Genomic DNA, 71,821 nt, shown 5'->3' with positions numbered 1-71,821 from the left:
GTTGCTCCAAACTTGAAAAAATAACAACATTAATATTTATCTTATGTGCTCAAGGCCAAAAGATGCCAGTGTTAACTCCTGGAACACCGTGGAGGTGGAATTCAGCTCAATAAATGTCCTAGGCTGGCAAATAGTCCCAATGCCCAGAGAGCATTTAAAAAATATAGGATTCAGGGGCATCTGGGTGGCTCAGTCGGTTAGGTGTCCGACTTCAGCTCAGGTCACGATTTTGCAGTTCATGAGTTCAAGCCGGCACGTTGGGCTCTGTGCTGATGGCTCAGAGCCTGGAGCCTGCTTCAGACTCTGTGTCTCCTTCTCTCTCTGCCCCTCCTGGGCTCATGCTGTGTCTGTCTCTCTCTCTCTCTCTCAAAAAGAAATAAAGTATTAAAAATAATTTTTTAAATATATAAGATTCAAGCCAAATATTGAGGCTTCAGATGAGGAAAACACACGCTGCTAATGATTTATTCATTTGATGAATGTTAACTATGTACTATGCACTAAGCACCATTTAGGAAGCATACAGCTTTCTAGATCACTAAAATCATGGTGCAGTATTTTAATTAAAAACAGAGCTTCTACTAGAAATCTCTATATAACAGTCACAGATTTTACTGTAAAGGTGTGAAGCCTCAGGAAACAGCCAGAGGACACGCTCTTCTGTGGCAAGCTTCTTGCCTTTCTGTAAACGTGTCATCCTTAACATGGATGCTGGAGGTGATTCAATGTGGTTTCTGGGCAGTTCCTGAAGGGTTGACCACTTGACATTCCCAAGTCTGCTGAGCACACCAGCCTGTGAGCCTGACACTGTAAAGGAAGCACATTTCACATCTCGAAAGCCACAGAACTCTAGAATCCTGACATGGGTGCTTCATTTTAATTTTCCTTGGTTTATGTGAGGGCTTTTCGGCTTTTATTTTAATTTGGTGGCTTTAAAAAGTGCAGCTCTTGGAGATCGGTGTGCCAGCTGCTAAGGAACTGGTAATCTCCTCTCCAAACGGCATTTGGTCTTTCTCAAGTGGGCTTTCTAACAATACGAGAACCCCCAACGTTCAAGGAAAATGTGATTATGAGCAAAATTGCATCTGCTTACATTTTCATGGTGGAAAGGAAATTGAAACTTACGATCATACTTTCTGAGAACCTGGTTTGAGGTTTGTTCTGTTTGAACTTCAAAATCCCTTAATACTGTGGCTGACTGATGAAAGGGTTTTTTTCCCCCCTCTAAGTCAAACAAAGATAGTCAGGCTCACCTTTAACAAGCCCATTCCAAACCAAGGCTCTCAGCCTGCTCTCCCCGGGAATTAGTGACTAACAAACCTCCATAGGGAAGGGATTCTGGAAGCCACCACGGCCACCCCCATCGTGGTGCCTGTCTGGAGACTTTTTTTTTTTCTTTTTTGCTGGAGAGGCTGCTACTGGCATCTAGTGGGTAGAGGCCCCACTACATGCTGCTCAAAATCCCGTGATTGCCAAGACAGCTTTGCCACTATCCCCAACCACTAATTGGCCTGGCCAGCCCAGCCCAAAAGGTCGACAGAGCTACAACAAAGAAACCCAGCTCTAGTGCATACTTCGAGAGCAAGCAATCACAACCAGAGGACGGAAAAGCGTTCCCAGGGAGTGGTTCCTAAAAGGTCACCCTAGTGTGGAAGAGATGTGCAGCGACCTGAGCCAGACTGCCTGGGTTTGAACCCAGGCTCCATCGCTTACTGGCTGTGCGTCCTTGGGCAAGTAACTCAACTTCTTTGGGCCTCATTTCTCTTCTCTGCCACATGGGGATTATAATAATCATGCTTATCACATGCAACGCTTATGGGCTTTAAACGGGTCCACAGTCAAGTGTTCAGAACAGGGCCAGGCGACAGTAAGCACTACCTACGTTTGTATTTACCAAGTGGCTTTGCTGATCTCTGGACATGGAAGTTTTTCAGGGCTTTGAAAAGTTTATTGACAGTAGGGAAACGGCTTCAGGGTCTAAGCTGCCACAGCAAGAAAAAGGAGTCGATTTCATGTGACAACCACATCCTTTCTTTTCCAGTTCATTAACCTTCCTCAGAAAGGCACCGAGGAGAGGAGCCCCCTGCCCCAACGCGTACTCCATCGTCCTCAGCTTCTCCCCCGCCTTCCCCAGCAAAACAAGCCACAGACGATCAGTTGGTGCCCTTCAGATAGAACGGAAGATACGAAAGTACAGGGACACAGGACCCACCCACCCACCGCCGCCCGCACCCCTGCCCCACTCGTAGACGTGTGCAGACCACCCAGCCAGAACGCGCACCCGCCGGGCTGCGCGCAGAGCCTCCCCTGCACCCATAACCCACCCCTAACCCGCCCAAGGCCACCAAGTGGGGCGCAGCTGGGGCGGGGCGGGGGGGGGGCCTGGGAGCAAGCCTCACCGAAGGGGCGCAGGGAGGAAAGCCCTTGGGCGCCCCGGGTCCCGCACCCCGTGAAATCCCGTCTCGGCGCGCGCGCGTGCACACACACAGGCACACCGCCCCACCTCCCCACCCCACAGGGGTGCCTGCAGGGACCGAGAAGAGAGAAAAGCCGCCGCGTGGGGGAGCTCAGGCCGGGCGATACCCACTCACCTGACCGCGTTCCCCAATCCACCTGCCACCCAGGGGAAGAGCAGCGGGAGCACCAGGGCCCAGGGCCGCGGCATCTTCGCGCGGGGCCTCCCTCCGCTCCCTCCGGCCGCTCCTGCTGCGCCCCTCGGGAGGGCGCGGGGCCCCGGCGCGCTGCGGACCGGCCGCCTCTGCTCTCCTCGGCCGCTCGGGGCCTCGGCTGCTCCCGGACGCGCTCCCGGCGGGCGGTGGCGGCGCCCCGGCCAGGCGCGCGGTCCTCTGGGCGCAGCGGGGCCGGGCGCGCGGGGGAGGGCGGGGCGGGCCGTGCACATCTGGCCGGGACCCGCCTCCGGCGCGACCCGCGCATCCTCCGCGCCCTCTGCTCGCCGGAGCACCTTCCCCCAGACTCCCAGTCACCGCGCGGCGCCGTCTGCCTGGGGCAGATTTCAGGGATACCTGCGCTCGGGTTTCAGAATTTGGTCAAAGCAAGGATGCCGGTTCAGAGGGCTTGTGTACCACTTCTGTTGAGGTTTTCATACTCCGCTAGGTTTTCTCCCACACGCTGTAAATCGTGGGCCGCTAGAGCTGGAAGGTCACCACGTCCGGGGCCAGCCCTTCGTTTGACAAGTGGTCTCCCAGGCTCATTTGCAACGGCTCACTAACATGGGAACCAGCGCAGAATCTAGTGGCAGAAACGCGTCCGGTCCTGCCTCCACCCCTTCCCCGCATATCCATACCCCGTGGCTTTACGGCGGGCACAGCCGATGGCCCCACGTTTTTTCTCTGGACTTGGCTGTGACTTGCTTTACACCGATGGCACAAGGGCAGAAGTTAGCCAAGGTGCCGGGTCCCAGCCTACGCCTCTCCTGGACAAGGGAAGGCCATGCCCCAGCTGGCATCGGAGCCCGAGGCGAATGAGGAACAGGTGGGACAGAGCCACACAGTCGAGCCTAGCGTGTAACCTCCAACCCACCGATGCACGAATGAGCCCAGCCAAGGTCAGCAGTGCCAGACAAGCTGAGGCTGTGACCATCTGTGATGGTGATACCGCCTATGACCTGCTATTGGAAACCAAGACAAGTATATAGAGAAGGAGGTTTGTCTTGTAGCCAATACGATGTCAGAGGCAGAGATGGGGAAGATTCAAGCTGCACGTTCCTCATTTAAACCCTAATGGATCTCCTTATTGGTGGAAGCCGTGTTTAGCTGCGTCTTTGGTTTCACGGTTGAACGTATCCTAATGGATTCAGTATCCTTGGTTAGTAACCGGGTAGGCCGCTGAGCCAGCCGTTCATGGAAAATGGGGACAGGCCCTGTCCTAACACTCTACATGCTTCATCTTACTCAACACCCACAACTCTGTAGGGCGTCGTCACTAGTCCCCTCATTTCTGAGGTGTCCATAAAAGCAGTCAGAGGGGTTAAGCGACTTCCCCAAAGTCCTACAAGTAACAAGTGTAAGAGCTGGGATGGGAAAGGAGGGCTTCTCCCCTGAGCTCCGCTGCTTTAGAAATCCTTTTCTCCTCTTCTTCTGCCTTGGTGGCTTCAGGTGTCAAAGGAGTCTCGTGAATAAGTTAGTAAGATGACTGCTCTAAGGCCATTACTGTAATCCTTCAAACTCTTCACACCCAAACTGGTTTGACTTACTGAAAATACTAAAATTGAAATAGAAGGTAAAGAACTGTGTACCTGCAAATACCCCAAAGCAAATGGAGTATAAAAGCTTAGTGTGGGTTTCCCCACAGCGGACCAGGAGGCAAGGAGTGGGGTGCAAGTTTTCTCTGGAGGTGCCGACCACACTGGGAGGAGAGTGAGGAGTAAAAGCTGGAAGGGAAGGAAAATGGCAAGTATGTATCATCGGGTCATGGGGGGGGGGGTAACCAGAGCTTCCGGACGCTGCACATCTCCTGGAGCCAGCCTGCAACATGCATCTCCACGTGATCTCATCCATAAGGCACCCGCCTTCAGTCACTGCCGGAAGGCATCTGCTGGAGTGCTGAACCCAGCACTTCCGCCTAACTTGCAGAGAGCGGCCTGGGGTCTGACAGCCAAACGAAGCCTCCAGCCCTGTAGATGCTTACTGCTGAATCCTACTGCGGCGACAAGGCCTGAGGGGTGAGGGTGGGGGACTGGGCAGGGGCGCTACCTGATGTCCAGAAACTGAAATTGGCAATTCTGGAATTTGGGCCATGCCACGTCTCCCTAAACACTCAGATCTGAATATCTCATTCCAAAAAGTCCTAATGAAACATGAATAGCCTAACACGTGGGGGCCGTCCTGCCTTCTCAGCCCTGAGGTCTTTTTTTATTTTAACGTTTTATTTATTTTTCAGAGAGAGAGAAAGAGAGAGAGAGAGAGGGAGAGAGGGTGGATCAGAGAGAGAGGGAGACAGAGCATCTGAAGCGGGCTCTCTTCTGAGAGCCCAAGGTGAGGCTCGAACTCACGAGCCGTGACATCATGACCTGAGCAGAAGTCGGACACTCAGCCGACTGAGCCATCCAGGTATCCCCATCGCCCTGAGTTCTAAACTTGAGGCTGTTTATGAGGTTTGCTTTGTTCAGAACAGACTTCTCTTCTGTATGCTTAAAGGAGGTGATGAACGTTCTAACAGAAACCTTCCAGAGTGGTCAAACCCTCCTCCGCCAACCCACCTATTATTTCCTGGGAGAGCCGTGAACAAGCGCGCCTTTGGGTAGCATGGGGAACAGGGGAGGAACCTGGGGACTGTGTGTTGCCAGGTGAGAAGCCATTGGACGCAGACTGCCATGCAGAGGCAGGTGTTTCTAATAACCGCACTGGCCGTTGCTGACTTTGAAGAGCGCTGGGCTTTAGGGGGCCCCACTGCATTCTACAAAGGAAAAACAATCTTTGATCAGCAGCTCATAAAATCATCCGCATCTTTTATGGGGCTTCTTTTCCTTCCCAGTCTATTTTCACCGAGCCCCCTGCGTGGTACAGGTGTGACGGGATATTCTTGCGCCTTCTGAAATATATACATGTAATGCACGTTTAAAACTTTTAATACTGACATTGTGCCTGGCGCGGAGATCCAAAAATTGTATTGAAATAGCAGCACCGGAAGCAAAGCATTGTGAGATGAAACGGCTGGGCGGAAGAGGGTCTAGACCAGAGCTTTCACACTCGAAGGTCAGCACGCATTAGCTGGGGGTCTCGTTAAAATGCAGATTCTGATGGGTAGTTAGCTCTGGAATAAGGCCCGAGTCTTGGTTACTAAAAAGATCCCAAATGATGCCTATACTGCCTGTCCGGGAAGTGAGAGTCTAGAGATCATCTGGATGGGGTGCCTGGGTGGCTCAGTAGGTCGGGCATCAGACTCTTGACTTTGGCTCAGGTCACAGTCTCGAGGTTCGTGAGTGCAAGCCCTGCATTGGGCTCCGCGTTAATAGCGCAGAGCTTGCTTGAGATTCTGTCTCCCTCCCTTTCTGCCCCTGCCCTGCTTGCTCACTCTCTGTCTCTCAAAATACATAAAAATCAAAAGCTTAAAAAAAAAAATTAGAGGGGTGCCTGGATGGCTCAGTCAGTTAAGCATCTGACTTCGGCTCAGGTCATGATCTCACGGTTTGTGGGTTTGAGCCCCGCGTCGGGCTCTGTGCTGACAGCCAGCTCAGAGCCTGGAGCCTGTTTCAGATTCTGTGTCTCCCTCTCTCTCTGACCCTCCCCTGCTCACGCTGTCTCTCTCTCTCTCTCAGAAATAAATAAAAAACATTAAAAATTAAAAAAAATTTAGAGATCACCTGGTTCCCAAGTTCAGCCGCACACTGAGATCACCTGGGAAGCTTTGAAACTACGGAGGTCCCGGCCCCACCTTCTTCCCTGGTGGTTCTAATGGCAAAACAAGATGGAGAACCACTGATTTGAGGCCCTGCCTGTTTCCGTCACATGGCCCTCCCCTCAAACTTCAAGAGATTTTCTAGATCACCACTCCTACTCAAGAGGAAAATGGCACCCCTTAATTCTTAGTCTTCTATGTTCCGTGTAGTGACACGTTCTAGAAACTGATGTTTGCTCAGTCTGTTTTTCTTTCCATTTCTTTGTTTTGTTGTGTTTTATAATTTTTTATTTAAATGTTAGTTTTACTTAAACGTTAGTTTAACTTAAATTTTAGTTCAGGGCAGTGTTGGTTTCAGGAGAGGAATTCGGTGATTCATCACTTACATACAGCACCCAGTGCTCATCCCAACACGCGCCTTCTTTCATATCCATCACCCATGTCGTTTGTTCCATGAAATTCTGTACGGCAAGCTGAATCTTCAGGTACACACATTGCTTTTCTTCACCCTGGGCCTGTCGGGGACCCTGTTCTTGGAGCTCTGTGCTAGAAGAAAAATCCCTACCACTTTTAGTCTCTCTTCCCTTCCTGTTCCTCTGCCTCTCCTTCCTTCCCTTCCTGTCCTCTCCCTCCATTCTTGCTCATTTATCTGGAACCGACCAAGTGCCAGGCCCTGTGGGAACCGCTGTCCGCCGGACAGTCTCTGCTTTTTTTCTCCCTGGGGACCTGGGCTGGACAGCTAGCCCCTGGCCTCCTTCAGCACACTGAACCACACCTCTTGGGGAGCAGAAGAAAACAGTCAAATTAAAAGAGAAAAAAACAACGGCCTGATTCACTATCCCTCAAATTTTACCAGCTTCCGGGACCTCCCACTTGGTAACTGAAGAGAAATGGACAATTGTGGAGCGATTAGCATATGCTGGACATTTCAGAGTAATTCTGAACTCTTGGCAATAGGTAGATATTATCACACCAGTTTACGGATGAGCCACGTGAAGTTTATAGCAGTTACATTTTATTCACGGTCATCCATTGGGGCGGAATGGAGACAAGATGGATTTGGGAGTCAGAACCCTCTGGTGGTTAATTTTGCTGCCAGATTTCATTCTTCGTCGCAGGAATTCATGACCTGGGGTGGTGAAAGAAAGCCAGCTCACCACCAGAAATGGGGAGTACTTTAGATGTCGGGGAGTTATGTGCTGGAGGATGGGCATGGCTTTCATCTGATTTTTAAGGGAGTCCGTGATCTAGGACGCTTTATGTGTGCCTACTGTCTAGAAAAATCTCCCTGCCCATGAATGAAATTTCGTGGTCTGAATGTTAGCTCCCTTGACTTTGATTAAATTCATGTTTCCAGTTTCCGTTACTCAGTCATCAAGGGCTTATCTTTTTGTCTTTACAGGATGGGCGGGGCGGGGGGGGTGGAGTACAGCTAGAGTCCACCCTATATACTTCCTTCCCATTCCATGTGTAAATATCCTTTGCTGTCTTCCTGTTCACAACTGAACATAATAACCTGGCATAGCCCTGCAAGGTCTGTCTATTTATTTTGTCCTACAGAAATCCTATACGCTGATGTCTAAGAATTAAACCCGGGCAACTCTGTTTGGATGGGCCTTCAACGTACAGAGGTTTGCTCCTAGTTGCTCTGACTTGACTTGGGAAAGCCAGGCTGAGAGATGTTCTGGGCGCTGTAAAATTGCAACTGTATCTGTCTTTCCTTTTGTAAGGCTAAAAGTAGCAACATTTGCTAAAACGAAATATTGTCTTCCGTTCTCTTTTTTTTACATATATGTCTCCCGATTTGCAAACAGTTCTCCTATGGTTTACAGACTTATTCCTTTAACCCATTTATTGTCCTCTTGACAATCACGTGCAGGACGCTGCGTCCGGTTGGGATGGAAAGATGAATAAGAGATAATCCCTTGCCTTGGGTGACAGAAATGTCAATACATTAGGATTAATGGTGTCAGTGCTAACAGAAGTACTTTGGGTGCGGTGGAAATGAGGAAGGAAGAAGAAAAACGCTTTGGGTTCTATACATAGCAATGTTGTTCCTGTATTATCCCCTACTTTCATAAGTTGTCTTATACGAGTTTTTATATGGCGGGAGTTTACAAAACAGATAATCTTGGAAATGGTCTCTGCTCAGATAATAACTGGTCCCAAACCACGTTGTCCTGACCCACAGGAGTGCTGGTCCTTTTGAGAGAGGAAGCAGGGTTTGGTAGACAGAGCCCAGCAATGGAAATCAGGAGAATCCGGGTTTGGTTCAGGGCTCTACCAACTAATTTCCTCAACTTGGGCAAAGCCAGTTTATGTCTTCGGGCCTCTCTTTCTACATCTATATCATGCTTGTGAAGGCTTCTGGATCCTGAAGAGTCTCTCTCCAAAGTTCCATGATCCTAACATTTCCTAACATTTTCTTTCGTAGGAAGGTGGGGGGGAGGGGAGGGTAGGAATCAACTATCCCAAAAGACTGTATTTGAAATGGAAAAACAGGGTTCATTTCAGTAAAGAAGGAATCTTGTTTCCATAAATAAATGGGTGGATGAAGGAGTAAATGAAATTTCTCTTCCACTGTGCTTGCTTCTGGCTTTTATTCCACACATTCTGTGTGTTTATACATATACAGTAATTTATTTAGCACCCACTTGGGGTGCCTGGGTAGCTCAAGTCAGTTAAGCATCCGACTTCAGCTCAGCTCATGATCTCGTTGTTCTTGAGTTCGAGCCCTGTGTCATGCTCTGTGCTGACAGCTCAGAGCCTGGAGCGTGCTTCGGATTCTGTGTTTCCCTCTCTCTCTGCCCCTCCCCTGCTTGTGCTCTCTCTCTCTCAAGAATTATAAACATTTAAAAAATAGCTTTTAAAAAGCTGTATTTAGTACTCAGTTGGTGTCAGACACAACTGCTTGGGGTTGATAATATAGCTGACGATGTCTAGCATTGGCTAACATTAGTACCCCCCGATCATCATGTCTACTAGAAGCCCACCATACATTTCCATTACGCCCTCATGAGGGTGGCCCTGTGCTACTGAGAACTGCTTAGCGTGATGGGGACCACGGTGCAAGCTCCCTGAACACCCACTCTGCTTATGGCTTCCTTCCCTTGTCTTACCTACACTCTTCTTTACCATTGTTGCCTTGAATCACCTGCAAGTTATTTTCACTCATATTTAAGTCTCAAGGTCTGCCTCTGGGAGGCAGGTACTTTCTTAGGGCAGGAGGTGGGATACGGCCTCCCAGGCTCACTCTCTCAAGAAATTCTCTAGACCCCAGGGCGCCTGGGTGGCTCAGTTAAGCGTCTGACTTTGGCTCAGGTCATGATCTCATGTTTGAGAGTTCAGGAGCCCACACTGGGCTCTGCGTGGACGGTGCAAAGCCTGCGTGGGATTCTCTCTCTCTTCCTTGTGCTTTCTTCCTCTCTCAAAATAAATAAAGTTCAAAAGAGAGAGGTGCCTGGCTGGCTCAGTCAGTAGAGCATGCAACTCTTGATCTTGGGGTTTTGAGTTTGAGCCCCACACTGGGTATAGAACTTAGTGTTTCTGTTTTAAAAAAATTAAAAATAGAATTACCGTAAGATCCAGTAATTCCACTATTGGGTATGTACCCAAAGAATACGAAAACACTAATTTGGAAGGATACATGCACCCCTATGTCTACTGCATTATTTACAATAGCCAAGTTACGGCAGCAGCCCTAGTATCCATCAATAGATGAAGTACCATTTGTCATCTGTGCTTCCGATCGATAGGCTATAGGATTGGCGTTTTCAACGATCCCTTCCCTGGGTTTGATTAACTTGCTTGAGCAGCTCACAGAACTCTGAAAAAAACATTTTACGTCCTAGATCACCAGTGTGTTATAAGAGAATAGAAGCATGGAACAGCCAGATGGAAGGGCTGCGTCGGACAAGGCGTGGGGAAAGGGCGCCGAGCTTCTATGTGGAGCATGTCCCTTCTTGCAACCACATGTGTTCACCAACCCAGCTCTCCGAACGCAGTCCTCTTGGGTTTTTACGGAGGCTCCGCCACACAGGCTTGACAGATGACACCACTGACCACTGGAGATTGAATTCCATCTCCGGCCCCTCCCCCTTCCCCAGGCACTCGCTCGGGTCCCCTGGCAACCAGCCCCCATCCTTAAATCCTCTCCGAAAGTCACCTCATTCACGCAACAACAAGACACTTTCTATAGCTCCCATCATGGAGGCAATTCCCAAGGTCCTCGGATCTCCATGCCAGGAACCGGGATGGAAGACCCAGTAAGCATTTCTTATTACGAATCACGGTATCACACTACCATTTCCACTTTGTGGATGAAGTCAAGGCCGTTTTGTAGGTAGCTGAGATCAAGATTTCTTTCTTTGGAGGTGGGTAGGGAGGGCTTGGGTAGGATTACACAGGCTGACCACTTGGGTTGCAGTCTGCCTGGGACGTTCTGGTCCAGCGCTGAGAATCCCCGTCCTCGGAAAACCCTCCGTCCAGGGAAGACTGGGATGGCTGGTCACCCCAGGTTTGAGTCACCATCTCACTCGGGCTCAAATTTGGCCATGGCCATGCATCTTACCAGCTGGGTGGCCCTGGGCCAATTACGCACCCTCTCCAGTGCCCAGCTTAGTGAGGAGGACACTAGCTGATGCCCAAGATGGTGATGAGAATCCATGCATGGCTTCCAAGGGCATTCATGCCACAGTAACCTTGCCGCGTGCGTGGCTCACAGAGAAGGCTGGCGCAGGGGTGGGAGACGCAGGGCACGGGGACACCATTGACCATAGCATTGGAGACAGCACGAATAATGCTCCGACGCCAAGCAGCTCCCATCTGTGGACCACTGTGGGCCAGGTGCCGGTCTAACCCCTCTACCTGAATTCACGAATTTAATCCTCATTCCTCACAGCAACCCTAGGAAGTCAACACCCTTGGTAGCTGCGTTGTCCAGGTAAGGGATCGGAGGCATGGAGAGGCTAAGTGGATGGCCCAAGGCCTCTCTGCTAATAAATGGCAAAGCCTAGGCTCTGTTCGTGAGATGGGCCAGGCTAAATCCCGCCTGGGGGTCTCACAGGCGGCGAGGGACACAGGTCGCAGGCTCCCAACACGGGTCAGAGCTAGGGCTCAGCACGCCAGAGTGGTGTTCCCAAGAACAGCCCCATCTGGGAGCGCAGGAGAGGAAGGGAAGCACTGAGGGAGACGGAGCAGGAAAGACCAGGGAAGAACAAAAGGGAAACTTACGAGGAAGAGCTCCTCGTGGACAAATTCAAGGAGCTAAGGATGAGGAGGAAAAGGCCACTGGGCTGGGCAGGTGATCCCTGAAGGCTTTCTAGCAGAGCTCCATGGGCCCAGGGACGGGAAGCCCTCCGTCCTGCCCATCCATCAGGACCGTCTGATGGACCCTCCCCAAAGCAGGAGTTAGACCCAAGGACTAATCTCTAGAGATTCTGATCAAATCGGTTGGAGGTAGATCACCAGCTTCCTGGTATCAGGGTGTCTCTCAAAGCCCCTGAGATGATTCCATTTACTAACATGCCGCTGAGTTAAGTAAGGGCAATGGCTTGAGAAGGAGTGGCGGGAAAACGGCAAGGAAGTCTGTAAATAAGTTTAAAGAAAGGAGAAAGAGGGATGCCTGGGTGGCTCGTTTGGTTATGTGTCCGACTCTTGATCTGAGCTCAGGTCTTGATCTCAGGGTCCCGGGTTCAGGCCCCACATTGGGCCCCACACTGGGTGTGAAGCCTGTTAAAAAAAAAAAAAAGAAAGAAAGAAAGAAAGAAAAAGAAAGAAGGGGGGAAAGACAGCTGGAGGGTAACAACAGCAATCACGTGAGCTCCAACTGTGGGCCAAACTCTCTCTAAACCCTGGGCGTACACTTCTGCATTTGACCGTCAGGCCAGCCTGTGACCTAAAAACCCTTAACTTCCCGGTTTTTCCCCATTAGGAAACGGAGGACTGGAGAGATCCAGAACCTTCCACAAGTCACCTTGTGGGTAAGCAGAGAAATCAGGGTCAGCGGCCGGCAGCCTGGTAAATACAACTGAAGTTAGGTTTTGGGTCATCAGAGAGAGGGGCCTATTCGTGGGCAGGAGGGGAGTCTTTTCTACCAACAATTCTCTTCCCAGGGTGACTTGTGTTCATTTCCTCTGTAGAGATTAACTTTTTTTTTTTTTTAATTCAAATAGAGGATACTTCCAGGTCTTACCTCCTCCTCTTTCTCTCCCCCTTCTTCCCCCCATCCCCCAAAGAACAACAGGACCTGTGAACACGTGTGATGGTCTTCAGAGAGAAAAAAAAAATCACTCTTTTGGAAACCCAGCTAGCAAAACTAGAACCTTTTTGCGGCTCTGCCTATAAAGAAACGTGGGTGCTATCAAGGGGGAGCGTACACTGGAGGCACTGCGCCCCTAAACGTGAAGGGCGCCGAGGGCATGGGGGTGGAGCACCGTCGGTGTCTGCTCGCAGGTGGGACACAGGTGCCCAGGACCGGGTCAGAGCCGTGGGAGAGGGGAAGAAACGTCCTACACTATCTGAAAGTTACGCGGCAAGAGGCGGCAGACAAGCGGGAAGCAGGAAGCCGTGCTCCAGGAGTCAGACAGACAGAAGGCGACCCAGACCAACGGGCGGACGCGTGCACCCCTTCCCCAACCCCAACGCGCTGGGAAGGCGTCAAGGCAGACAGGCCTCTACCGTTCAAGGAGGCCAAGGGCTTTGGTGGAAACTGAAGTGCTCTCTGAAAGCTGGAGAATCTAGACACATCGGGGCTGGAGAGACAGGTGCACACACCCTCCGACAGGCCACGCTCCACGACACGCATCGCCCAGCACCACAAGGCCCAAGGGGACCGCCGCACAGCCTGCTGCCCGCGGGCGCTTTCTAGGGCAGTGGCTGGACCCCGCTCTCTGGTTATACAGATTCTCCCCGAGAGGTTCTCTTGATCACCCGGGGGCTCAGCTCAGCTCCTGATCGTGCCTAAAGATTAACAGCATCAGAAATCTCCAAACCTCTATCTTCCATGACCGCCCTACCCCACGGCAGGTGAGTGCACCCTAGCCAGCGCCCTGAAAGAAGTCGGGTACTCTAAGAATCACCAGCAAATTTCTATGCCTGGTCTCTTCGCCACCGGCTAGCACTAGCTCCTACTCTGGTCTAGGATATATAGAACCTTCACGAACTCTTGGGGCGCCCGGGTGGCTCCATTGGTTAAAATGCTGACTCTTGATTTCAGCTTAGCTTCTGATCTCAAGGTTTGTGAGCTAGAGCCCCGCATCAGGCTCTGCACTGCAGCGCAGAGCCCGCTTGGGATCCCCTCTCTGCCCCTCTACCTCTCGTGTGCACACGCTCTCTCTCAAAATAAACAAACACTAAAAAAAAAAGAACACCTTCTGCTCAAGATCTAGGCTACTGCACACCTATACAATTTAACTAAGAGGCGCATGCTTTTTGTACCTTCTGAGATGAAGGCAGCCCAGGAGCATCATACATGTGGACATTCAAAATCAACCATGGAAGCTGCCTAAAGCAGCTAATAGGAGGCTTCGGGACGTAAGTCGTCAGAATCTGTATTTGGAGAGAAAGCTGATGGCACGGAAGGTTACAGTGCTAGACTTTAGGGAACTAAAAGGTGTATTATTATTATTGGGACTTTGGAGCTGATGGAGACTGGACTGGTGTTTGAAATAAAATGTGGGTTTTGACAGCAGTCCATACTTTCTTTGTCATAAAGAGGACATTCTTAGTTTAAAGCTGTAGCATTATCCCCCCTTACGTTTTACTCCTGAACCTTCTGGAGAAAAACAGGACAGACCCTTTTACCCTTAAGTATTAAGAGGTAATTTGGGGAGCCTGGGTGGCTCAGTCGGTTAAGCGTCCGACTTCGGCTCAGGTCAGGATTTCATGGTTCGTGAGTTCAAGCCACACATGGGGCTCTGTGCTGACAGCTCAGAGCCTGGAGCCTGCTTCAGATTCTGTGTCTCCCTTCCTCTCTGCCCCTCCCCGACTCATGCTGTGTCTCTCAGAAATAAACATGAAAAATTAAAATAAAGTAAAATAAAAAACTAATCATAAAAAAAGAGTCAACAGTGGTTCTAAGAAGACCACATCAAGGTGTCCTGTTCCATGCTAGAAATGGAGAGCAGGGACTAGACTCTATGGGGATGGAAAGTCTAGACTTTGTTAGAAAATTGGTGGCTTTAGGATTCTGGCAGCAGGAATTGAAGGGAAAGGGTCAAAGGAGCCAAGAAAACACCACCCAGCAAGATCTGTTTGCTTAACAGATACAAATGATCCAAGAGTGGGAACCAAAGCCAAAGATGATTCTAAGGTTTTCATTTGGGAACTTCGCATGGACAGAAAGCAAGCAGTTAAAACAGGCATCGCATTTGCAGGAGAAACACAGTCTAGTCACGAGTAGGTTCAGCGGGAAGTTCGAGAAACCTTCAACAAATCACGTGCTAGGTGCATCTGGAAACATGGAACTGGGATTCAGATAAGTAGCTGGGACTGATCCAAATTAAAAGATGGTTATCCATGGGGTGCCTGGGTGGCCCAGTTGGTTGAGCATCTGACTTTGGCTCGGGTCATGAGGTCATGGTTCGTGGGTTCAAGCCCTGCATCGGGGTCTGGGCTGCCAGCTCAGAGCCTGGAGCCTGCCTCAGATTCTCTTTCTCTCTCTCTCTCTCTCTGCCCCTCCCCCACTCATGCTCGGGCTCTCTCAAAAATAAACATTAAATTTTTTTAAAAAAGATGGTTATCCTTAATTCTAGAGCATTCTTTGAATGATAAAGGGAGTCCATTTTTTAGGAGTTTAAGACCGAAATTATCATTACAAAATTAGGATATATTGATTAGCAGTAGTCTATCCTCTGAAGTTTTTATGATGTTGAAAATATTAAAAAAAAATTTTTTTTTAAGTTTACTTATTTTGAGAGAGAGAGAGAGAGAGAGAGAGAGAGAGAGAGAGAGAGAGAGAGAGAGAGAGAGAGAGAGAGAATCCCAAGCAGGCTCTGCACTGTCAGCTCGAAGCCTGATGCAGGGCTCGAAATCATGAACCGTGAGATCATGACCTGAGCTGAAGTCGGATGCTTAACCGCCTGAGCCACCCAGGGACCCCTAATGTTGGAAATACTGAACAGAATGATAACCTCTGGCAGTATGTAACTTATGGCACTTATTTCAATGAGGGAGAGGCAGCCCTGGCCCTTGATATAGATGTGACAGAGACACATGGTGCCTCGGAGTACAGAGGGTGGGTCCTGGTGAATGAGGGACCCTGCACTCTAAATGGCAGGTTGTTGGCTGTGTGAGGAACTTGCTTCATTCATTCAGGCCACGCTTCCCGTGGGCCCCACCAGTCTCCCCGGTTGGTTCTGATCACAGAAGGCTTTTCTTTGCTGTTCCCATTGTCGGGACTGCACTCTGTCCTGACCTTCACTGGGCTGGGTCCTTCTCACCATTCAGGTCTCAGCTGTCACCTCCTCGGAGAAGTCTTTCCAGATGACCACATCTCAGGTCGTATCCACAGCTCTCAATCCGCACGGTACACACAGATCTCTAACAACACAGACCTGAGACTCAGTGCTTCGCAGGGGGTGTGAGGCTGCAGTTCTGCCTTTTTAACAAGCTCCCGGGAGCTCCAAACCTGCCACTGCCCGCACCACACCTGGCGTAGCGTCACTGCCTCCCAATCCCTGCCACGCCACCTGCTCCATTTTCTTCATGGTTTCTCACACTTGGAAATTCTGTGTGTTGGATTGTGCCTTAGTCGATTGATTTGTTTACTAAAACGTTAAGTTCCACAAGAGAGGACTTTTTTTTGGTATGATTATTCATCTTTTTTTTTTTTTTTTTTTAGTCCTCAAATCCTTATAGAGTTCCCCGGTCATCAGATCAAATAAATAATTGAAAACCAAAACAAACAACCAACCAACCAAAAAACAAAACAAGGAAATCAACAAGAAACTCAAGAAACTCAAAACACCCAAAACCATAAAAAACCCAACCCCCCAAGAAACAAAAAGAAAAACAACAAAAAAAACCCAAAATCCAAAAAAACCCAAAGATGGTCACTTGTTTATCAGTTATATCTCTGTGACAATCTGTTCCTAGCTGAACATACTGACCCAGATATAACCCTGCCCAGATTCTAGCCTACAGCAGGGCCAAGGTCACTAGGATTTCAGATCAGTTTGGCTAAAATAGGATTCTGGTAGAGAAAGTTCTACTGCAGTAAAAGTGGAGAGAGAGAACCTGCCAGGTAATCTTACCAAAAGATTCAGCTTCAATAGTCTGCACTAAGGGATACATCCTCCAAGTGACGCCTAGAATCCACAGTGCTTGGCCATCCAGTTTCTGTTGAAGTTAGGTATGGTCGCCATCTCCTCATCATTCATCAATTTAAAGTCAAAAGCCTTAATGCTTTCAACAATGCATGCCAGCGTCACAGACTTGGGGATTCAAACCCTCTTCCCCTGGATAGGGAACTGGATCAGACCCTGGGCTGTGGGGTTTTGTGCTTTGTATCAATCGCCTTAATCCTGGGATCTCCCGGAAGCAAAGAGTCCCTGGACTTGGCCCAAAGTCTTTCCGGAGGGCCCAGAAGGCCATCCGCTCTTGGCATGGCAGTACTAGATTCCTTTTTTTCTGTATGGGGTACAGGTGACACTCCATCTGGTTGGCCACTTGTTTATTTCAGTCTAGGTTTGTTCAAGAGCCTTTTGATCTCAAAGTGGTTGAAGACTGCAAAGGCTCTCACCCGCCCCTCATCCACCAGCTCCTCCATGGCCTCCCAGGCTCCCAAGAACATTAATTTACTGGTGAGGCCATCGCCTTTATTGTCTTTGGAGAAAAAGTCCTTCCCAGGCTGCCATCCCTGCGACCAATGACTAAGACAGATGTCCAAATACTCCTGTCTCAGCTCCTCGGAAGTCTTCTGACAGGCTTCTTTCGCTAGGATTCTCTCCAAGAAGGTGGGTCCTAACTTGCCTAGGATGGAGGGCTCCTCCTGCTTCACAACCTCCTCTTGGACGGCTCCTCTCACCTCATTCCCGACCCCTGATAGACACAGTCTATGTGATGATAGCCTACATCAGTGGCCACCTTCACAGGCTCCTTGACTCTGCCTAGGGGAGACTTCCGGGTGCCCACGCCCACAAGAGACCCCTTAGCTTTGGTACTGAGCTCCAGCAAGGTGGCCATGGTCAGGGATGAAACCTCTCTGAGCAAGCGGGTAGATGTCCTGTGTCACGATGAAGGGCGCTGGCCCTCCAACAGGGACGCTTAACCTAGGACCCGGCGCGCTACCGAGTACTGTTGAGTGAATGATATTTGAGAAGGTCGTTAATTCCTTTATGTCCTTACTGACTCAGTGGCTGTTCCTTTATATAACAGGACCTAGACTAAAAGTCAAGGGCAGAGTTACTCGAGTGCCAGAAACTGCTAGTTACTAGTCCCAACTGGGCTTAGAAGCTTGTACCAGAAAGCAGATCTGACCTGTTCCTCAGCAGTGTTCAGTGGGCGTGACTTCCTTTTTCAGAGCAACTTTCTTGATGAAGTAAATGGCTTCCCTTCTGGCACAGGCTCCGTTTCTCATCACAGACAGAACGGCCTGACGTGGCAGCTGTGGGTAGGCTGCATGGTTACTAGCACGGATGCGGAGGAAGAACACCTTAATCAATTCTACCCTCCGACTTCAGAGAACTCCTAGGTAAGGAAAATACACACTTTAAGATGCAATTGCAAAATATGTGTCAAGTACTATACCGGAAAATTATGGGAAAGAACACAGAATTATGGGAGAACGGAGAGTTTGAGAGAAAGGGAAGTTGTGGACAACAAAACTGTGAAAGAGAACGGAGAATTATCAGAGAAAATTGGGAGGCAGATGCAGAATTGTGAGAGAAAACAAAATGGAGAGAGAAAATGAAGAATTACGTGGGAGAGTGGTCAATTCTAGAATACGGGATTGTGGGAGAGACAGAATTTTGGAAATGAATGGGAATTATGGGAAACAATGAATTGTGAGGGACATGGGAATTCCAATCCTGAGAATTGTAAAGCCAGAATTCTGGGATGGGCTGGAGAATTATGAGCTGCATAGAACTGTGGGGTGGATGTGGAATTGTGGGGGAAATAGGGGACTGTGGGAACAAGTGGAGAGTTGGGGGTAGAGGTGAATTGTGAAAGAAGGCGGACAATTATCAGAGCAAAGAAAACTGTGAGAGAAAATCTAAAATTAAAGATGGAAATTAGAATACTAAGAATTGTAAAGAGAACTGTGGGAGAAAATGAAGAAACAGGAGAGCTGCGTGTAACTGTAGGAAGGACAAGGACTTGTAGGAGAGCTGTGAATTATGGGAGGAAAGGATATTGTGGGAGAAGCAAAGGCTAGTGGGAAAGAAGGGGAATTGTGGGAAAAAATGGAAAGCTGTGTGCAGAAGAGGAATGGGAGAGTAGAGATTTATTAAAATAAAAATAAATTCTGAGATGCACCTGGGTGGCTCAGTTAGTTAAGCATATGGGGGACGAGGGGGAGCATGGGAGACGAGGGGGAGCATGGGAGACGAGGGGGAGTTGGGCGTGGAAGAAAAATGGGTGAGGGGAGAATTGTCAGGGTGAAAATAAAATTGTGAGAGAAGATGGGGAATTGTGAAGGAGATGACAAAATACCAAGAACTGTGAGAAACGAGAATTTTAAGAGATGCAAGTGATTAGGGGAAGAACGGACTTGGGGGAGAAATGGAGACCTGGGGGAGGATATAAAATTATCTTAGCAAAAAGCAAATTGTCGAAGTGCAGAATGATGAAGGAGATGAAAATTATAACACTAAAAACTGTAGGAGTGTCAGGGAGACCTGTGGGAAGCACGGAGAGAAATGTAAACAGACTGAAAAAAAATATTCTGAAAACCTGGAGAATTAGAGGAGCTGATGGGAATTGTGGGAGAAAAGGAGAACAGAGAATAGAATTGTACAGGAAAACAAATTGTAGGAAAATGTGGAGAATTGTAGGAGAGCCTGGGCATCATGGGAGAGAAAGGCATTGTGGGGGAGAATGAAGAATTGTGAGGGAGACGAGAATCTGAGACTGAGAATTGTGGGAAAGAACAAATTGTGAGAGGCAAGGCTTGTGGGAGCTGAAATACACAAGCAGCACGGGGTGGGGGGGAGGGGGCGGATAAAGAAAAGAAAGAAATGGCAGGTTGGGAAAGGGGACTCATTTTACCAGGACCACCTCGAAGTTCAGCTTGCAACTCAGATCTGCTTTTAACTCCGCTAAACGCTTGGGTCTGATAGCAGCCGTTTCCTATGACATCACCACGGACTGGCGAGCCTGTGGGCGCTGCCTCTTACAGTCCAACGTCTGGGTTAGTATTCCAGACCATCTCCGTGCTCTCCTCCCAGCCGTGCTCTGCCTCAGATCACAAAGTTCGACATAGTCAAAGATGAACTATTGGGACCTCATCAAGATAAAACTTCTGCGCAGAGAAGGAAGCAGTTAACCAAACTAAAAGGCAACCAACAGAATGGGAGAAGATATGTGCAAATGACATACTGGATAAAGGGTTAGTATCCACAATCTATAAAGAACTTATCAAACTCAACACCAAAAAACAAATAATCCAGTGAAGAAATGGGCAGAAGACATGAATGCTTTCCCAAAGAAGACATCAGATGGCAAAGAGACACATGAAAAGATGCTCAGCATCGCTCAGCATCAGGGAAATACAAGTCAAAACCACACTGAGATACCACCTCACGCCGGTCAGAGTGGCTAAAATGAACAACTCAGGAAACAACAGATGTTGGCAAGGATGCGGAAAGGGAAACCCTCTTGCTCTGTTGGTGGGGACGCAAACTGGTGCGGCCGCTCTGGAAAACAGCGTGGAGGGTCCTCAAAGAATTAAAAGTAGACCTACCCTATGACCCAGGAAATGCACTACTAGGTATTTATCCAAAGGATACAAAAATGCTGATTCAATGGGGCACATGCACCCCAGTGTTTATAGCAGCAGGACCACCAATAGCCAAATTATACAAAAAGCCCAAATGTCCCTTGACTGACAACTGGATAAAGATGTATGAGACACACACACACACACACACACACACACACACACACACACACACGAATATTACTCGATCAAAAGGAACGAAATCTTGCCATTTGCAAGAATGTGGATGGAACCAGAGGGTATCATGCTAAGGGAAACACGTCAGCCAGAGAAACACAAATATCGTAGGACTTCACTCATACGTGGAATTGAAGAAATGAAACAGATGAGCATAGGGGAAGGGAAGGACAAATAAGGTAACAAGACAGAGGGAAGCAAACCATAAGAGACTTAAATACAGAGAACAAACTGATGGGTGCTGGAGGGGTGTTGGGTGGGGGTATGGGCTAAATGGGGGATGGGCATTAAGGAGGGCGCTTGCTGGGATGAGCACTGGGTGTTATATGTAAGCGATGAATCACTACATTCTACTCCTGAGATCACTATTACACTGTATGTTAACCAATTTGGACTTAAATTTTAGAATTAAAAAAAAAATAAGTCTGACATAGTAATTTAGTGCTTCTGGGCTTTGCTATACCTGAAACCCTATCCTCGGGAGCCCCGATGGGAGGTGTAACTTCCACCGTCACATGACACTCACTTTTCATGTCATTTTCAGTTGTCCAGAAAGAAAGGAAACATAGATGCTTTGCTGAGTGACATTTTCCCCCTTTTGTAATGTATTTTCCAGTGAATGGTAGGAAATCTGCTCCATCAGGAAATGGCCATTTATCATTTTCATGAATAAATGTAATGAAAAGGCTAGTTTCAACTTGAAGTGTTATAAACATCAATCACTGGCTTTCAAATTAAAAAAAAAAAAAATCTTTGCTTGCTTTTAGCCAAGAGCTGGGGACTTCATATCGCTGCATTTCTATGTCCGCGATCTCATTAAGTGTCTGTAATTATAATCAGGACGTCTCCGGGATTTAATTCAGGACTCATTCACTTCTTGGCTTGTAATATTTTCCATATGTTGGTTTAGAAATGTTGTCCCTCTGTTAGCAGATCCTTCCCCCCCTTAAAAAGGTAAAATATGGGGTGCCTGGGTGGCTTAGTCGGTTAAGTGTCCGACTTTCGCTTAGGTCATGATCTCGCGATTCGTGGGTTCGAGCCCCGCGTCGGGCTCTGTGCTGACTGCCAGCTCAGAGCCTGGAGCCTATTTCAGAGTCTGTGTCTCCCTCTCTCTCTGACCCTCCCCTGCTCACGCTGTCTCTCTCTCTCTCCTAGAAATAAAAATAAAAAAAAAAAAAAAAAAAAAAGGTAAAATATCCCTCATGTTTTTAAGTGGGAAGAACATTGTAATGTCACAGAGTTACTTTCTCTTTGAGGTACTTCTATGCCTATACATGTACATGAACGTTTTAAGGACCATCTTTAGGGTGTCCGAGTGGCTCAGTCGGCTAAGCCTCCGACTCTTGATCTCGGTTCAGGTTGTGATCTTGAGGTTCATGGGATCAAGCACAGAGCCTGCTTGTGATTCTCTCTCTCCCTCTCTGCCCCTCCCCTGCACACGCTCTCTCACAATCAACTTCAAAGGAAAAAAAAAAAAAAGGAAAAAGGACCATCAGCGTTCCTGGGTGGCTCAGTTGGTTAAGCAGCAGACTCTTGGTTTCGGCTCAGGTCGTGATCTCGCAGATGGTGGGTTCGAGCCCGCATTGGGCTTCGTGCTGAGGTTGTGGAGCCCGCTTGAGATTCTCTCTCTGTCCCTCCCCTGTTCACACTCAGTCCCTCTCAACATAAATAAGCTTTAAAAAAAATTAAAAAAGGACTATCTTTAACTGAAAGCTCACCATCATTAGAAGCAAAAGGTGGTCCAATTCATTCCCCTTCCCAGGAGCAAACGAGTGAAGGCAAAATGACAATCAGAGTCTACATTATTGCAAAAACAATGGCACTGGAGATTAGTGAGGACTGTCACCCAACAGCTTTGATGGCAAGTGAAGCATAGAATTCAATGAAGCAGGTAACCACACGGTCCAAGGAGAATCCCGTTTTCGTGGTCTAGTCACTTTTTGGAGGAGTTAATTCATTTTTTGTGGTTTTGAAACTTAGAAAAAGCATAAAACTTCCTCAGTACAATGTAATCGAAAAGATTCCCAGGCATCAAGGGAGAAGTCACCTCCCCCTTAGCCTGGGTCCTGCACTCCGTATCCCTCCCCGGAGAGAACACGGTCACTATTTCCTAGGTAGAGGGGATTCGTTTTCAAAGTAAGCAGGAGCCTTGAGCTCAAGCTGTTTCCCACTAATATTATTCAGTATTTGATGTGGCACAATTCCACTCCAACAAAATCATCCACAATGAACCTGAAAGCCTAGGACTTGTGTTTGTGCGGCCCAACAAAGAGCGTAAGGAAATGGAGTAGGAAGAGTCAGTGGGTCTCCTGGACTGAGAGGCACCCGAACTATCGCGGAGTCGCTGACTTCTCTGCCAAGGCAAACTTTCTGGGTCCTTTTCCATCTAGAAGTTGCTCTCCTGCACCAATGACCCTGTGCCTTTAACCTTCAAACACTCCAGCCCAACTCAGAAAGACAAAGCCCAGGATGCCACATGCCCAAGTCAACAGAGAATTCTAGACTGTTGAAGGAGAAATGCAACTTGCGGCAGTTTCTTAAATCTGTGCTCTAACAACTAAGGACATCGGAATCGAAATCTTTTTTTTTTTTTTTTTAACAAATAGTTTATTGTCAAGTTGGTTTCCATATAACACCCAGTGCTCATCCCCACAAGTGCCCTCCTCCGTGCCCATCACCCCCTCCCCCACCACACCCATCAGTCCTCAGTTTGTAGAATCGAAATCTTAAGAACACAATCCTCAAAGGCTGTGCACTACACAAACAGAAGTCACCGAAGGCTCAGACACTAGAACTGGGAAGCACAGAGCACCTGAACATAACAAAGCATCCTTCCTCCTAAGGCTGGCGGGAAACGTCCAGCAGCCTGAGGCCATGAGACAGGAAGGCCCAAGGTCAACCATCAAGCTAGCAAACAGAAGCGGGAAAGGCGGGGATGCCTGGGTGGCTCAACTGGTTGAGCACCTGACCCTTGATGTCAGCTCAGAGTGGTGGGATGGAGCCCCGCGTCAGTCTCTGTGCTAAGCTTAGAGGCGGCTTGGGAATCGTTCCCTCTGCCCCTCTCCCCTGCTTGCTCATATAGGACTCTGGACAGGACAACATGTTAGTGTAGGTCCTCCAGACAGCGTGGCCCTGGGGTGGGTGGAGGGGGGATGTCTAAGGGTCCCGCTGTGAGCACCCCTGCAGGAGGGGGGGGTCCCATAGATGGTTGCAGCATCCAGCCTCACTGCGTGCACAGGGGAGCGGGAGGGCGGGCTGTATGGCTCAGTCGGTTCAGCTTCCCACTCTTGTTTTCTGATCAGGTCACGGTCTCACAGTTTGGGAGTTTGAGCCCCGAGGCAGGCTCTGCGCTGACAGTTTGGAGCCTGCCTGGGTTTCAGGTGCCCAGAAGAGGCAGATCCAAAACTGTGGATTACAAAGAGCAGAGGGGCTCCTGGGTGGCTCAGTCAGTTTAGTGTCTGACTCTTGACTTTGGCTCAGGTCGTGATCTTCCAGTTCATGAGTTCGAGCCCATAATCTCCCAGTTCGGGAGTTTGAGGCACACGTTGAGCTCCACCCATGCTGATGGTACAGAGCTGCTTGGGATTCTCTATCTCTTTCTTTCTCTCTCTGACCCTCCCTCGCAGATGCTCTCTCAAAATAAATAAACTTAAAAAAAAAAAAAAGAGCAGATCCCAGTGGTGGAGAAAACTCCCCAATTCTATCACATCATCCTCAGTCTGCTGTTAACAAGGGCTCAGTGTCATAGAAACACAGCACTTCACAAAATCCCTTTCAACAGAAGATGAATGTTCCCTTGCCTTTTTTTTTTTTTTTTTTTTTTTTTTTTTTTTTTGGTTAGAGTAAATGTCCCAGTGCAGGAGATGTTTTCAGTAGGAGAGGGAGAGTTTCGATGGGGACCAGGGCCAGGGAACGAGATACGATGCCTGCCTGTGAAATCGATCCCCGAGAGACACAGAGGCGGCTTCTGCGGTGAGGCCGGCCAGCCTGACCCGCTTATCTGNTAGAAACACAGCACTTCACAAAATCCCTTTCAACAGAAGATGAATGTTCCCTTGTTTTTTTTTTTTTTTTTTTTTTTTTGCATCTACTTGGGCTAGAGTACATCTCCCATTTCAGGATCTGTTCTCATTTGTAGAAGCTGAGGTTCGCAAGCAGCGCGTCTGTGGGAACGAGATACGATGCCTGCCTGTGAAATCGATCCCCGAGAGACACAGAGGCGGCTTCTGCGGTGAGGCCGGCCAGCCTGACCCGCTTATCTGTCCACGTGAAACTCAGAACCGAGTTATCAAACCCTGGGAACGTTTCTAACCCCTCGGCACTTCCACCCAAGTTTCCATAAACACGGCCTAAGACTTCCTTCTACTTCCAGAACCATTTTGGAAGGACTCTCAACCGTAGCAAGAAAAGACGTTTCTGGAATTCGTGGTCGTTTTTAGCCATGTAAAAATCTCAAACTTTCTATTTAAGTTTGTTTTGGGGCATAACTCAGAAGTATGAAAGGGGGCACCTGGGTGGCTCAGTCTGTTGAGGGTCCAACTCTTGATTTCAGCTCAAGTCATGATCCGGGGGTTGTGGGATTGAGCCGCGTGTCGAGCTCAGCCCTTCTCCCCCAATGCACATGTGCACTCACACTCTAAGAAAGTACAAAGGTTTTACCATGAAAAATATACCTTGTTCCTCCTCTCCCACAAGGATACTGAACTCTACCTGAGCCCTGTGTTCCTGGAAAATACCAGAAGGAACTCTCCGCAGGTTGTGTTCCAGGAAGCAGCTGATTGATTACAAAGAATCACCTTTTCCCACAGAACTTCATTAAGACTTGTGGAGAAGCCCTGTGTTTACCCACAACAAAGCCAGACACAGACTCTCCAAATTCCCATTTTTTGCCTCAAAAATGAGTAGCTGAGGGGCATGTAGGTGGCTCAGTCGGTTAAGCACCCGACTGCTGCTTGAGGCTCAGGTTAGGATCTCAAGGTTCAGGAGATCGAGCCCTACATCTGGCTCTGCGCTGTCACTACAAAGTCTGCTTCAGATTCTCTGCCCCTCCCTCTTGCTCTCTCAAAATAAATAAACATTAAAAAAATATATTAGCTGAATTGTTCTTTCTCCACCGATCACACCAACATGCTTGTTAATCGAAGTAAGCTCCGCGCCTTCTCTCAGATCCAGAATTCTGGCCTGCCCTCAGCCGGAGCCCTCAGACAGGGGGCCTCAGGGGAAACTATTCTGGCAAGGATCCTTTCCAGTCAAGTCTGGGGGTTTGCTTGATCCCCATCTCCCACTTCTCCCTGAAGGCAACCCCTGTTCCCAGTTTGTTCCACATCCTTCCCTGGACAGTCTGTATTCACAGAAATAGGTCTACAAACGTTCACGTCATTTCTACCTTCCTGTTTGCATACAGCAGTGGAGTTGAAGGATTACTCCCTGCTGGCATACGTGGATGGCCTCACTGCATTTTGAGCTATCGAATCCCCTATGGCGTTCTGCGGACGCCCCATCATTTATCCACCCAGTCCCCTACCGATGGGCATTTAGGCTGTCGCGAACACTCTGAGCAAATTTGCCTACACTGGTCACCTTGCACACAGGCACACATGTCCTGACTACCTAATTGGATGGGGTGCCTGAGTGTCTGAGTTAAATATCCTACTTCGGCTCTGGGCATGATCTGGCAGTCTGCAGTTCGAGCCCCATATGGGGCTGTGTGCTGACAGCTCAGAGCCTGGAGCCTGCTTGGGATTCTGTGTCTCCCTCTCTCTCTTCCCCTCCCCCGCCCACACTCCGTCCCTCTCAAAAATAAACATTTAAAAACTTTTAAAAATAAATAAATAAAAGAGGCTACCTAATTGGAACATTCTTGTCAGAGCACACAGGTAGGCTTTATTTTGTTTGATAGTGGATTGTTCTAAGAAGCTGTACCAATTTACACTCCCACTGGCTTTTTTTTTTTTTAATGCAGAATCATGGGTCCCAACCCAGATTTACAGAATCAATGTGGACGTCACCAAAGCCCCAGGGGATTTGCAAGCACATGTAAGATGGAGACGCTGCCCTACAGCAATGGAGGTCACCCTTGGCAGAATTACAACCCCCTGGACAGAATTCTGATGCCCAGGCCATAGCAAAGATATCAGAATGGAGGGATTTTAAAAAAAAAATAATTTTCTTAATGTTTATTTGAGAGAGAGGCTGCACGTGTGTGCATGCGAGCAAGCGGGGAAGGTGCAGAGAGAGAGGGAGAGAGGGAGAGAGAGAATTCCCCTGCCCGCTGTCAGTGCAGAGCCTGATACGGGGTTGAACTCATCAATGGTGATCTCCTGACCTGAGCTGAAACAAGAGTCAGATGCTTAACTGACTGAGCCACCCTGGTGCCCCAGAGTCGGGGTACCCAGGCGATTACAATGTGCGTTTCGAAACCATTGATGGTTACAAAGGAGCTGTTTTAATTATTGCCTGCCTCTTTGAAAGTGACAAGGTGTGATGTAGAAAAAAGGGGTCCCCCTGCCCTCAGGGGATTCTGAATTATTTAATTCCTTCAAATTGGGGTAAATAGAGCAAACTTATTTGGGGCCATTTAATGTTGGAGACCAACAGGGAGTTCCTTCGCCGTATTCGAGCTTTTGTTTTAACCTCATCTGTGTCCATTTTCTGCACCCCATTTTTTGTTTGTTTATTTTTGAGAGACAGAGACAGAGAGAGAATCCGAAGTGGGCTCTGCACCGACAGCAGCAAGCCAGATGCGGGGCTGGAACTTGCAAACCGTGAGCTCATGACCTGAGCTGAAGTCAGGGGCCCAACCGACTGAGCCCCCCAGGCGTCCCATCCATTTCTGAATCGCCTCCTCAAGACGGTCTCCCTGGGGGCGGTGGGGGGGGGGGTCCTGGGACTCTCCTCAGTCTTTGTTTCCCTCTGATCGTATTTCTCTTATTTACTATCTCATAGTAACCATTTAAAAGTTTCTACCTTGGGTAGAGGGGAGGAGAAAGAAAAAGTTTCTACCAGGTAGGCAAGACTTCCTAGACTCCCCTCAGCCTATTCCTATTCTCTCGTTAATTAACCTAATGGTTTATTAGCATTTGTAAGACACAGGAGGTAAAGCAGAGGCAGCAAAATTTGTAAGGCTCCCTGAGCTTTCTCCATTCTTCAGTACTAAGGTTAAATGAGGTGCCCCTGTGAAAGGAGCCCCGCTTAACCACAGCAGTTACCTTGACCGGAGTAACAAGCATATTCAGTGAGTGACTATCTCGGTCATCATAAAGCCAGTCCCACATGGCATAGAAACTTCTGAGCGCCTTTACCTGGAGCGTTCCACTCAGCACTCACAGAGGGAGGTGGGCGGTCCCCCTTCTCAGGGTTAACAGATCCTACGGTGGCTTTTATCCAGTCCACGAGGCTGCCTGTTCCTTCAAGAATAACCTACGTGTCTGGATCGCCTAAAGCCACCCACTGGGAGCTGTGGGTCCTCTATCAACTCAAACGTGCACTTCCACTTGGCAACATTCAAAAGCAAAGACGCTCCTCATTAGTCGCTTTCATGCTCCCTTTTGGTAAAGGTCGCTCCGGAAACGGATCCACAAAATGATAACTCCACACCACGCGCCCTAGTTTTCGATCGCTTCTTGGGTTTGCCTCTCCCCCGTGTTGACTACCTTGTGGGTGACCAGAGGTCTCAGAGGGACTTTGTGCTGCCCCAGCAGAATTTTCCCCTTTCTAGGTGGCTTCGAGGCTAGTGGCCAAGGCTCAGCTCCACTGAACTCTAAGCTTGGTCTGGCACCAAAGCCTGAACCAGCGCCCTTTGAATTTCATCATAGCTACTACAGAGAACAAGAACCCAGGGACTGAACGTTTTGCCTTTTCCTTCTTGGTCTGCATTTCCTCATGCATCCAGTGAACCCAGTCCCCAGCAGCTGGAGCCATCTCTAGATTCCATCGGCAACTCTTACCTTTATAGCTCAGCAACGGCTCCGATGGAAGAGACGCTCGGGGCAAGGGCGCGGAGCTTCTCAATCCTCCTCCTCCCCTGGCGCGCACTCCACTCTGGACACCTCTCTGCATTCACCACCCAGTCCTTCTGGGGTTTTATGGAGGCTTTGTCACCTAGGCATGATTGAGTACATCACTGGCTGGGGACTGATTCAACCTCCCGCCCCTTCCCCTCCAGATCAGGGGGTGGGACCGAAAGTTCCAACCCTATGATTTCCTTAGAGGCTCGCCAAACTACCTCGTTAACCTAACAAAACACACCTATAACGCTCTCTTCTTTTAGGCAATTCCAAGGGTTTGAAGAGCTCTGTGCCCAGAAGTGAAGCCAAGGACCAAATACGATTTCTTCTTTTTTTTTTTTTTTTTAACATGTATTCATTTATTGGAGACAGAGAGAGACAGAGTGTGAGAGTGGGAGGGGTAGAGAGAGAGACACACACAGAATCTGAAGCAGGCTCCAGACTCTGAGCTGTCAGCACAGAGCCCGACATGGGGCTCAAACCCACAGACCGCGAGATCATGACCTGAGCTGAAGTTGGACACTTAACCAACTGAGCCACCCAGACGCCCCCGATTCCTTCTTCTCTTAATAAATGTTTATTTATTTATTTTTGAGGGAGGGAGGGAGGGAGAGAGAAAGAGAGGCAGAGAGAAAGGGAGACAGAGGATCCCAAGCAGGCCCAGCTCTATAGGTGCAGAGACTGATGCGGGCTCATGAACCCTGAGATCATGACCTGAGCTGAGATCCAGAGTCCGACGCTCTAACCAACTGAGCCACCCAGGTGCTCCCAAATATATAGTTCTTATTATAAATCACAAGATCACAACAGGCAGAATTTTTCTCAAGACGCAGCCTAAATCCCGTTACTACCATCCTGGAAGCTTTAACTGGGTTCCCATCCTCTTCTGCAAAGTTGAGTTCTTTGTATATGGATTCCTGGCCTCGCTGCCCTGCTCCACACAAGCAGAAGCTTTGGGATGACGTCAGGAGTGGCCAGCAGAGTGGCTGACACACTGTAAGGTTGCTATGGATTGTTGAAAGTGGCTCATTCGGTTGGGCGTCCGACTTTAGCTCAGGTCAGGATCAGGTCATGATCTCACGGTTCATGGGTTCGAGGCCCGCATCCGGCTCTGTGCAGACAGCTCAGAGCCTGGAGCCTGCTTTGGGTTCTGTGTCTCCCTCTCTCTCTCTCTCTGCCCCTCCCCTGATGACACTGTCTCTATCTCTCAAAAATAAATAAATGTTAAAAAATTTTTTTTAAAAAAGAATAAATGGTTCACACATTTCTTTATATGCTTAAGCTGGGCTGCAAATTGGGATCACCAGGTGGTGATTTTTTTGTAATCACATTGGCACTAGAGGTCCCACTGGACCAATTAAATCAGAAAACCTAGGGGTGGGACCGGGCCACAGTGTTTCAGAGAGTCCAGCCCCACTTTATACAAGCCTTCGAATGCTCCAGCTCAGACTCACCTGGGAGTTCTTGGGGATGACCTCATTTGTCTTTCATTTTTATTTTGCCACCATCGTAGATTTGCTCATCTCTCTTTCCCTCCCCACATCTGTGCTGTCCCATATGGTAGCAACGAGCCACACGTGGCAATTAAAATTTGAATGAACATATTCAGTTTATCAGTTGCGCTAGCTACGTTTCAAGTGCTCAAAGGCAAATGCTTATTTAAAATTAAAATGAAATTCCTTAGGCTCACATTTCTGGTGTTTAATTGGCACATGTAGTTAGTGATTACCTTATTACAGGAAGCAGACCAAATGAGGGCTAATGGGGTAGAGGAGAGTATGTAGTAAGCAATGACTGTATGCTCCGAGAAGTACAGTTCAACTACATATGAGGACACTCTCAATGGCAATTAGGATCATGTCAGCAGACTCAGGAACCAACTTGATAAGGCTCCCACTAGCCCACTGTGGTGTAATTTGAGCTTTAGTAATGACAATGATAATTATTGCAATCCATCCAATGTTTAAAAAAATTTTTAACGTTTATTTACTTTTGAGAGAGAGAGAAAGAGAGCAGAGGAGGGGCAGAGAGAGAGGGAGACACAGAATCTGAAGCAGCTCCAGGCTCCGAGCTGTCAGCACAGAGCTCGATGCGGGCTCGAACTCACCAATCGTGAGATCGTGACCTGAGCCGAAGTCGGACGCTTAACTGATTGAGCCCCCCAGGCGCCCCCATCCAATGTTTAAATACATGAACTGATTGATAATAGTATTTAGAAGGGTGCTGATGACTGTCCCCTCTTTGAGGACAGGAAACCAATCTACTGTCTTGAAAACTAATAAATGAAGTGAACCAAAGATTTGTCCTACCTTTTTTCTACAAACCGTAACAATGGGGAACAGACACTAAATGAGTGGAAGTCCCTCTCTATAAAAGTATTCCAACTAGTAAATGTAAAAGAAAGGGTAAGATTAGAAAAAAACCATTTTGCAACCCCTGATGAATAAGGTACTAAACATCAGTGGCTGGTGACATCATTAAAAGACAGACAACCAGACATGATGTGCTTTGTGACAGGAAACCAGCGCCACCCCGTGGTCCTGCCGGAGAGATCTGACCCAAGTCCGACAAGGCTCAGGATCCCACTGCTCAACGGCGGGAAACATGGAGGACAAAGAAACATACCGAGCTGTGTCAAGAGCGTTGCGTTAGTTAGCCATCGTCGCGGACAAGCTGCTAGTTGGGGGCTGATGTTATCCGAAGGCTTGACTGGGGCTAGACCGGCAGTTCCCAAGGTGGCCCAACCACGGGGCTGGCAGGTTAATGCTGGCTGTCGCCGGGAAGCCACCATGGGCCTCTCCCAGGCTGCCTCAATGTCCCCATGAGGCAATGGCTGGCTTTTTTTGCTGAGTAAATCCAAGAGAGAAAGCCCAAAGCAGCACATCTTTTAGGATAAAGCCCCAGAAGCCACATGCCTTCGGCCGGGCTGTATTCTGTTGTTCACACAGAGCGACCCTGCTACCAGGCTGGAGTGGGATTCACAGGAGGGGAGGGTCACCGGCAGCCGTCCTGAAAGCTGGAGGCCACGAGCACGCAATCAGCAAACTCCACACTGTGAGACGCTACTCTTCCAATAGTCTGTGTTCTTCAGCAGATAAACTGTAAGCAAAAGAAAGAAATGGCAAGTTTGAAAGAGACATCAGATTTTATTTCATTTTTTAAAGTTTATTTTGAGAGTGAGCAAGCATGGGGGAGGGGTGGGGGCTGGCGGGGGAGGGAGAGAATCCCAAGCAGGCTCTGCACTGTCAGCGCAGAGCCTGATGTGGGGCTCGATCCCCCAAACTGTGAGATCATGACCCGAGCCAAAGTAGGGCACTTACAAGTAGGACAGTTACAAGGGTGCTTAACGTCGAACACTTCACTTAGGTGTGTATTTGCTTTATGTGATCTTCTGTACTACGTTGCCTTTTATAACGAAAATACTTTTAAAAAATTAGAAATCTTATGGGAGCCTGGGTGGCTCAGTCGGGTTGAGCGTCCCACTTAGGCTCAGGTCATGATCTTGTGGTTCGTGGGTTCGAGCCCCGCCTCAGGCTCTGTGCTGACGGCTCAGAGCCTGGAGCCTGCTTCGGATTCTGTGTCTCCTTCTCTCTCTGCCCCTCCCCTGCTCATTCTCTGTCAAAAATAAATAAATATTTTTAAAAATTCGAAACCTTAGCCCTGAGGTACAATGTTAAATCCTCCCACGGAAATTTGTTTGACTTTGTGCAGAAGTCACAGGTCCCTTGAACACTATAAATTAGGAGGGCACGACATAGGTCTTTTTAAAGATCTTTTTCCAAAAATGAAATGAAAGGGCATGTGACTTCTCATGAACTGTACAGGCACAAATACTCTCTCTTTTTTCAAACCGAGCTTTTTGTCTTTGGAATGGGAATAGGAAATTGAATGTGATGGAATGTCTTTCCACCCATCTTTCATGAAAGGAATTTTTATTGCAAGTGGCACCAGGCCTTCTGAGTGAAAGGATGAAGTCCACAGCTTCCTACCTCCTCTGTCAATAAGCTTTAGTGATCCCAAATATTAACAGAGATAACCTCCCAGCAAAAGATGTGGTTCTTCTGTTTCCTTACAAAGCCCTAGAGGAAGAAAAAAGAAAACCCACAACCCTAATCCCAAGTAATTTCTTAGCTATGCAGCTAAAACAGAAAATCAAATTGAAAATCATCTCTTTTTCTTAAGTGCAAACTATTTGGCACTAGAAATCAGGGTTATTTTTCTTGGTAGGTATCTTTGAATTTTCTTTTTTTTCCACCTGAAAAGTGTTTATTTGCTGGGGCGCCTGGGGGGCTCAGTCGGTTGAGGTTCTGACTTCAGCTCAGGTCATGATCTCTTGGTTCATGAGTTCAAGTCCCCTTGGTGGACTTTCTGCCCTGAGCACAGAGCCCGCTTTGGATCCTCTGTCTCCCCCCCTCTCTCTCTCTAACCCTCCCCTGCTTGTGCACTCTTTCTGTCTCTCTCAACATAAATAAACTTATATGGAAACCAACTTGATAATAAACTATAAAAGAAAATAAATACATAAATAAACTTAAAAAACTTTTTAAAAATTTAATGTTTATTTCTTTTTGAAATAGAGAGGAGAGAGAGAATTCCAAGCAGGCTCTGCACACCCAGGACAGAGCCCCACGTGGGGCTTGAACTCATGAACCGTGGGATCGTGACCCGAGCAGAGATCAAGAGTTGATCTTGATCAACTCAGGTGCCCCCAATTTTCTTCCTTTAAAAAAAAAAAAGTTTATTTATTTAGAGGAGTGGGGAGGGGCAGAGAGGGAGACACAGAATCCAAAGCAGGCTCTGGGCTCTGAGCTGTCAGCATAGAGCCTGCCGCAGGGCTTGAACCCACGGCCCGCGAGATCATGACCCGGGCCGAAGTCGGACCTTTAACCGACTGAGCCACACAGGCACTGCCCCCCCAATCAAACCTTGAGGGAGGATGCAAAAGAAAGGAATTAGACGTAGTTTGAAAAATCTCCCCAGTTGACTCAAATAGGCGTCTTCATTTCCCCACTTACAGCATGAATCACAGCCCTACAATCTAGCCTTGGATTAAACAATACATCGGAAAGCATCTTAACTGGACAAAAGCATTTTGATCCCAAGCCCTTGTCCAACAGGTGCTGTTTGAAACGCTCAGAGGTGCGCATTTCCATTGGAAGGACAAATACGTCAAACTTGTCTCTTTGTTACAGGGTCGCCGATGAGGTCCTTGCTCACTTTGACACTGTTCCCCCTGCTAGGACTGTGGACGAATGGAACGTCTCCCTAAGAATTAGTTTGTGCTTCATGGACACCGGATCATGTAACTGCCTGTTTCTCTCTTTGTCTTGGCTGCTTGAAGACTCAGAACCAAATCTGTGGCTGGGAATTTAAAAAGAATGGAGCTGACTGTTGGTGGGGGAAGTGGGGTCCAGTGAGTATTCGTTGTAGCCCGTGACCTTTCTAGACGGTTTCCATCCAGGGCTTTCCCAAAGGGGATCACGTGGGGGAAACTGGGAAACTGAAGCATCTTGTTTTTTGTTTTAGGAAGAGAGAAAGGGTACAAGTGAGTGAGGGGCAGAGAGCGAGAAAGAGAGAGGGGAAGGCAGGGCTCACCAGATGTGGGGCTCATGTGCACCCAAAGTGGGGCTCGAGCTCACCTGACGCGGGGCTCCAGCTCACAGACCGTGAGATCATGACCTGAACCTAAGTCAGATGCTTAACTGACTGAGCCACCCAGACGCCCAAAACTGAGCCATTTCGATGCCTTTAAGATCTGGAGTAACTCAGATCTGTCTGCCCGGCTGCTTCCATACTGATGAGCCTTTCTAGATTCTTGTTCTCGCTGATGTCTGGTTCATCAGTGTCTCTAATATCTTCTTGGTATTCTCGGGGAACCCAGAAACAAAAACTTTCCATTTTTTGCATGCACAGACACACTGTATAAACTGTATTTTCAGAAAAATGACATTTAAAAGGGGGGGCACTCTCTTCATCAAGTCCTCTGTTCCTTCTTCTTACTCCTATTTCCTGCCTATGACAGACAAGACTGTGCATGAGTTTTCTTTAAAAATAAGAGAATGGCATTCTATGAATATCTGTTTTGAATCTGGACTTGTTTTCTCCTCCACTCTGGTGAGATCCTTTATAATAAACTACGAAATGAGGCCCCAACTTCCTCAGCCTGTAAAATATCCGGAGGTATTCAGAGATGCCTTCAAAAGTCTGGAAACCACACCATCGGAGGCCAGTCCCGGAGGACGGGCCTAGGCCTCACATATGGGGAGGAAGCCGTTAAAATCCCACTCCAGAAGGATTCGGTTTTCCTTCACTCTGGAAATCCTGCTCTCACTTGTGGGCGATGTGTCCTGACGGGCCTAGCACGCGCGCGGCTGGTGGGGGGCCGCCGGCACCTGGGAGCGGCTGCCAAGGGCAGAGGGGGCCCGGCTGGACGCCATGGACTTGCTCCGTTGTTCCTCGCACACTGTACCACAGAGCTCTCCACAGTGACGTGAATGTCCTTTATCCGTGCTGTCCGATACGGTCGCCACTAGGGCACACGGGCGTCAGGGTTTTTTTTTTTAATTTCATTTCAATTACTTTGCATTTAAATCAGCGCAGGTGGGGAGTGGCTACTGTACAGGACCGCGCAGCCTGTGACAAGGTCGTGAGGCCAACGAAGCATGATTTGGCTTGCAGACCCGGGAGACGCTAGGCCTGCTCGCTGAGTACTTATTTCCTAGCTGCCTTCTACGTTTCTCAGGCTGTGACCCCCGAGGATTCGTATCACTCAAAAGAAGCACGTCTGCGTTCTGGCTTGTCCGTCTCCGTCTTTCTTTCAGCGGGTTCCTCCTTTGCAAATAAACGTGTTTTTCTTTCTTCCGAACCTGCTTCTTGCACAGGGAGCCAGGGGTCCGGGCTGCGTGCCAGTGCTCTTACCCAGTGGCTTAAGTCCGGAGGATGAGAGCTTGTCCCGGGGGGGCGGGATTTGCTGAGACAGATCTCTCCGGCAGAGGCCTTCTGCCTTGACAGGACCGCGCTCCCTTCTTTACACAAAATGCCAGGTGAATTTAAATTACTTACAGATGTGGGATGTAGGTCAGTGACAAGCAAGGGCCTGACCAAATCGTGACCGCAGCTTCACAACAGCTACCTCTGCTTCACCTTGAGCTGAAAATCATCACGGGACCCTAAACCTGGGTTCGCTCCCCCGGCCACACCTTCATTTCCCGCAAGCAGTCGCTCCGGCGGGCTGACACCCAGCTAGGCCCTTGGCTCCAAACACAGGCTGTAGTCGAGTGTCGTGACCACATTTCACAGACCTCTTCTGGCTCACTGCGCAGCCCAAATCCCCAAATCTGACGCTAGCTGCTGAAAACTGGGGCCAAAGCCCATGCAAAACAATAGTGCATCTATCAATACAGTGATTAATTTAAAAAATTTTTAATGTTTATTTTTAGTTTTGAGAGACAGAGACAGAGAGACACAGAGCATGAGTGGAACAAGGGCAGAGAGAGAGAGGGAGACACTGAATCTGAAGCAGGCTCCAGGCTCCATGCTGTTGGCACAGAGCCCAACGCGGGGCTTGAACCCACGAACTGTGAGATCATGACCTGAGCCGAGGTCGGACACAGCTGGCTGACCACCCAGGCGCCCTGATATGATGATTAATTTAAAAAGCACGGATTACTGATTCCTATATGTCATCCCTAGACGGGCAGCTGGAAATACAAAAAAGAAGGAAAACAAATTTCTGCCTTCACGATGCTCACCATCCAGTGGAAGGAATGGCAGGAAAGAAATACCCAAATGTTGCAACAGACAGTAGTAAGGGCTCTCAGAAAACAGTCTGGATTCAGCCTGGGACTTCACCAGGAGCACCGACTCAGAAGCCATAAGCTGCCACATTAAATCAAAGGCGCTCCTACCAGCCCCGTCCCTTGCTACTCAAAGGGTGCTCCACGGACCAGCAGCGCGGGCGACGCCTGGGAGCTTGTTAGAAATGCAGCATCTCAGTCCTGCTGGATCCGAATCCGCATTAGAGACCCCCAGGTGCTTCAGGCACACATTACGGCTTGAGGAGCTCTGGCCCAGTCAACACGACCCCGAGCCATGAGAGAAACCCAGGTGCCGACCGTGACCTCAGCTCAGCCTCCCCACTCCTCTCTCCCTCACACGCCCTGGCTCTTGAAATCTCCCCAAAGAGAAATCGGTCAATTTCTGCATTGCTCGTGGTGGCACTGTCTTCTGGCTTTAGCCAGGGGCCCTTTATCCCCTTCCTGGACCTCTCTACGTCCCCAGGAGTCCTCAACATTGCCACTCAGAGCCTTGATCCTCTGCTGGTCCTTTGTGGTGGCTTCTGTCCCTCTGGCTTCAAACCGCCCCCCCCCCCCCCATGCAGAAACGGCATGGTATGGTCTTGGAGTGGATGACCTATGTTGCTACCTGCTGTGGCTTGGAATACCGAACAGCTGTCTGACATTGAGCAAGTCATGTCACCTCTTGGTGCCTCACGGTGGCTCCTGGATTCATTTGCAGACACGCATGCACACCAGTGTGGCAGTCGTACGTCCTGTCATTATTGCAAGCTGGCCATCTCTACCACCTCTAAGCTAGCTTGCACCGGTATGAAACTCGGAAGACCAATCCCGAGTCGGTAAAAGAATTCGCTGTTTTCCTGACCGTGACTTACAGACTGGCTGCCTGTTGGCCCTTCCCCCAGGATAACACCAGGGCAACTCGTGCTTTTTCTGGTAGTGCTTAGACTGAAGGAGGTTCTAAGTTTGTTCTTTGGTAGTTTCTCTCCCAGCCAAACAAGAGCTTCAGTAAAGTCAGGCTGATGCACACTGTACCAGCATTCTGTTTACCTAAGTAGTGCAAGAAGCTCGATCTGGATACAAAAGAATTACCCAGATCCACCACTTTGCTGGTGTATAAAATGCACAGCTATATAAGACAGATTTCAATTTTTTTTAAATTTTTAAAATGTTTATTTATTTTTGAAAGAGAGTCAGAGTGTGAGTGGGAAGGGGCAAAGAGAGGGGGAGACACAGAATCCAAAACAGGCTCCAGGCTCCGAGCTGTCAGCACAGAGCCCGACACGGGGCTTGAACCCATGGATCATGAGATCATGACCTGAGCTGAAGTCGCATGCTTAACCAATTGAGCCACCCGGGTGCCCCAAGATGGATTTCAATTTTAAAAGGGAAGCTCGTTAAAAAATAAGGGAAACTGGGGGCACCCAGTTGGCTCGGTCGGTAGAGCGTCTGACTGTTGATTTCAGCTCAGGTCATGATCCCAGACTCATGGGATCGAGCCACGGGGCGGGGGGGCTCTGTGCTGAGCGTGGAGCCTGCTTAAGATTCTCTCTCTCCCTCTGCCCCTCTCCACCACTCAAGTGCGGTCTACAATAGATACATAAATAAACAAAAGTAAACTGTACATACTTAAAATAAGTTAGCCTGCCCCAAGACACTGGGAAACCCAGCTTAACCAAGCTGATGAGAGGAAAATGCTGTGGGGGTGGGGGTGGGAGTGAAGCGGGGGGATGGGACAGCTACAATTACAGAAAAGTGAAACAATGACAGGGCCAGGGTGTGTGTGTGTAAGGGAAAGCATTATTTTGTCCATGTAAATGACTCTGAAATCCAGTACGATTTGCACTACTGTTTATTCTGAAGAAAGAACTCAGTCCCTTGACTAGAAGGAAATCAGAGAAGAGGAGCACCTAGTTGATGGTGACTGGACATACCTTCCTACCACAGCCTCCTCTGGGATGAAAGCCCTTCGGTATCAGGAACAGAGGCATCGTTAGCTCGGACACGTCACTCTCCAGCCCTCTGATGTGCTGGCACCAAGTCTGTAATAAAATCCTTGAACTTTAGGTCACAGTGAGGTCTCCATGGTTTTGGAGCTGTTATGAAATGTGACTCCAATAAATATAAATCAGAAGGTTAGGGAAATAACCCAAACTCTGCTTATTAGCTCTGTGGCCTGTGGCTTTTGTTAAGAACTCTCTCAATTAAATGTTGGGGCTCCTGAGGCGCTCAGTGGGTTAAGCATCTGACTCTTGATTTCAGCTCAGGTGATGATCTCACGGTTCGTGAGTTTGAGCCCCGCGTCAGTCTCTGTGCTGACAGCGCGGGGGCTGCTTGGGATTCTCTGTCTCCCTCTGTCTGCTCCTCCGCCAGTCGCACTGTCTCTGTCTCTCTCCAAATAAATAATAAATAAACTGGGGGTAAAAAAAAAAAAAAAAAACCTTCCAAATTAAAAAAAAAAGAATGTATTGATTAGACATAAAATTTCTTGCAGCAAAATAGCACATTGCCATGAGTGAACCTTAAAATCATGCTCAAAGAAAGCAGATACAAAGACCACATGTCCAATTCCATTTATGTGAAATGTGCAGAAAAGGCAAATCTACGGAGCTAGAACGGAGATCATGGTTGCCAGGGGCTGGGGGTGGGTGTGGTGGGTGACTGCATGTGGGTAGTAGGGATGCTTTGGAAGTGGTGGGAATGTTCCCAGGCTGGTTTGTGCGGATGGTGGCACAACTCCGTAAATTCACTAAAAATCACTGCACTGTTCATTTCAAGTGGGATCATTCTATGGTATGAAATTATAGGTCAATAAAGCTGTGAAAAGTTCACGTTGCCACACTTTGCCATCGGCAGCACGGTGGTGACTTTCTTTTGGGGCTCAGTGACATTGTGGCTGCTCACCCCCAGCCCTTTTAGCTACACACCTTTTGTTCTCTGACCACCACTTTGAATTGGTGAAATGGATATAGTATATACATAGTAAACGCAGAGGGACCTGGAGCCTTTGGGGGAGAAGCAGGAATGGAGACACATCTCTGATGCCACTTAATGTTTGCGAATTTCCAGTGCCCCGGTGCCACTATGTATAACTGCTGTTATCAGGTGCCAGTATGTATAACTGCTGTTATCAGCTTACTGCACCGATAAGGTGAAGGCTGGAAAATGAAATTCATTCTGGCAGGTGCAGGCTGATTTGGGTTCTCTCGGAGTCTTAAATTCAGAGTTGAACAGGTTAATTGTCCACTTACTCTAGCCCTTCTCCATGTGGGGCTGGTTAGCTCTTAATTTTTAAAACGTTTGTTTATTTTTGAGAGAGAGGAGAGGGAGAGAGAGAGAGAGAGTGCGCGCAAGCGAGCAAGCAGGTGAGGGGCAGAGAAAGAGCGGGGGACAGAGGATCTGAAGCAGGCTCTGTGCTGACAGTGTGACTCCAGTAAAGAGCCCGATGTGGGACCTGAACTCACAAACCATGAGATCATGACTTGAGCTGAAGTCAGATGCTTAACTGATCCACCCAGGTGTCTCAGGGCTGGATCATTTTTTAAAGACTTATTTTGTTCAGGGAGATTTCAGGTTCACAGCAAAACTGAGAGGAGAGTGCAGAGGTTTCCCATATGGCCCCTTCCTGCCCCACATGCAGAGCCTCCCCAGTGTCAACGTGCAGTGCCACATCATCACCCAAAGTCCGGTGTACGCAAGGGTTCATTCTGAGTGTTGTGCGGTCTGGGGGTTTGGACAGATGTATAAGGACATGCATCCATTATTATCAGGGCTGGATTTTTGAGTGTAAAACTACAGCGAGGGGCACCTGGGTGGCTCAGTTGGTAGAGCATCCAACTGTCGACTTCAACTCAGGTCATGATCTCATGGTTCGTGAGTTCGAGCCCTGCGTCGGGCCCCGCACCAACAACGCAGAGCCTGCTTGAGATTCTCTCTCTCCCTCTCTCTCTTCCCTGAGCGTTCTCTCTCTCTCAAAATAAGTAAACTTGAAAAATAGAATAAAAACTACAGGGAAACGTTGAGCATGCCTGGGACGGTAACATAGTACCTACAGACTCATGATGTGTCTGACAGGCACGGTCGTCTTCACCCTCCTGGTCCCTTTTGGAGGTTTGCCAATGGATACAGCCAACCTGTTACGAATTTAGAAAGACTCGGGGGAAATTCTGATGGCCAAGTCCCGCTACGTTGCTCCATTGTTGCTATACACTGTTGCTTGGAGACCAAGTGCGATCTGTAGAAGCAATTTTGTTCTTCTTTACCTTGAAGTGATCTGTCAGGGGGCCTGGCTGCCAAGCCGATTTCCTATTCTTGTGCATAACGGTACAGCACATTGAAATAAAGAGATTTCTTAAAAACTTAGCATGGCTTAGCTGACGGTACATGATACACGCCAGAACCCATTTCATAACAAATTCAAGTGTTAGATAAGATAAGCGGTTTTAACCTTCCGGGGAACCTCGGCTTCAGTTAACCTCATCCTTAAACTAATCCAGTAGATGTGTACGTGGTGCTGCAGGCTTATCTCTTCTTAGTGATCTGAAATGTTTAGTAATAGCTGGAAGAAGTTCTCTTTTACTTCTGTGGTTCTTGTTTCAAAACATCCTTGATTTTCATCTCATCAAGATGGCATCCGTGAGCACTTACTGAAATCATGGTTTTGGAGGTGCTCCTGATAACCAAGGGCCTCCTCCTGCTTCAGTTGTCAAGGCTGGCTCTGTGTCAGTGTGGGGGGGGGGGGACGCCAAGATCTGGAAGCCCCTAACGGAGCAGCTGGGCTGCAAGCAAACCTCCCCCACCCTTGTCCTGGAGGGAGACACTGTCATTATTATCCCTTGGGAAGCAGATCCGCCCTTTGCCTGTAGGGGAGACACTACCTCAGTATTCCAAGGCTCCGTGCCACACAAACATCCTTGGAAAGGCAATCCGGAATCGGTCACTGGCTTTGTTCAAAGGGAAAAATGCAAGAGAATCCCATACCGCCGTCTCCATTCAGATGTCTGCTTAGATGTCCCCTCTCTAAAATGGCCCCCCATGTCACCTGCTACCCCTGTCTGTTGTAAACTTCTTCCGCCTGTCATCCCTGTATCACTCGGGTTTAAAATAGTGCTTAGCACCTAAGTGCTCAATACTTACTAAATTAGTGAATGAATGAACGAATGGGCTGTCACTGGGTATCTCCTTTCTCCTAGGCATACTGAATGACAGTACCGTGTATCTCTGTACTTATTAACTTTTCCCAAACGAATTACTTCAGACACTCTGCTCAATAACAGGGTGCCCCTCAAAGCGCCCAGGAGTCCTTAATCACCCTACCTTCTGAAAGATCCTGCCAAGTTTGGGATCCAAGGCCGTGGTTCAAAGCAGAAGCCTCATTTCAGCCTTTCGGTAGCAACAGCACAGAAAGGAAAGGGCCAACTCTAGGACCCGTCTCTTTGGTGAAGTTCAAGGCCCCAGTAACCACATGACCAGTGTGCCTAAGCTTGGAGAAATCTGAGTCCAGGCACAAGAGGCCTCAAGAACTAACCCACGATGGTACGGAAAACAGACCGCGGGCTCAAGAATTTCAAACAAGACAAGGGCATTTTTTCCCAAGGAAGAAGAGAGTGCTCCCCAACCAGGGGCTGGGAGATGCCATGCGCTGGTCCTGGACACACGGAAAGCAGGAGCCGGACGTACCCAAAACACTCATCACAGCCCCAGCCCCTTGTCCAAGAAAGACTGAATTCAGAAACAAGCTTCAAAAGACTAAGCTGATACGTGTCACCGAGAGCAAGGGGAACCAGAAGAACAAAGGGACGTGTGCCGATTACCGAGCTATCGCCTCTCAGCCCCTGAGCACACTTCTCCATGCCCACCTTGCCAGCTGCTCCGTTAGGCTCTTCCGGGAGGGGACACCAGAGGGACACTGGAGGAGAGAGAAGGCTGTGCTCTTGTCTACTGCAGCTCCCCTTAGTGTCTCCCCGGGAACGGCCCCACCCCCGGCCCTAGCAGTCGGCTCCAGGTCCTGATTCGTTCCTACACCGCAGGGCCAGCCTCATCACACCTGCTGGGCCATATCGGAACCATGAGATGGGATCAGAACTCTACCGAGAGGTCTGGGCTGCAGCCCTGTGGGGACCCACCTACAATCTTCCAGGGTCAGACAGCCTCAATCTCTTCCCACTGAGCCCTGGGGGTGGTGGCTGCTTCCAGCAGGTACCATCTCGGAGATACCTCCACGTTCCTTTGCCTGTTTTCAGTCTTCTAACACCAGGGTGACCAATTTCTTGTATTAAATGCACTGTTGAAATAACTGGGTTAAAAAATTTTTTTTAATTATTTGTGAAAGAGACAGAGCACGAGAGGGGGAGGGGCAGAGAGGGAGACACAGAATTGGAGGCAGCTCCAGGCTGTGAGCCATCAGCACAGAGCCCGATGTGGGGTTCGAACCCACGAACTGCGAGATCCCATGACCTGAGCTGAAGTCGGACGCTTAACCGACTGAGCCACCCAGGCGTCCCTAAAATAACTGTTCTGAGTTCTGCTTTACTACCAGGACTATGACGAAAGCAGGGGCTTTGACAATGACGACTGGAAAGAGGGCCACAGGATTTGTTCATAGGATGAAAACATTAATGACCTCGTTCCTAGTCAACCTCTTGGTAGCTGACTGCTAGAATTAGTGTCATGAAGCTCTGCTGATCATGGAGGGATTGATACCATCCATGGTGGCAGTGTTCCTTCCTTACCCTGAGCTGTATTTTCCCTACGTATTTCATGGAATCTGTGAAGTGACAAGCAAGTACTTTATGTGTCATGGGACGCAAGCACAGGATCCTATGTTCTAGTTACAGCAGTCCCAATGCGTGAGTCTCACCTTGTAACACACCATACATTTGTCATCATATCGCAAGGAAGTGTAACCCATGCCAGATGTCACCATGCTCTATTTTAAGTGTTTCTGAATGACAGGCATTTCCACATTTACAACTGGTGAGAACGGGAAATTATTCACAGACATGTGAGGGAAGGAGACATTTAGTATGGTCCCGGGATCTGTTTCTGTGCTCCACAGAGCCTTCCCTGGCAATGTTTTCCGCACGTCCCCTGGGCAGGATCACCAAAGCACAGCTGGCCTCTTTGAGGGGGTTGGGGATATGCTGTTTAAGTCAGTCTCTCACACCTGAAAACAGACAGCAAACGTTCTTCTTACAAAAATAACTCAAGGGACAATGAGATGAGATGTGCCTCCTGAGGAAAGAGCACAGACTTGCCAAAGACACTGAACTTGAGTCCATTTAGACCTCTGGATCAAGATGAGAGTGGAAGGAAATAAAGAAGACGGAGGTCAGGTTCAACTGCCCCAAAATAGAAAATAGAAGAATCCAGGCAGTGAGAGATTTTATAGGTCAAATGGCCTCAATTTTTCAAGAGATAAATTATAAGAGAACAAAGGGACAGAGAGGAAAGCTACGAATTCAAAAAGATCCAAAAGATATATCAAGTTATGGCGGCGTCGGGCTGGCTCAGTTGGTAGAGTGTGCTACTCTTGAACTCGGGGTCACGAGTCCAATCCCCATGTTGGGCAGGGAGCCTACTTAAAAAAAGAAATGAAAAGAAAACAGATTCAAAAGATATATCAAGTTTTTAAAAATGAGCAAGGCCGGCCTACAATGTCTAGGGAGAAACACTGTGTGATAGAATGATACAGAAATACCAGTGGCTCCTGGGTAGCTCAGTCAGTTATGTGCTGCCTTTGGCTTATGTTCCAAGCATCCAGAAATCTCTTCAAGTCCCGGTTCATGTTTGCTGTGACTGAGAGTGTACAATGCTATACGTGGACAAATTCTGATGCCCTGGGTCATTTGGGAAATGGAGAAATACCACTGCAGCTGAGGGTACACTGGAAAGCATGATGAGCACATCTGGATGTAAGTTCTGGAACTATCTGGCCTGTCTGCTGGTTTCGTCCAGAGGGAGGAAGCCATACTGCTTTGGAGAAATCAGGAAGTCACTGACATGACTTGGCAATGAGCAAATCTGGGAATCTGAATGAGTCTGAGACCCAACACAGAAATCTCAAGTACTCACATTCACTTCAAGTTTGAAAAGATGTGTGCACATTCCGTAGCCTCTATCCCTTATATTTGTGACGTTTCAACCATCTTAAAAGAGCTTTCCTATACCTCGCGTTATTTTGCCTCCAAAGCAATCCTCAGAAACTGAAAACACAACTTCGTCCCTCTGTTTTTTTTAAATAGTTTACTGTAAAGTTGGTTTCCACATAACACCCAGTGCTCATCCCCACAAGTGCCCTCCTCCATGTCCATCACCCCCCTTCCCCTCTCCCCCACCCCCATCAGTCCTCAGTTTGTTCTCGGCATTCAAGAGTCTCTCATGGTTTGCCTCCCTCCCTCTCCCCCACCATTTCCCCCTTCTTCTCCCCCACAGTCTTCCGTTAAGTTCCTCCTAATCCTCCTATACGTGCAAATATATGGTATCTGTCCTTCTCTGCCTGACTTATTTCGCTCAGCATGACACCCTCAAGGTCCATCCATGTTGTTACACATGGCCAGATGTCATTCTTTCTCATTGCCCTGTAGTATTCCATCGTATAGATAAACCACATCTTCTTGATCCATTCGTCCGTGGATGGACACTTAGGCTCTTTCCATGGTTTGGCTATTGTTGAGAGTGCTGCTATGAACATTGGGGTCCATGTGCCCCTATGTATCAGCACTCCTGTGTCCCTTGGGTAAATTCCCAGCAGTGCTATTGCTGGGTCATAAGGGGGTTCTCTTTTTAATTTTTTGAGGAACCTCCACACTGTTTTCCAGACCAGCTGCATTTTCAGGAATAGAATTTAGTGATTCATCACTTACATATGACAGCCAGTGTTCATCCCAACAAATGCCTTCCTTAATGCCTGTCACCCACTTAGCCCATCCTTTCACCCAACACCACACCAGCAACCTTCAGTTTGTTCCCTGTATTTAAGAGTCTNGGCAGGGCGGGGGGGGGGGGGGGGGGGGGGGGGGGGGGGGGGGGGGGGGGGGGGGGGGGGGGGGGGGGAGAGAGAGAGAGAGAGAGAGAGAGAGAACCCCAAACAGGCTCTGTGCGGTCAGCATGGAGCCTAATGTGGGGCTTGATCCCACGAACCATGAGATCATGACCAGAACCGAAGTCAAGAGCCAGATGCTCTGTCATCTGAGCCACCCAGGCGCCCCTTTTCATCTCTCTTTTACAGGTGGGAAACACAGAAAAAGCGACCTGACGGTCTCCAGCACACACGGCCTGCCTGACCAGCGAGCCCCAAAGCCACGCCTCCAACCCTCCCTTAGCTTCTCCCTTTTGAAAATGCTCAGCTGTGGCAAACCTTGATCCTTGCCGGGTTGATGGGATTCTGTGAAAGAGTAGCATTTTGTTTCAACAAAGTGTGGTAGATGAGATGAGTAAAACTTAGGTTTAAAGAAATGGAAAAGGTATTATCCTTAAGAATAAGGCTGATGTTTTCACTCTGAAGTTTCCTGGCTCCTTGACCAATCCTCCTTCCAAAATACCACATGGTCTCCAGGGGGAGACTTAAAAGTCAGCGCTGTGGGCTGTGCACGCGCAGTTCGGCAGTTCGGGGAAAAGCAGGGTGCATGCGAAACGTGTCTAACACGGCCTCCTTCTGCTGCTTTAGAGAGAATGGCGAACACGAACCAAAATAGTAAATTCTTTGGGAACAATATTATGGTACAACTTTTGCTTCCAGCACTTTCAGCTCACTTGCTCGAGGAGTGCACCACAACCAGAACACACTAGAAGGCCCTTCGGATGCTGTGGTGAGTGTGAGGACCCGTGGGCAAGGCACGTTACCTTGCTGAGTCTCAGTTTACTTGTCTTTGAAGTGGGGATACGGGGCTAGATGAATGGGGCGGGCTTCTGGCGCCGGTCTGCAACGCTGTGCCCTCGGCGGGGTCCCGGAGCCCACGTCCTCTCTCTCCTAGGCTCCTCTCTGACAGTGGGGTCGCCGAGGTCACCGCTCTCCCTTTACACCGAGGCACACTGCTTCACGGTGGTTCCCCTGACTGGACACACGGCCTCTCTCAGGATGGTTTACAGGCCCCACTTTCCTGTCCTTCAGTGAAATCCACAGACATGTGATCTACCTTCACGTACCTTTTTTTTTCCCTTCAGGAAATGCCATGCTGTTCCAGTAAGAACAGAAAAAGGAGTAAGACGTGGGGCACCTGGGAGGCTCAGTGCGTTAAGTGTGGGACTTCGGCTCATGTCATGATCTCATGGTTCGCGAGTTCGAGCCCCACATCAGGCTCTCTGCTGTCAGCACAAAGCCCACTTCAGATCCTCTGTTCCCTTCTCCCTCTGCCCTTCCCCTGCTTGCTCTCTCTCTCAAAAATAAATACACATTTTTTATTTTTTTTAATTTTTTAAACATTTATTCATTATTAAGAGAGAGATGGAGTGTGAGCAGGGGAGGAGCAGAGAGAGAAGGAGACATAGAATCGGAAGCAGGCTTCAGGTTCCGAGCTGTCAGCACAGAGCCCAACGCGGGGCTTGAACCCACAAACCACGAGATCATGATCTGAGCCAAAGTCAGACGCTTAACCAACTGGGCCACCCAGTCACCCCAATACACATTTTTTTTTTTAAAAGGAATCAGATAAAAGGAATCCGTAAGGAAAAATATTCTGACACGCCAACAGTCAAGCATGATAACATCGAACATCCTTGTTCTCTGCTACTCAGAAATCTTTGGAAAGTTCTGGATTAAAAAAAGTATAGCATCTCACAAGACTTTTCAGAAACTAGAACATGCTACCATTTATTGCCAAGTTAGAAGGGAGAATTTGGTACGGGTGGGGAGTATTTTCCCAAATCAGAATACCAGGCGAGCCATTCTTTAGGGCTGTTTTATACGGCTAGTGTTCTTACGGACTTACTTCGGGAAACACTTTCCTCCATCAGTCATGGGGTACATCCAATCAGAAGCGACACCGCAAACCCCTGAATTGTTCATTCTCCACGCTGAGTGTTAGTGGGTCTAGGGGCACAGAATGAAAACTGAAGCTCATTTAGTAGCATCCTGGGCTACTACCCACTAGATTTCAGTAGCACCCACCGGCCCTATCACCCCCCACCCAAGTTCTGGCAACAAAAAATGTTTCCTGGACATTGTCAAACGTCCCGTGGAGGGCAAAAGTGCATCCTGTTGAGAACCACTAAACATGTTTAAATACACGTGTAATATCAAGCATTACGTTACAGTTTTTTCCTGTTCGCATTTTATATAAGTTTAATTCAGATTCTCCATGTGCATCATCCAACAATGATGTCTTCACCCTTCTGGAAGGCTCTTTTCGAGTCAGCTTAAAGGAACCTTTCAGATTTCCTTCATCATCTTTTTTTTTTTTTTTAATGTTTTTATTTCTGAGAGAGAGAGAGAGACAGCGTGAGGGTCAGAGAGAGAGGGAGACACAGAATCCGAAACAGGCTCCAGGCTCTGAGCTGGCTGTCAGCACAGAGCCCGACGCGGGGCTCGAACCCACGAACATTGAGATCATGTCCTGAGCTGAAGTCAGACGCCCAACCGACTGAGCCACCCAGGCGCCCCTTCCTTTCTATCTTTTTTGAATTTTTATTACTTTTTTTAAAATGTTTTTTATTTTTGAGGGCAAGAGCGACCAAGTGAGCATGAGTTGGGGAGGGGAAGGGAGACAGGGACAGAGGATCTGAAGCAGACTCTGCACTGTCAGCACAGAACCTGGCACGGGCCTCAAACGCACGAACCATGAGATCATGACCTGAGCCGAAGTGGGATGCTTAGCTGACTGAGCCACCCAGGTGCCCCATATCTTTTGGGGGTTTTTAAACCTTCTTTTCTATCTTAAATATTTTGAGATATAGCCACTCATATCTTGGGGCCACTGAACATTTTATCCTTAGCCATATTTTTTTTCCATTCATTGTGTATCCATGTGTGGGCTCCAAACCTAATGATATATTGAGATGCTTTTAATTTTTTTTAATGCTTTTATTTATTTCCGAGAGAGAGAGAGAGAGACAGTGTGAGCAGGGGAGGGGCAGAGAGAGAGGGAGATACAGAATCTGAAACAGGCTCCAGGCTCTGAGCTGTCAGCACAGGGCCTGATGTGGGGCTCGAATCCATGAACTGTGAGATCATGACCTGAGCAGAAGTCAGATATGCCTAACTGACTGAGCCACCCAGGCGCCCCGAGCTGCTTTTAAAGAGCTTCTGCGAAGGCTCGTTCATGCTCACATGCAATGCCAGTGATTGCCAGGGGCGGCTGGTGCGGGGATCAGAGTGTGGACCTCACAGCTACACTGCCTATGGGCCTTCCCTGACTCTCACTCCTCAGCCTATGACCTAGGGCAAGGTACTTAGCTAGCCTTTCTGTGCCCCACTTTTCTCCTCTGCGAAATGGGGGGTTGGCAGTACTGACCTCACAGGTGTTTGGGGAAGACTCATGGGCTGATAAGAGTAAAAGGCCCAGCCAGTGCTTGGTCCCCAGTGAATAGTCAAAACATGTTAGATATGATCAAATGCATGGGAATAATGACCGATCTGTATCATCTTTTTTAAAATGTTTGTTTATTTTTGAAAGAGAGACAGCTCACTAACAGGGGAGGGGCAGAGAGAGAGGGAGGCACAGAATCCAAAGCAGACTCCAGGCTCCCAGCTGTCAGCACAGAGCCGGAGTCGGGGCTTGAACCCACGAACCGTGAGATCATGACCTGAGCCGAAGTGGGATGCTTAACTGAGCCACGCAGGCGCCCCATGACCGATCTCTATTAAAAGGTGTTTTATTCCTTTTTACTAGGGGCTTCTCAGTTCCTTCCTGGCTCTCTTCCTGCTGTTAGAGTAAATACTCGGTGCCCAGGAAGAGACAAGCCACATGCACGCAGGGAATCAGGAAAAGACCGTTTATTGCGCACCGGTGCCAGCCTGGCAGATTCACCTCCAAAGGCTGAACCCCGAAACTTGGCATCGGCCTCCTTTTATGGCTGGGATGGGGGTGGTTGAGAGACAAAGGAAAAAAGGAGAGGCACTTATCAGTGGGGCCATCTGGGCAGTTGGTGGACGCAAGAGGCAAGCAAGATTACAGAAGCCAAAAGTATGCAAGGGGAGTAACCAGCTTTGGACATCTGGCCAGCCCCTTTGATCTTGTTTTTACCAGCTTTTCTTCTCACTGCCCCACATCCCAGATCATCTTAGGCTAGAGCGTGAATAAGCGTGCCCTTCTCTGCCATGCTTTCCTCCAGGTCTTTGCATCACGCCCAGGCCTTGGCCTTTGGAAGGCAAAGCCGTAGCTACTTGATTAGTAGCTTTTGCGTGTATCACCACCCTCCTGAGGGGACCAAGGCCGCCTGCATGGAGAAGAGTGAGGGCAGGGCCACTGTGAAAGCAGAAATAGAAACAGAGGCTACGAACTTTAAATATCAGGCCATCACGTGGTTAGAAGTGTTCTGATCACAGTTTGAGACAGAGAACAAAGGATAAGTGTATTACAGCTCGCTGGCTGCCTTTATAGAACAGAAACTGATCAACAGGTGGGGAGGGGACTGGGCTGGTTTCACAGCTGTGATTCACTATCACAGGCTCTAATACTATTTCAGCAGTATTTAAAAAAAATTTTATGCTTATTTATTTTTGAGAGAGAGAGTGCAAGCAGGGGAGGGGCAGAGAGACAGACAGATAGACAGAACTGAAGCAGGCTCCAGGCTCTGAGCTGTCAGCACAGAGCCCAATGTGGGGCTCGAACCCACGAACCGTGAGATCATGACCTGAGCCGAAGTCAGACACATAACTGACTGAGGCCCCCAGGTGCTCCTATCTTAGCAATATTTCACGAGTATTTCAAATTCTGTTACAGTAGCAAAAGAGTCTCCGTTTCTCCCCCGGAATGCAGCTGATGTCATGATAGATACATCTCATCGAAAGCAGATTAATAGTTCTCTAAAGTGGTCGGCTGAATTTTTGCTCATTTACTATTTACCTGGCCAGGGCCAGGGCGGAGGATGGGAACGGCATTCTGGGGCCAGAGAGTAATGGTATTTTTTTTGGTCTATGGCTGTGACTACACATATCAGCGGTCCCATTGGCCTGGGAAGGCACTCTTTCATGTCTCAGGTCCTGGAGTGGGACATAAAGATTCATGGGGTCGACTGTGCTGATAACGCAACTATATTTCAGGCTCCTCTCCCCAAGTTTGCAGCTTATAGAAAAGGAGCCCAGTAAGTAGTAGTTCTAGGAATGTGATTTAAGAGAGTTCACCATCACCAAAAAATTCAAGTGAGTCACTCTGTCTTGCAGTGAAACTTCTGAAGGGCAAGGATGGCCATGTGTTTCTCTTCCTGACTTGGAAGGCTCTCTGAGTAAACAAGTCATCTGGGGGTCTTGAACTGGTGCTCCTGAACTTGGACCCAGGATCAGGGTCAGGTACAGAAGTCATGGAATCAATGCTCTGTGTTTCCAGGGCCCATAATAGTGAACAGGAGCTGAGCTGAACTCAGTCAGCCCAGCTGCCCACACAACCACCTGATTTAAAAAGGGGACACTGGTTACATGTCCCAAGGATGGCATCCCCTGAAGGTCATAACAGTGGCTGCTCCTGACTGCTCAGAGAAACAGTTTTCAGATCACATATCACATTAACTGCAGAAACCTAAGGAAAAAAAAATGAATGCAAATATCCTCCGAATAATTATAATCCTGCATCTGAACAGCGGACCCCCAGTGGCTCTCACACGTTTGGTGGTCTCTGCGGGAACAGCTAACCATCAAAGCTTTGGTTCTTTAACACATGGGAGATTATTTCGAACCCTGAGGGATTTGAACTCTCTGCATTTTTCACAGGAAGCATCACGCTGGTAAGAGCCAAGATCTGACGCTCAGTAACCAGACACTACTATTAATGTATATCTCTAAGAACGGAGAGAAAGCTTTCCTGAGGGTTGCCTTTATTTAAGTTACCTAATTTCCTGAGACAGATGCAAAATTATTCTACTTTGTATGGATCTGGATTTGACCTTCATGTGGCCAGCAGATGTGTCAGTGGGTTACAAATCTATTTTTCTGAAATGAAACTATGCAGTGGGAGAAGAAATTGAGAACTACATCCTTACCGGAGCACCCCGATTCCACCGCCTAGGAAACCATTCCCCAGGCAATGCCCTTCGTGTCTCAATCAAGTATCCAGGCAGGTCCTGCATAAGTTGGATATAGACCTTGGCAAGAATTGAGAGATGTGAACATTCTTCTAGGGACTTAAGTACATCGTTTTCATGGGACTGTTGCCAGCCTTTGGTGGGGGGGCGCTGCTTTTAGAACCTGGAGGGGCACCTGGGTGGCTCCGTCGGTTAAGTGCCCGACTTCAGCTCAGGTCATGATCTCATGATCCATGGGTTCGAGCCCCACTTCGGGCTCTGTGCTGACAGCTCGGAGCCTGGAGCCTCCTTTGGATTCTATGTCTCCCTCTCTTTCTGCTCCTCCCCTACTAATGCTCTGTCTCTGTCTCTCTCAAAAATAAACATTAAAAAAAAAAAAAGAACTTGGAAAAATCTGGACTTTGAGTCTTCAAACTCTTAGAATTGGGGTTTTAATAAGCTGAGGTTCTAGATGTTGACTGGCTCTTGTGTTTGCTAGTAGCAGACTAGCCTTGGTATGAAAACCATATGATAAAAGAACATCACTGGTGGGGCACCTGGGTGGCTTAGTCGGTTAACCGTCCGACTTTCGCTTAGGTCATGATCTCGCGGTTCGTGGATTCGAGCCCTGCGTCGGGCTCTGTGCTGACTGCCAGCTCAGAGCCTGGAGCCTGTTTCAGTCTGTGACTCCCTCTCTCTCTGACCCTCCCCTGCTCATGCTGTCTCTCTCTCTCCTTGAAATAAATAAAACATTAAAAAAAAAAAAAAAAAAGAACACCACTGGCTTCTTTCTCTTGCTTGAGCCCACCCAGGCAAGTTGCAGTAGGTAGCATGTGCTCCGAATTCGAGAAGCTCAAGTCAGTTTCAGGGAAACGACTTTATTTTGGGACACAGACTTGATTACTGGGAATTGCAGGAAGAAGGCCACCTCTCTGTTTTGACGCATAGCCACACTTCTTAATAAACAGAACTTTTATCTTTCTGTTCTTTTTGTGGTTTTCTCTGTGGTCTTTCTCCAGCTGTCTCACTGGCTTGTTTCCAGGTAATCTGCTTTCAATGTAGGTGACCTCACCGGCTGAAACAAATGCGATTGCATCTCTCTTTCACTTAAAATCCATCGGTATTTTCTCACCGCATGTACGGTAGACTCTGAAGTCCATGACACTGATAAATTCATGTGAGATAAGTAAATTTAAAGTTATATTTTATAAAATATTAAAATATAGAGAGAACATGGAATATGCGTTTAGAATAGCATCGGGGATAAAGATCCTCCTCTGTCCTACAGCCCTCTAGCTGATTCCGAAATCAGACTGACATGAGGCAGACTAACAAGAGAAAATCAAATTTCCCAGATGTCTGTGGGGAAGCCTCATGTGTGTGAAATTCCAAAGACAGTGAGGCACCACGAAGCCCACGCGAGCTAAGGGCAGAAGCAGGGGCCTGAGGACACACAGAGGAGGAAATGCATTGGCAAGAAGTGGAAGGGGACGGTTCTAGAATGCAGGGAAGCTCCTCCGGTGGTAAAGGAGGCCTCTGTTAATCTCCCTGTTGTGGACTCTCCTTTCCAATGTAAACATAGCAGTTGGGGGGGTGGGGGGAGAGCCATCGCGCTTTTCTTGGCTCCGCTGGCTTTTGATCACTTTTAAATTGAAGTGATCTTTATGCCAAAGTGGCACATTTTGGGGCGTCTCATCCTGCAGCCCTTCAATAGCAAAAGATGGGCCATAACCAAGGTGCTGACTGATAACTAATTAACGAAATATGGAACATCCATACACGGGATGCTATGCGGCTGTGAAAAAGAATGGGGAAGCTCTTTAGAGATGGGTATGGTGAGACCAAGCCACAGCCCCCTACTTGACCCCCTCAAAACTAAAGCACTCATTCCGTCCCCGCCAAATGTTGACAAATGACATTTTAGAGCAGAGATCTGCTCTGGAGCTTGTCCGGATTGTCCCCACTTGCTTGCCCCTCACTTCACTTCTCAGCCCCCCACAGTCGGGTCCTTATGCCCTCCCCGTTGTGAAAACTCCCCTCGGTCATGTCCCCACATTACAATTACTGGATCCTCAGTGCCCACTGAGCTGATGCAAACCGGCTCACTAAGCCTCAGGCCCTAACTGACCAATGGGCTATGTACAACCAGGTTACCCACAAAGGGAAAATCCCATGAAGTCCCCAACATCCCCATGCTCCCTCGCTCTGTCCCATAACTGTGGCCCCTCACCACGGCCTCTTGGCAGACAGTCTCCCCTTTGCTGGGTGTTCTATCAACTCCTGTCTCCTCTGTTCTGCCTCGGGTGAATTTTTTCACCCCCCCGCCCCCCCACCGTGCCGCCGGCCCCCATCCGATCGAGATGCCCCACGGCTCTCCCGGGCAGCCGTCCTCTGTGTGGTAACTCCGAAGTCCCCGTTCCCTCTAGCTTGTGGCCTGGCTTTCCCTTGGGGCTCTCCTGAAGTTCCCTGCTGGATCCTTTGCATTCCACCCACCCCAAATCCCGAGTGGCAGTAGAGGATTGTGTAGAAAGTTTCCCGACCAGGCACGCATCACTTCCTCCCGTATCCCAATGGTCAGCGCTCAGTCACGGGGCCACAACGGAAGTGCAAGGAAGTCTGGGAATGTTGACTTCTTGTGCGTCCTGGGAATGGGACCAGGGCACATCTTGCTGGAATCTTTCACGCTAACGGTGACCTCCTCGCTGCCACCAGTGGCTGCTTGGGAGCCCTCCTTGGCCCTGATGTCCCTGTGGCATTGTTCATTGTTGATGACCGCTTCCGCGAGTCGCCTGCTTCCTGGGGTTTGTCACCTGCCTCTGGTTGGCTTCCTGCCTCTTTAACTGCTAGTTCTCATTTCCTCCACGGGCCCCTTTTCCCTCCGCTGCTTTTGTTACGGCCACATCTCTCTTCTGCACAAAACACTGAGGAGAGCCGCCTTTCCCTACTCATCTTATATCCCCATTCTTTTTGTCCCTTTGGCATTCTGATTCTTAACAAGGTGACCGCCACGGAGTAAGTGCCCGATGAACGTTTGTGAAATGAATTAGACAGGGGAAGGATTCTTTGTCAACTCATGGTCTCTGTGCACACAGTTAATTCTAAAGGCAATACGAGCAAAGTGTAAACCTTACGGGGTCTCCAGGTACTATGCAAGTTCACAGAGCAAAATCCCTTCTTGTTGAAAGGAGATTATGAAATCTGCACGGATGAGGCAAAGTAGAATGGGGAGGGGCGCCTGGGTGGCTCAGTCAGTTAAGTGTCTGACTCTTGATTTCGGCTCACCGTTTGTGAGTTCGAGCCATGTGTTGGGCTCTATGCCGACTGCGTGGAGTCTGCTTGGCATTCCCTTTCTCCCTCTGCCTCTCCCCTGCTCATGCACGCACCCACGCTCCCTCTCTCTAAAACATAAATTTAAAAAAACAAGAGTAGAATGGGTGGGTCAGATTTTCCTATGCCAAGATGGCCACGGAAGTGTTCTGAGTGACAGATACAAGGGCAGAGATGGTGGGCAGGTGAATTTGGCTGAAAGGGAGGGTATGTATAGGAAGGAAGCAAGAAGCAAAAGATAGGCTTGAAGAAAGAGGAGTCTCATTTGTAAGCATCTTGAGAATCACATACCTTTGACTTTAGGTCCTGGAAAGCACTGCAGATTCTTGATCAGAGTGATTATCAAACTTTTCTTAAGCACTTACTTTGTGCCATACGCTTTTCTAGGCGCTTGGCTTATGTCAGTGATTAGAACACATAAAGGGCCCTGCTTCCCAGTAAGTTACAGGAGAGGGAAAAGGCAAATAAGAATCAACATAATACACGTGTAAATCAGATGCGATCTTGGAAGGGGGTAGGTAGGTACTGTGAGAAAAAGGAAATCGGAGCAGGATAAAGAAGAATCGTGATTTGGGGGTAGGGCAAGGGGGTGGGCACGGATTACGATGTTGAAGAGCACGCTCAGGGTAGACTTCACTGGATCAGTGAGATTTGAGACAAGATCTGAGGGAGGTGAAGGCATTAACCAAGTCAGTACCTGAGAGTGAGAGGGGGGCTGTATTAGCCACTGGAAAACAAATTACTCCCGAACACAGAACCTGTAAACAATGACCAGCCCCTAAGAGCTCCTAGTTCCTGTGGGTCAGGAGTTCAGAAGCAGCTTAATCGGCTCAGGATGTCTCCCGAGGCTGCGGTCGGGATGGTGGCTGGTGCTGCGGTTGTGGGAGGATCTGACTAGAGAACAAGGGTCTCCTGCCGGGGGGGGGGGGGGGGGGGGGGGTGGGGGGGGGGGGGGGCTCACCTACAGGGCCCCCAAACTAACCTGTCTCTCAGCAGGTCTCCGTTCCCCGGCACGCAGGCCTTCAGGATCCTCACGACAGAGTGGCCGGCTTTCCCCCTGAGCCGGGGGTCCAAGAAAGAACAAGACAGAAGCCATAACGTGCTTTGTCACCTCGCCTCAGAAGTCACAAGGCATCACTGCGGAAGTATCTTATTGGTTACGCAGGGCCGCCCTACTCAGCATGAGAGGGGACCACATTGGGGCCTGGATGCCAGGAGGGGAGGCTCGCTGGGGGGCCACCTTGGAGGATGGCTCCCACAGGAGTACGCCAAGTAACAAGACAAAACAACTAGAACAAAGGCTCTGTGGTGGCAGCGTGTGCGGAAGGGCAAAGTTGGGGTGCTGGAGAGGGCGGAGCGGGGGGGCAGTGCGGCTGCGGAGCTCAGCTTCACTATCAAAGTGAAGGGATGGAAAACATGCCATGTAAATGTAAACCAAAAGAAAGCTGGGGTAGCTATATTTATATCAGACAAAAGGGACTTCGGGACTATAATAAGAGACAAAGAAGGTCATAATGATAAAGGGATCAATCCAGTAAGAAGAGGTAACATTTGTCAATAGTCATGCACCAAAGATAGCAGCACTTACATACATAAAACAAATATTAACAGACCTGAAGGGAGAAATAGAGAGCAATACCAGTCGGGGACTTTAACACCCCAATTACATCAATGGAGAGATCATCCAGACAGAAACCTGATAAGGAAACATTGGCCTTAAGCAACACATCAGATCATATGAACTTAATAGGCATATTTACTTATTTTATTTTTGAAAGACAGAGAGACGCAGAGATGGGGACAGAGCATGAGTGGGCAAGGGGCAGAGAGAGAGGGAGACACAGAGTCCAAAGCAGGCTCCAGGCTCTGAGCTGTCAGCACAGAGCCCGATGCAGGGCCCAAACCCACGGACCGCGAGATAATGACCTGAGCTGAAGTCCGATGCTAAACCGACTGAGCCACCTAGGCGCCCCCTTAATAGGCATATTTAGAACATTCCATCCCAAAGCAACAGAATACAGAGTCTTCTCAAGTGCACAGGGAACATTCTCGAGTATAAACTTAGAGAGACTGAAATTACATCAAGTACCTTTTCTGACAGCAGTGGTCTAAAAAAAAGTTACATAAAGGAGCCTGGAAAATTCACAAATATGTGAAGATTAAACAACATATACATGAACAGTCAATGGGTCAAAGAAGAAATCAAAAGAGAAATAAAAATACGTGTCTTAAACACAAGTGAAAATGGAAACACAGCACACTAAAACTTACTAGACGCTGCAAAAGCAGATCTAAGGGGAAAGTTCATAGCAATAAACGCCCACCTCAAGAAATAAGAAAGGGGTTGGGGCGCCTGGGGGGCTCCGTCAGTTGAGCGTCCGACTTTGGCTCAGGTCATGATCTCATGATTCGTGGGTTCAAGCCCCGCGTCAGGCTCTGTGCTGACAGCTAGCTCAGAGCCTGCTTCAGATTCTGTGTCTCCCTCTCTCTCTGACCCTCCCCCGCTCGCTCTCGCTCTCTCTCTCAGAAATAAATAAAAATTAAAAAAAAAAAAAAAAAGAAATAAGAAAGGGGCACCTGGCTGGCTTAGTTGGTAGAGCATGCGACTCTTGATCTTGGGGCCATGAACTTGAGGCCCATGTTGCATATAGCATTTACTTTAAAAATAAATAAATTGTTTTTAAGCAAAGGGAATATGAAAGATCTCAAATAAACGACTTATCTTTACAGTCAAGGAACTGGAGAAAAGAACAGGTGAAGCCCTAGGTTAGTAGGAGGAAGGAAACAATGAAGATCAGATGAAATAGAGACAAAAAAGGCAAGAGAGAAGATCAAACTAAGACACTGGGTTTGTTTTTGAAACTAAGAGCTGGCTTTTGGAAAAGATAAAACCAATAAACTTTTAGCTAGACTCATCAAGGGAAAAAAAAAGAGGACTCAAATAAATAAAATTAAAAATCAAAGACAAGACGTTACAACTGATACCAGAGAAATACAAACTCCCATGAGGCTAGTATGAACAATTACACACAAACTGGACAACCTAGAAGAAAAGAACAAATTCCTAGAAACATACAGCCTACCAAGACTGAATCGTGCAGAAACTAGTAAGGAGATTGAATCAGTAATCAAAAACAGCCCAAAAAACCAAAGTCCAGGACAGATGGCTTCATTGGTGAATTCTACCAAACATTTATTTATTTACACAAAAATTTAAAAAAAAATTTTTTTAACGTTTATTTAACACTGAGATGATAGAAAGAGACAGAGTGTGGGTGGGGGAGGGTCAGCATAGAGTCCAATGCTGGGCTCGAACTCACAAACCGTTGAGAACATGACCTGAGCCAAAGTCGGACGCTCAACCGACGGAGCCACCCAGGCGCCCCTAAACAAAATTTTTTTAATGTTTATTTTTGAGAGACAGAGACAGAGTATGAATGAGAGAGGGGCAGAGAGAGAGGGAGACACAGAACCGGGAGCAGGCTCCAGTCAGAGCACAAGATGGGGCTTGAACCCACGAACCACGAGATCATGACCCAAGCCAGTCGGATGCTTAACTGACTGAGCCCCCCATGCGTCCCTCTAGCAAACATTTAAGAGAAGAATTAATATCAATCTTTCTCAAGCTTTTCCAAAAAGGAGAAGAGGAGGGAATACTTCCAAACTCGTTTTATGAGACTGGAATTACCCTGGTACCAAAACCAGAGAAAGCCATCACAACAAAAGAAAATTACACACCAATATCCATGATGAACATAGATGCAAAAATCCTCAACAAAATATTAGCAAAGTAAATTCAACAACACATTAAAAGGATTATACACCATGATCAAATGGGATTTATTCCAGGGAGGCAAGTATAGTTCAACATATGCATATCAATCACTAACGGAAGGATAAGCGTCATATGATCATCTGAATACATGGAGAAAAAACATGTGACAAAATTCAACATATATTAATGATAACTCTCAACAAAGTGGGTATAGAGGGAATGTAACTCAACACAATAATGGTCAGCTAACACCATACTCAGTGGTAAAAAGCTAAAAGCTTTTCCTCTAAGATCAGGATCATCCACTCTCATCACTTTTATTCAATATTGTTTTGGAAGTCCCGGCCAGAAAAGTCCGAGGCACAAAAAAGAAATAAAAGACAACCGAGTTGGAAGGGAAGAAGTAAAACTGTCACTATTTGCAGGTGACATCCTATTATATATAGAAAACCCTAAAGACTCCACCAAATAAACAGAAAACCCCATAACCTGATAGATGCTGGCGAGGATGTGGAGAAACGGGCCCCCTCCTACACTGTTGGTGGGAATACAAAATGGTGCAGCCCCTCTGAAAATCAGTGTGCAGGTTCCTCAAAAAATTCACAGAACTCCCCTATGACCCAGCAGTAGCACTGCTGGGAATTTACCCAAGGGACACAGGAGTGCTGATGCATAGGAGCACATGGACCCCAATGTTCGTAGCAGCACTCTCAACAATAGCCAAACCATGGAAGGAGCCTAAGTGTCCATCAGCGGAAGAATGGATCAAGAAGATGTGGTTCATCTACACAATGGAATACTCCATTGCAATGAGAAAGAATGACATCTGGCCATGTGTAGCCACATGGATGGACCTTGAGGGTGTCATGCTGAGCGAAATAAGTCAGGCAGAGAAGGACAGATACCATATGTTTGCACGTACAGGAGGATTAGGAGGAACTTAAAGGAAGACCGTGGGGGAGAAGAAGGGGAAAAATAGTTGGGGAGAGGGAGTGAGGCAAACCATGAGAGACGCTCGAATGCTGAGAACAAACTACGGGCTGATGGGGGTGGGGGGGAGTGGGGACAGGGGCGATGGGCATGGGGGAGGGGCACTTGTGGGGATGAGCACTGGGTGTTATCTAGAAACCAACTTGACAATAAACTATTTTAAAAAAATAAAGTGAGAAAAAAAAAGAACATACACATTCTGTAAAGTTGCAGGCCACAAAATCAATATACAAAAATCCGCTGCATTACTATACATTAATAAGAAGCTACCAGAGAAAGAGAAATTAAGAAAATAATCCCATTGACAATTACATCAAAAAGAATAAAATACCTAGGAATAAGTTTAGCCAAGGAGGTGAAAGACGTGTACACTGAAAACTAGAAGACCGTGAACAAAGAACTGAAGAAGACACAAATAAATGGAAAGACATTCCATGCTCATGGATCAAAAGACTTAATATTGTTAGATGTCCATATTACCCAAAGCAATCTACAGATTCAGTGTGATCCCTATCAAAATCCCCATGGCATTTTTTTTTTTTTTACAGAAATATAACAAACAATCCTAAAATTTGTATGGAACCACAAAAGACCCCAAATAGCCAAAACAACCTTGAGAAAGAACGGAGCTGGAAGCATTATACTTTCTGAGTTCCAACTATATTACAAAGCTATAGGAATCAAAATGGTGTGGTATTGGCATAAAAACAGACACACAGATCAATGGAGTGGAATAAGAGAGTCCAGAAGTAGATTCACACATATGTGGTCAATTCATTTATAACCACATAAATGTTTGGAGCCAAGAATATATATAACGGGAATTTCTTAAAAAAAATTTTTTTGATGTTTATTTATTTCTGAGAGAGAGAGACAGAGCATGAGCAGGGGAGAGGCAGAGAGAGAGAGACAGAATATGAGGCAGGCTCCAGGCTCCGAACTGTCAGCACAGAGTCTGACATGGGGCGCAAACTCACGAACCATGAGATGGTGACCTGAGCCGAAGTCGGACACTCAACCAACTGAGCCACCCAGGCGCCCCAAAAGTTATATGTGGATTTCTGCCTGTGCAGCGGGTCAGCCCCCCCAACTCCTGCGTTGTTCAAGGGTCAACTGTATATATACAATGCAATATTATTCAGCCATAAAAAAGAAGGAAATCTTGCTGTTTGTGACATGGTTGGACCTTGAAGGCTATATGAAAGACAAATATCGTGTGATCTCATTTATATGTGGAATCTTAAAAAACCCCAAAATCAAAAAACCGAACTCAGATACAGAGAACAGATTGGTGGTCACCAGAGGCAGGATTGGGAGGGGGGGGTGGCAAATGGGTGAAATGGCTCAAAAGGTACAAAGTTCCAGTTATAAGAATCAAGAAGGCCTGAGGATATAATGTACAGATGGTGATTAGAGTTAATAATAAAGCTTTGCATATTTGAAAGGTGCTAAGAGGTAAATCTTTTAAAAGGTCTCATCATAAGAAAAAAAACTTTAACCGCATGCTGACGGATGTTAACAGACTTCTCCTGGTGATCATTTCCTTATACAAATATTGAATCATTATGCTGTGCCCCTGAAACTAAGGAAGTCTTACGTGTCAATTACATCCCAGTAAAGAAACTGCATATAAAAAAGACTTTTATACGGTGACTAAAATGGGGAGTTACGGGAAGGTTCTGAGCACAGGAATGACATGAGCTCACTTACGTTTTAGAGTCTCACTCTGGCTGCTGTGGTGTGGTGTGTCATGATGAGCATTTTTGAAGATGAACATGACCCTGCTCTTTAGGAAGTGCTCAAACTCCAGTAAGGGAATCCATTAGGGTGCTAGTATAAGGATCTAGATCATCCAATAATCCTGGGTCCTCGTGATAAAGAGGACCTGCCCCCGACAGAGGCAGGAGAAATAGAAAGGCAAATATGACTTATAAACGTGTTTTAAAGGACAAATGCCCCCATCAATGACTGATTTGATACATGAGGTGAGACGGTAAGCAAAAAGATAAAAAATACGGGAAGTCTGAGCCTTTGAGACCTGAAGAATCTACCTTGAAGGGAGAGGTGAGGTCAGCAGAGGGTACTCTCCTTAAAAACCAACAACCAGGGGCGCCTGGGTGGCTTAGTCGGTTAAGCGTCCGACTTTCGCTTAGGTCATGATCTCGCGGTTCGTGGGTTCGAGCCCCGCGTCGGGCTCTGTGCTGACTGCCAGCTCAGAGCCCGGAGCCTGTTTCAGTCTGTGACTCCCTCTCTCTCTGACCCTCCCCTGCTCACGCTGTCTCTCTCTCTCTCTCTCCTAGAAATAAATAAAATATTTAAAAAAAAAAAAACCCAACAACCAAATTATTCTGAATAGAGATGAGACGGAGCTCCTGGGACAGCCCTGAGAACAAATTTCAGACTTAAGGGCGCCTGGTGGCTTAGGTCATCATCTTAACAGTTTGTGAGTTCGAGCCCCGTTTTGGGCTCCCAGCTCTCAGCGCAGAGCCCACTTTGGATCCTCTGTCGCCCTCTCCCTCTGCCCCTCCCCCACTCATGCTCTCTCAAAAATAAATAAAAACACTTAAAGAGAAAATTCCAGGCTTCGAGCAGTGCGTTAGTATTAATGCAGGAGAGCACAGTTAGTGGGCTTAAAGAAAAGGCTGTTAAATGCACCTTCCATCTCCTTTCACCCTTGAATCTGACCCCAAGTCAAAGCAGAGGACTATGGAAAAGAAGCAGTGTTTATGGCCATAACCTCCACCATCCACGGGAAAACCACCGTCTTCACCGGCAGCAGCTTCCACTCTCCCTCTTACCTTGCTTCCGCTCCTCTCTCGTGGCTTTTCTCTCCTTGCGTGTGGACCCACGTGCAGGTGATGACGCCCGATGACGGGGCCCGGAGGTAGAGCAAGACTGCGAGGCATTTGTCGTTTCTGGGCTGCTCCGTTACTCAAGGGTGCAATTCCCAGGCATATTTGGTTATATCTGGCCGAACAGCAGAAAGAATCCCTTTCAAAATCAGTTAAGGGGTGGAAAGGTTTGGCGAGGCCCCAAGCCCGCGGTGGCAGGTCCGGCAGCAGCCCGCAGGCGAGGAGGGACGCGGGACGAAGAGTGGCGCTCGGGCTTTGGAGAACGCGGAAGGAGAGAGGGAGACGGCGGTCCGCGCAGGCGCAGACGCGGTGCACTGGAGCACGGCCCACGCTTGACTGCGGCCCCCGCGCAGGCGCAGGCGAAGCCCTCGGGCCCACACTTCGTCAGAGACGGGCTCTCCTTGCGGTTCCCAGTGACCCGGCCGTCTGCGGGCCGCACAGACGCTCCAGAGCTGTTCCTTTGTCCTTGAGCGTCCCCACGGCAAATGCACGCCTCCTGGGCTTGCGCACTCAAGATGAGCTGGAAGAATCCAGGCGCACACGGCGCTGTGGCTAAGAAACCAAACGCGCGCGGGGACTGGAATGGGCGATGCATGTTTTCAGTCCCAGCACCGAACATGGGTGTGATTCTCCCCCTCTGAGTTACCCCTTCAGGAGGTTTTTCCTGGTGTCAGAGTTTGGGGCGTCCTCCGGAGGCAAGGATATGAACACCAGTTGTCTGCCTGGGAGGGGGTTCCCACGAAAGGAGGGGAGCAGGACTTGAGCCTCAGGCATGGGAAGGGGCAATAAGGGCTGGCTGGGTCCTCAACAACCGCCGTCGGGGACCTCTGGGAGCCAGCCTAGGACCTTCTGGAAGTTAGCCTCGCCAGGATGGCGAGGGGGCTGCAATGCCCGTCCCGGCCGATTGTCATCTGGCTGCGTGCTGCTTCCAGAACAGTGCCTTTCCAACACTTCGGCGTGTCTGTACAGCAAACACCTTCAGGCAACCAGAAAAATAGCTTTCGGGCCGAGAAACACAGGGGTTCACCGGGAACAGCCTTCAGCGCTGGGAGAGGGGGGCGCGGCGCAGGTGTGGCGTCTAACTCCGCCGCCAGCCAGAGTGATAGACGGGATCGACGACAAATGAGGCCCCCTGAGCCGCACTCTGCAATAGCGGCCCACCGGCCTGGACTGTCCTCAGCACCCTGGAAAAGCATCATGGAGAACCCGGGGCCAACCTCTCCCTGCATGCAGGCACGCTGGAAATACAACGTGTTCCCTCGACTCCGATGCAGGCCCCAATCTTAGCTCCGCGCTCATAAGCGGAATGACTCCAGGAAATTGTTTCACTCGCCTGAACCATCTATAAAAACAGACATAATAAATAATACCTGACTTGGAAGCTGAGGTGAAGTTCAAGGGAAGGGATATATGAAAAATGTAGCATATATTAAATGCTCTAGATGTCTGTGACGTTGAATGGCAGGATGTGGATATTGGCACATTCTCCTTTTTTCTTGCTCTGAGAAGTCAATAGAGTATAGCCCGCAAAAAGTCCAACAGTTAAAAAGTATAAAATGACCCCCAGGCCAGCCCCAGTTCCCCAGCTCAGAGGAATTACTGTAGCCAGTTTCTTGTGTTTCTTTCAAAATACCGTTTGTAATATATACATATATATACAAACATATACATATAGCATACACATATATGTAACATTCAGCACCTTCCCCTTTAAAATTTATTATTTTATTTTATTTTTCATTTTCAAGAGCGCAGGGTTGGGGCAGAGAGAGCCAGGGGCAGAGGATCTGAAGCAGGCTCCATGCTGATAGCAGCGAGCCACCCATGAACCATGAGATCACGACCTGAGCCGAAGTCAGATGCTCAACCGACTGAGCCACCCAGGCGCCCCTAAAATTTAATTTCTTTTGAAGTCATTCCGTGGCAACACACACACTTAGTTCTATGGCCACAGTATTACCATTATTGCTAGTGGCCCGTTCCCCAATCTTGACGCTGATTTCGTTAGTGTCCTCAAATTCTGCGTTGTCAGAGTTGAAACAGATTTAGCCATCGCATAGTCCAAAACTCTCGCCTTACCCGTGAGGGGGGAGGCCCACAAAATGGAAGGCTAATAATGGGTGGACACGAACCCCGTTCTCACACAGTACCTTTTTTTCTGATTTGAAGAATAATGCAGATCGACAGTAGAAAAATGAGGAAACACAGAAACATGTGTAAGGCAAATCTAAAAGGAATTATTTTAGCGGATCCCTTACTTGGCTTGTCTCTGAGTTTTCATACACCGAAGACCACGTTCAGACTCTGTTAAAAGTCAAGTTGATTATTTACAGACTCACCTCTTGGGAACGTGTCCAGAATATGTCTGAGGGAAGGTGATCCCAACAGGCAGGGGAGCAGCTAATGAGGGTAAACCACCAAAGCAATCTCATTGTTCCTGGGGCAGTTCATTGCAGTGTAGACAGATTAAAATATTTTCACGGGGAACCTACTTTTCTAGAGGCCCCCAGGAGATCTGCCTTCAGACTTCAATGCACCAAATTAGGTTTGAGGCTCACGTAGGCCCCGTGGCAGGGATAGTGCAGGTAATAACCTTAGAGAGAATGATTGCTCTGACTCCTTGACTTTTGCTTAGTTTCCTATAGAACCGGCAAACAATCAGATGAGGCTTATTCTTAGGACCAAGGGGCTGAGTAGAAGCAGCCTCTCCGTGCTTTCTTCACAGAGATAGATGAGCCTGACGTTGGGGGTCCCAGCAGACTGGGCAGAGCAGGAGACCACCAAGGTAGAGGAGCTCAGAAATTTAGATTTTCTCCTTCTAGTATCCAGTTAGGCTGGAGGTTAGGGCAGCAACCCTCTTTCTATGAGAAGATATTTTTGCTGCCTGACATCAATATAACTTAGTTACATACACATTCTATCCATGTCCATCCCAGAACCAATCTCTTTAGTCATGGGACATCCATGCTCAACTTGGCTTCGGCTGAGTCCCGAGGGAGGTTATCCTGATGAGGCTGAAACAATTCAGGCTGCAGGGGATGAAGAAAAACTGTTTAATGCACATGGGGTCTCCCTTGGGGGGGTGATGAAAACGTTTTGGAACAAAACAGAGGTGAAGGTTGCACAACACTGTGAATGCACTAAATGCTGCCGAATTGTACACTTCAAAATAGTCAATTGCATGTTATGTGAATTTCACCTCGGTATAAACAAACAGGTCACACCTACAGCCATGCTTGGAACTTCATGAGGAGTCAACCCCGGCCCCCCTTTGCCCCCCAGACTGCATGGCTGATACAGAATGCAGAATGGAAGTGTTGGGCATTGGGCAGATAACTCGCTGTGTACCACAAAACCCCTATTCAGATCACACCCAGGGTTAGAGGTCACAGCAGTCTTAGGATCTAATACTGGCTTAGCTTTTCTCACACATTTGCTTTGTGGTTTGAGAAAATTACTCACCTGCTTTGAGCCTCACCTGTTAAATGGGGATGATGCCTATGGTGTGTGAGCGTCCTGGGGATCAGCTGGGTCAACCCATAAAAACCACTGGCACACATAATACATAGTAGTCAATACGGATGCACTCATTCCAGTCGGGAAAAGAAGTCTGCAGGGTGTGTTACTTGACAATGAGAAGAAAGGCAAGGCGACTCTCAAATGTCCAGCTTAGGGATTGGTGGATGACGGAATAGTGAAGACTGAAAAGAGCAGTTCTAGCGGGAAGTTGATGAGTCTGGTTTTGGACATGCTACACTTGAGCCAGCCAAAGCAAATTCACATGGAACTTTCTAAGCACTCAGTGGGATATGTTAATCTGCAAGAGTGGTTAAGGCTGGAGATGTGGAATTGAGAGTCATCATTTGTAGGCTACAGTGAAAGTCCCAAGAGTGGATAAAAATATGCCATAAATTTATGTAGTGAGCAGAGCAGTGGGCCGTGGATGCCACTTATGAACACTGAGATTTAGAGTGGCTATAGGAGGCCCTAAATAAGACATACGGTGAATTAGACAGAAGGGAAGGTAGGTGAGAGTAATATCATTAGGATGAAGTGAGTCTAGAATGTCAAGAAGGAGCAAATGGCCAATAGTGTTGAATACAGCAGAGAGGTCTGATAAGATATGGACTAAAAATTGTCCAGTGGCTTTCACGGCATGGTGGTGATTGGTGATTTGTGGCCATTCCCGGACCAGATTTGATGGAGTGATTAGGACAGAATCCAGACTGCTTGTGGCGTAGAGGGGAGACGAGGAGGTAGAGACAGCAGGTGTGCATGCCCCTTCCAAGTGAGCGAAGAGCAGGTGGGTGTGCCCAGTGAAGGATCAGGAAAGGCTTGTCAGAGCGACATACTTGAAGAGATCTACGGACCTAAAGAAAAAGGCAGTGCAGAGGGAGAGGGTGAAGACAGAGAAAACTGAATGGGTGATTGGTTGACGGGTGACAGAGAAAACTGAATGACGAAGGTTCTGGAGAAGAAGGAGGCTAGAGTCAGAATCAGAGATTGAAGGGTTGGCCTTGAGAAGAGACATCTCATGGTTGGGGACTGATGGGAGAGGTAAGAACGGGATCCGATGCAAATTAGTTCATAGGTTGGAAGGGAGCAGATGAGAAGACATACCTGATGACCTTATTGTTCTAGAACAAGAGTCAGTACAATTTTTCAATAAAGGACAAGCTAATATTTTAGGCTTTACAGGCCACATAAGCTCTGTCACAACACCTCAATCTTACCATTGTAATGCAAAACCAGACACAGACAATATGTAAACAAATGGGTGTGGCTGTGTTCCAATAAAACTTTATTTATAGGGGCGCCTGGGCGGCTTAGTCGGTTAAGCGTCCGACTTTTGCTTAGGTCATGATCTCGCGTTCGTGGGTTCGAGCCCCACATCAGGCTCTGTGCTGACTGCCGGCTCAGAGCCTGGAGCCTGTTTCAGTCTGTGACTCCCTCTCTCTCTGACCCTCCCCTGCTCACGCTGTCTCTCTCTCTCTCTCCTAGAAATAAATAAAACATTAAAAAAAAAGTAAATAAATAAAACTTTATTTATAAAAAACCTGTGGTGAACTGGGTTTGGCCTGTGGAGTTTGGAGCTGGCCAACCTGTTCCTGGAGATGTAGGAAAAGTGTGCCATCTGCTGGAAGTGGTGGGGTGTGGGGACTGAGAAGCATATTAAATGTCTTGTAATCACAAGGAAGGTTTCCATCAGCCCTGAGGGACAGGCTGTGGCCGGAGTCTAGGATTTTGTGATTGCACCGACCTGTCGCACTGGGGGTAGTGGACTCACCTTTAGTAGGGGTAAAATGCGAAGGCGGATTGAGTATGCTGGTTTGGAGCTTTGCCCACCGCGGGTGGTGGTAGAACAGTGATACAAGGCAGTTGGGTGTGCTGATGAGAGCGTGTTCAATACGAGCTGTGTGGTCTACACTTGGGAGAGAAATCAGGCCAGAAGTAGACTTCTACACGGGGAGGAAGTAGGATGGCCAGAAGCAGGAAGAGAAGGAAGGCTGGAGATGGGGCAAAGATAAGAGACTGTGGTTGGATCACACGATTTAAGGAGGGGGGTGGAGCAGTGATGGTCTAGACATGTCCTGGGGCCAATGAATGGGGCTGCTGAGGTAGAGTGGAGGTGAAGGTCATCAGCGGGCGTTCTTCAGAGATGGTCACCTCCACCGGTCCACTCTGTGATTGTACAGATTGATGCCCACAGTCCGCATCAGTAAGGCTGTTCCTGCTGTCATTAGCCCTCTATCTTTCATTGATGTAACAAAGCCGCGTATTAGACATCCCCTTGTAAGCATAATTCGCTTGTTTCACTTTGCTGAAACAACATATGATAAATTGCATGTTTGTTGCATACACATCTTGGATAACTGGTCCACGTCCAGAAACTTGGAGGGCAAGCTTCCCAGGTTGCTGGCTTAGGGATTACTGGATCATGATGGACTGACCGAGACCATTTTCTTTAATGAAACCCAGGCGTTATTTTCATTTTGTTTTTGTACTGCTGTTTGCAGGTTTGTTTTACGTACTAGAGTTTTGCAGACCTTGCAATGCTGGACACACTAATGAATTCCAGTGCAAGTTGAAAAAATGATTTCTAATCTTTCACCACATAAATAACTCGTTTGAGAGAGACTGTGAGGGCTATTTGAATGTCTTTCTATGATGAATTGTTACCTTAGTGTTGGTGGCATTTTAACACTGAACACACTGATTCCACTGTCTAAGAATGGAGTTTGGTCTTAGCATCTGACAGTTTTTCTAGCAACTGAATCATCTCACTCCATCACTGTCTGTTTACATGGGAAAGACATACCTCGAACAGGAAATACATGTTCAGCTGGGACCTTCCAGTAAGTTAGGAAACACATCCAAGGGAAAGTTTGGATTTGGTCTTTCATTTCTGCTGCGAGCCCAGGAAAGAAAGGCATTAGTTCTTTAGGGGACATTAGCCTTTTGATACTTTTTTGAGCAACAGATCCAATCCTTTAAGACAACAGGAAACACATTAGGAAATTGTCTTTTTTATGCTCGTTTGGTCTTCTGAGACCTAATTTCGTTGTGGGGAAGGAGGTTCCCCATACATTCAACAAGCAATTCTTCAGATACCAGCTGGATATTCTACAGTTCAACTCGGTTTTGACACTTATCTACCCAGAGACAGTGTCTTATTCCACAGACCAAGGGCTCAGTCCTACAAGACTGCCCCCCCCCCCCCCATGTCAGATGCCAGCTGAAAGTCTAGGTTGTTACCGAGCTTCTGATCTACGGCCTATAGACTGGAGGTTCCAAAGGCTCTCTCCTTGGATTCAATTAATTTGCTAGATTGGCTCATAAAACTCAGAGAAACATTTTACTTATTAGATCACTGGTTGAGGGGGTGCCTCCTGGGTGGCTCAGTCAGTTAAGCGTCTCAGCTCAGGGTTCTCATGGTTCATGGATTTGAGCCTGATGTGGGGCTCCGCGCTGTCAGCATGGAGCCCACTTGGGATTCTGTCTCTCCCTCTCTCTGCCCCTTCCTGATCTCTCTCTCTCTCTCTCTCTCAAAATAAATAAATAAACTTAAAAAAAAAAAAGATCACTGGTTGATCATAAAAGGGTATAACTCCAGAACCGCCGGATGGAAGAGCCTTTGGCAATAGATTGAACCTCCAGCCCCTCCACCCGCCCCAGAGTTGGGGGAAGGAAGGGGTGGGACTGGAAAGTTCCAGCCATCTAATCACTAGGTTGGTTCTCTAGGCAACCAGCCCCCACCTTCAGCTGCCTTCCAAAAGCCACCACATTAACATAACAAAAGACACCTTTATCGCTCTGTCAGGAAATTTCAAGGGTTTAGGAGCTCTGTGCTAGAAATGGGGGTGTAGACCAAATATATATTTATTATAAATCCAAATATCACATATGCCCTCGGTCAACCACCACTTTGAAAGGACAAGATAGTGTTAAAACACTATGCCAACCTCTCTGAAGAAGTTGCATTTGGTTGCGTTATTTAGTTTTTATTTAACTGAGGTCACACCTTGTTACAATTATTATCTGCGGTTCTTCCATTTAGATTCGGTGGCTGGTGAATTTCCGGTCTTTGTGGTGGTATCCTCATCAAAAAAAGCAAGATGTTACAATAAAAGTTCTTAGATGAAGCTCCTTTGAGGCTTTGCTTCCATAAAGGCCCAAAAATCTTTGATTATGAGCCGGCCTGTTAAAAAGCCCCTTTGTTTTGCCATGTGCCAAGAGCGACATCTGCTGGCCGCTACTAGACATCTTTATTTTGAAAATTGCCAGAGATGTTTCCCTTAAAACTTAAGTCCTCTTTTGTTGTTGCTATTGTTAGTTATTTTAAAAATCAGTTCTCATGCTCATACAGAGTCTTTAATAGAGAGTCAGCCTTGCACAGGGGGCTTGGGTTAGAATCAGGTTTCTACAAACGATGAAGGCCTGTCTGGCTACAACGTCTGTGGGACTCAGTGCAAAACATAGGGGACCCTCTGCTCACAAATTAAGAACTTCGAGATGGCGACCACTGAGCATGACGCCAAGGGCAGGGCCCTTCTGAGCATGGACCATGTGGGACCGCGCTGGTCACATGCCCTTGAACTGGGTCTTAGGTGAAGGGGGTTATGAGAATGAGCCCCACTCTCAGCTTCAGCAGGTAGAGCATTTGGGGACCCCAGTGACCTTGGAACCTACGAATGCCTCCCACACCGTGTTTCAGCCACGGAAGAGGTTAAGTGGTTTATATGAAAGTCGGAAGGAGCTGAGTGGGACATTGGACTTTATACAGACCACACATTCCCATCCTCTTCTCCCCTGACAGAGGTTTGGGCAGGTGGAGGAGTTAGGTGGGGTTGCGGGGGGTGAGGTGGGGCGGGGTACCCGGTCCCCTTAGATTTAGCTGCATAGAGGGAGGGGCTGATTGGACAACACATTCCTGATGTCTCTTCTTTAAGACTCCTTGGGCCTTCAGATCTCCCCCGACTGTTAAATGATGAAAGAGAAAGCAGAGGTCTGAGGAGAAGCCATCCCTCCTTTCAAAATGTCCTTTGAGCATCTTGTTTTTACTAAAAAAAAAATTTAATGTTCATTTATTTTTGAGAGAGAGAGAAAGAGAGAGTATGAGCAGGGGAGGGGCAGAGAGAGGGAGACACAGAGTCTGAATTGAAGCAGGCTCCCGGCTCCTAGCTGTCAGCACAGAGCTGGACACGGGGCTCGAACTCACAAGCCATGAGATCATGATCTGAGCCGAAGTTGGACGCTTAACCGACTGGGCCACACAGGCAACCCTTGGAGTACCTTGATGTAAATATCATAAGTAGTCATAGCGGCAAACATTTACTGCATAGCTATTCTACCCCAACAGCCAGAAACAGCATAGTTATCACAGACTGGGGTCTATGTGCCAGGCACTAGTTTAAGTGCTTAGTACTGAGTGCTCAATGTACATACACTGAATTCATTCGGCATTGAATGAATTCAATTCAGTCATTGAATTCAGCCGGCAATCCTATGAAGCAAGTCTTATTGTTATAACCATTCTGCAGCGAAGGAAACTGGAGGCCAGAGGTCTTTGAAAAACTCACCCAAGCTCATGAAGCTAGTCAACAGCGGAGTCAAAATGAAGACCCAGGCTGTCAGACCCCAGGGGTTAACACTAGGGGGCGCATCGGTGGCTCAGGTTAAGCGACTGACTCTCAGCTCAGCTCAGGTCGTGATCTCAGGGTTTGTGAGTTCGAGCCCTGTCTTGGGCTCAGCGCTGACAGCATGGAGCCTGCTTGGGATCCTCTCTCTCCCTCTCTCTCTCTGCCCCTCCCCTGCTTGTTCTCTCTCTCTCTCTCTCTCTCACAAATAAACATTAAAAAAAATCTAAAAACAACAAAAGGAGAGTTAGCCCTAGTAACCCTGTAAATATAGTACATGTTGCCTGCTGTACTGACTCTCAGCCAATGTCT

General features: G+C 48.1%; 1 long non-coding RNA gene across 2 annotated transcripts; it reads right to left on the bottom strand.

The window, feature by feature from the left end:
• Positions 1 to 30,604: 30,604 nt before the first annotated feature.
• LOC120232933 lies at positions 30,605 to 62,611 on the bottom strand. Of its 2 annotated transcripts, XR_005528683.1 has the most exons (4): positions 62,319 to 62,611; positions 42,401 to 42,570; positions 38,210 to 38,317; positions 30,605 to 31,578 (listed from the first exon to the last, which is right to left on the bottom strand). It is a non-coding gene; the product is annotated as an uncharacterized LOC120232933 (long non-coding RNA). The 2 variants fall into 2 exon arrangements; XR_005528684.1 differs by lacking the exon at positions 38,210 to 38,317.
• Positions 62,612 to 71,821: the final 9,210 nt, after the last annotated feature.

The sequence above is a fragment of the Hyaena hyaena genome, unplaced genomic scaffold, assembly GCF_003009895.1.
Source record: "Hyaena hyaena isolate Hyena2069 unplaced genomic scaffold, ASM300989v1 scaffold_80, whole genome shotgun sequence".
In the NCBI taxonomy this organism is placed as follows: domain Eukaryota; kingdom Metazoa; phylum Chordata; class Mammalia; order Carnivora; family Hyaenidae; genus Hyaena; species Hyaena hyaena.
This window is presented reverse-complemented; position numbering and strand designations above follow the sequence as displayed.